At 51.1% G+C, this 58,178-nt stretch overlaps 7 protein-coding genes across 10 annotated transcripts in view; 3 read left to right on the forward strand and 4 right to left on the reverse strand.

The window, feature by feature from the left end:
- Positions 1-891: 891 nt before the first annotated feature.
- LOC307193814 (DDIT3 upstream open reading frame protein) lies at positions 892-3,544 on the forward strand (the record flags this gene model as incomplete). The annotated part of the gene is made up of 2 exons (XM_079936348.1): positions 892-954; positions 3,503-3,544. The coding sequence occupies 2 exons, from the start codon at positions 892-894 to the stop codon at positions 3,542-3,544; spliced, it is 105 nt and encodes a 34-aa protein (XP_079792474.1).
- Positions 3,545-4,316: 772 nt separating this feature from the next.
- On the forward strand, positions 4,317-4,926 carry DDIT3 (DNA damage inducible transcript 3; the record flags this gene model as incomplete). Its single annotated transcript, XM_079936347.1, has 2 exons — positions 4,317-4,454; positions 4,545-4,926. The coding sequence occupies 2 exons, from the start codon at positions 4,317-4,319 to the stop codon at positions 4,911-4,913; spliced, it is 507 nt and encodes a 168-aa protein (XP_079792473.1). The 3' UTR covers positions 4,914-4,926.
- A 203-nt stretch (positions 4,927-5,129) lies between these two features.
- MARS1 (methionyl-tRNA synthetase 1) lies at positions 5,130-23,277 on the reverse strand. Its single transcript, XM_079936346.1, has 21 exons — positions 23,139-23,277; positions 22,234-22,324; positions 21,995-22,073; positions 21,782-21,916; positions 21,359-21,434; positions 20,939-21,111; positions 20,652-20,758; positions 16,525-16,641; positions 16,179-16,382; positions 15,228-15,429; positions 13,105-13,179; positions 9,130-9,300; positions 8,864-8,959; positions 8,608-8,725; positions 7,710-7,923; positions 6,839-6,970; positions 6,627-6,731; positions 6,349-6,535; positions 5,724-5,795; positions 5,394-5,486; positions 5,130-5,294 (listed from the first exon to the last, which is right to left on the reverse strand). Exons 1-21 carry the CDS (start codon positions 23,245-23,247, stop codon positions 5,148-5,150), a joined length of 2,703 nt encoding a protein of 900 aa, XP_079792472.1. The 5' UTR covers positions 23,248-23,277; the 3' UTR covers positions 5,130-5,147.
- Positions 23,278-23,641: 364 nt separating this feature from the next.
- ARHGAP9 (Rho GTPase activating protein 9) lies at positions 23,642-34,646 on the forward strand. Of its 2 annotated transcripts, XM_079938333.1 has the most exons (19): positions 26,315-26,414; positions 27,136-27,203; positions 27,514-27,847; positions 28,122-28,345; positions 29,310-29,534; positions 29,722-29,835; positions 30,031-30,135; positions 30,366-30,427; positions 30,556-30,646; positions 30,854-30,949; positions 31,092-31,190; positions 31,420-31,561; positions 31,664-31,771; positions 32,147-32,245; positions 32,418-32,495; positions 32,643-32,696; positions 32,945-33,079; positions 33,435-33,540; positions 34,175-34,646. In XM_079938333.1, exons 3-19 carry the CDS (start codon positions 27,532-27,534, stop codon positions 34,344-34,346), a joined length of 2,226 nt encoding a protein of 741 aa, XP_079794459.1. In that variant the 5' UTR covers positions 26,315-26,414; positions 27,136-27,203; positions 27,514-27,531; the 3' UTR covers positions 34,347-34,646. The 2 variants fall into 2 exon arrangements, with proteins under 2 accessions (XP_079794458.1, XP_079794459.1); XM_079938332.1 differs by lacking the exons at positions 26,315-26,414; positions 32,147-32,245 and adding an exon at positions 23,642-23,819.
- GLI1 (GLI family zinc finger 1) lies at positions 34,644-45,248 on the reverse strand. 3 transcript variants are annotated; one of them, XM_079938330.1, is made up of 12 exons: positions 42,091-42,148; positions 41,587-41,713; positions 41,264-41,356; positions 40,803-40,998; positions 40,404-40,548; positions 39,962-40,051; positions 39,734-39,871; positions 39,271-39,420; positions 38,486-38,650; positions 37,752-37,982; positions 36,966-37,233; positions 34,644-36,544 (listed from the first exon to the last, which is right to left on the reverse strand). In XM_079938330.1, the coding sequence occupies exons 2-12, from the start codon at positions 41,684-41,686 to the stop codon at positions 34,797-34,799; spliced, it is 3,324 nt and encodes a 1,107-aa protein (XP_079794456.1). In that variant the 5' UTR covers positions 41,687-41,713; positions 42,091-42,148; the 3' UTR covers positions 34,644-34,796. The 3 variants fall into 3 exon arrangements, with proteins under 3 accessions (XP_079794456.1, XP_079794457.1, XP_079794455.1); XM_079938331.1 differs by lacking the exons at positions 41,587-41,713; positions 42,091-42,148 and adding an exon at positions 44,891-45,248; XM_079938329.1 differs by lacking the exons at positions 41,587-41,713; positions 42,091-42,148 and having other exon boundaries at positions 41,264-41,567.
- Positions 45,249-47,912: 2,664 nt separating this feature from the next.
- INHBE (inhibin subunit beta E) lies at positions 47,913-49,218 on the reverse strand (the record flags this gene model as incomplete). The annotated part of the gene is made up of 2 exons (XM_079937670.1): positions 47,913-48,670; positions 48,921-49,218. The coding sequence occupies 2 exons, from the start codon at positions 49,216-49,218 to the stop codon at positions 47,913-47,915; spliced, it is 1,056 nt and encodes a 351-aa protein (XP_079793796.1).
- Positions 49,219-54,257: 5,039 nt separating this feature from the next.
- Positions 54,258-58,178, reverse strand: part of INHBC (inhibin subunit beta C) — a gene marked incomplete at both ends in the record, with an annotated part of 8,813 nt that continues 4,892 nt past the window's right edge. The window contains one exon of the mRNA XM_079937902.1: positions 54,258-55,003. Coding sequence (XP_079794028.1) covers positions 54,258-55,003 — 746 coding nt within the window. The remainder of the gene's footprint in view (positions 55,004-58,178) is intronic.

Below are 58,178 nucleotides of genomic sequence, written 5' to 3' on the forward strand. Positions count from 1 at the left end.
AGGGAAAGAGTGGGAATCGGGGCCACCCGGCAAAGAACATGAATTCCTGCATGCCAAGGGCTCATCAAAAACTTTATAAAGATAAGAGTTTAAGGGTGCTCTTCAGCGAGGAGGAGCTGAAAATGACTACCAAGGGGATTCAAGTTACTTGGCCTCTTCTGAGGGAGCCAGGGAGCTAAAAGAGAGGACCCCTTTAGGAAGACTCAAGAAGATGCAAACAACCCTGGTGGTTGGATGCAAATTTTCAAAGGACGGAGGTTTAAAAGACCTTGTGTCCATTGCTGGGAGGGGATGAGGGGCAAAGAAAATGGGAGTCTCTTGTGGAGGAGGTAAAACTGGGGCTCAAGTCAGGTGGGCAGAACAAGAGCTCTTGAGGGAGACTAGCCGCAGTAAGGCTTCACACCGCAGCCTAGGGGCAACCACGGTTGAGCGCTGTTGGGGCCGTTGGGTGCCGCGAGCTGGCGCCCCGCCCTCTTTCCTCTCCCCCACCCCCCCCGCACCTCCCACCACCCTTGTAGTGCCCTGCGCGTGCGCGCGCAGACACCGGTTGCCAAACATTGCATCATCCCCGCCCCCCTTTCCTCCCCTCCCCCGCCAGCTCTCCCCTCCGCGCGCGCGCATGACTCACCTCCTCCGCGAAGCCTCGTGACCCAAAGCCACTTCCGGGTCCAACACTAAGTCGACCCCCAAGCGGGAGGGAGCGATGGGGGCGGTGCCTTGGGGCTCCTGAGTGGCGGATGTAAGGTATGAGGCGGGGCCAATGCCGGCGTGCCGCTTTATGATTGGTAGGCTTCTGGATCCGCCTCCGGAGAGGAGGGCAAGGCCCTATTAAAAGATCTCAGCTCCGCGCTATCCGGGTCAGAGGCTTGAGTCTAAGGCATAGAGTGTATCATGTTGAAGATGAGCGGGTGGCAGCGACAGAGCCAAAATCAGAGCCGGAACCTGAGGAGAGAGGCGAGTACTGATTCCCCCATCTACCTTTTACCCTCCCATCCTCGTGAACACCAGTTGTCACCTTAAAGTTAGGGCATCCGCTCTTAAGGATGTGGTCCCACACCCTCCGCAATGAAGTGACCGTCCGGGGGAGGGATGAGAAGCCTTCATTCAGAAGTAGTGCTTACAGACTCCTCTTCCTTCGCACGACAGCAGCATCCCACCACTGCCCGGAGCATAGGCCTTACTCTGTGCTGTTCAGGGAAGGGGCCCCAGCTGCCCTAGGAAGATTTTTTCTCTCCCGTTGCAGACCCCAGGCCTCCTCGTTAGGCCTGCCGGGTGGGAGGCGGGGCAACAGGACACATCCCCGCGCTGAGAAGGCTGGTTGACAGTGGTTCAGGCCGCTGCCGCCACTTTGCCACTAGCGTCCTCCCCCACCCCCACCCCCAATCCTGTCTTAGCCGCAACGTCTCAGGGCCAGCATAGCCACGTCAGTAGATGGGGCTTTTGGACCCTCCACAGGACATTCTTTCTGCACCCTTGCAGAGGAGAGAATCTTAAAAGAGACCGACACAAGCCTTTGGGAAGAGGGATGTCGATGGACGGGGAGCAGAGATGAGTTTTCCTTTTCCCCAGAGGTCCCTAAGCCCTCTGCAGAAGAGAGCATCCTGGATCTTTTAAGTGTAGGAAGCCATTTGGAGGTCTCCCCAGTGGATTGTCCTTCCCCTGGGATTGGTCCTTGCCTCTTTGCCCTTGTCCTGTCTCCAGCTAATCTCTGTGTAACCATTGCATCAGGTCAGCCCCCTGCTTGGCTCTGCAGCCCTCTGGCCCGGGGCTCCACTGATGATGAAAGCTATGTCCCACACACTGGAAAGCAAGGAGGGTTCTCCAGGGAGGACAGCCCTGTACAGAAGCACTGAGGACGATATTGCATCTACAGTCCCCAGGGATAGGCAGCTGCTGCTCTGCCTCTGGACTTCGTCCTCCTTTCCCTATGAGAGATTGGGGACATTTATCCATTGATTCCTAACAAATACTTAACCAGCACCTACTATGCTGGTTAAGTTTGGGACCCAGCATTTATCCGTGAACAAGAGAGAAAAAAATCTCTCCTCTCACAGAGCTTACATTTCAGTGGGAAGAGGCATACAGTAAGCAAACATGTGCCATAGAAAAAAACTAAAGCATGGAAGGGTAGAGAATGCTGAGTGGAGGTTACAGTTTACACTGGGTGGTCAGGGATTCCCCCACTGAGCTGATATTTAAATGAAAGACCTAAAAATAGGCAAGGCAGTAAGCCATGTGGTATGTGGAAGGAAGAGCTTTCCAGGAGAAGGAATAGCAAGAGCAGAGGTCCTAAGGTGGGAGCATGCATAGTATCTTTAGGGAACAGGAGGCCAGTTGGCTGGACTAGAGTGAGCAAGACGGAGAGTGGTCAATGAGAAAAACAGAGCAAGGAAAGAGCAGATTGTGGAGGGCCTTCTAAGCCATTTTAAGGAATTTAGCTTTTAATATGTGTGAAATGAGAAGGTTTTGAATAGAGGAATGACACAGCCTGACTTAAGTTTTTTTTTTTTTTTTTTTTTTTTTGCGGCCTCTCACTGTTGTGGCCTCTCCTGTTGCGGAGCACAGGCTCCGGACGCGCAGGCTCAGCGGCCATGGCTCACGGGCCCAGCCGCTCCGCGGCACGTGGGATCTTCCCAGACCAGGGCACGAACCTGTGTCCCCTGCATCGGCGGGCAGACTCTCAACCACTGCGCCACCAGGGAAGCCCTTGACTTAAGTTTTAAAAGACTCACTTTGGGGGCTGTTGTGAATAGACTCTGGGAGGGGTTGCAGAAGCAGAAACTGGGAGACCTGCAGTCAAGAGGTTTCTGCAGTCACCCGAGAGATGATAGTAACTTGATCTAGATTAGAAACAGTGGAATTGGTGAGACGTGTTTAGATTCTGGGGTTTTGAAGAATGACTCAAGAAGTTTTGCTGGTGGTTTGGATTGGATTGTGGGGTGTGAGAGGAGAGGAATCATGGATGATACCAAGGTTTTTGGCTCAAGCTAAAGTTGCTGTATACCGAGATGGGAAAGACCTTGGAAGGAGAAGATTAGCAGGAGTTGGTCTTTGGACACGTTCAGTCTGTGATGCATATTAGATATCCAAAAAGAGAATGGCAAGTAAGCAGTTAGAGCTGGAGGTCCCAGGAGAGGTCTAGACTGGAAATACACATTTGGAGGATGTCAGTGTGGGAATGGAATTAGGAAAATGCCACTTGATTTTTTCCCTTCCCTGTAGTCCAGTCCTTACCCTGGCAGATTTGAGGACTGCCTTAAATTTAGAGAAAGCTGAGTTGGCCAGGATTTTGTTATTATGTAATCAGGACTACAAATGTCAGCAACTAAAAATAAAGGAAGTCAGGCTCTTCTCTGTCCTTAGAAATGGCTACAGGGACTAATAACTAACTATACTCTATAAGACAAGAAGTAAGGAAGGAGCAGTAGGAAGCTGGAGATAAAAGAACCTGCCTGTCTCCCCCCTTCCAGAAATGGCTAACATTTATCTTTGATCCCCACAGTGTTCCAGAAGGAAGTGTATCTTCATACATCACCACACCTGAAAGCAGGTAAACTTAACCAACCCTTTCCCAAAACCAGCTCCTAAGAATTGCTGCTTAGGCCCCCTTTACTGGGGCCCTAAGAAATTATGAAAACACCTAGAGAAGGTGGGAGAGGACGGTTTGAATCTGAGCAGGCTTTTGCTGTTAGGCCACATCCATCCTCCTGACCTGCCCCTAACAAGGTGACCAAATCACTATTCTTAGAGCATGTCCTAATTGAAAGCTGGCCCTGAGTGAGCAGTCAGGTGAGGTCTCACCACACCTCCGTCCCCACCAAGGTTAGACTGACCCAAGGACTGTTTGCCCAAGCTCCCCACACAGGAGGAGAAAGGAGCACAGATGGTCTGGTGACCGCCCCTGGACACAACCAGTGGAGTTCCCCAAGGGGGGCCGAAGACTTTTACCAGGAACCCATAAGAATGCACATCCAGGCACTTGCTTCTTCATGTGCTGGGCAAAAGCAAAGACGGAATATCATTCTAGATCAGGGGTTGGTAAATTTTAAAGGGTCAGACAGTAAGTACTTTAGACGTTGAGGGCCACACAGAATAGTCTCTGTAACAACTATGCATCTCTGCTGTTGTCTCATGAAAGCAGCCGTAAACAATATGTAAATAAATGGATGTGGCTGTGTTCCAATAAACTTTTATCTACCAAAACAGACAGGCAGCAGGCCAGTGTGCCAACCCGTAGACTGACGGCTTTGTGGAGCTTCTTCCCCCACCCACTATCCTGACTATGTCCTTTCCCAGAGCCTGATCCAGCCACAGAGATGGCAGCTGAGTCACTGCCTTTCTCCTTCGGGACACTGTCCAGCTGGGAGCTGGAAGCCTGGTATGAGGACTTGCAGGAGGTGCTGTCCTCAGATGAAAATGGGGGTACCTATGTCTCACCCCCTGGAAACGAGGAGGTAAGAATGCTAGGCCTAACGCTGGTCAGGGGCTGCCCGTCCCTTCTCAGCTAATTAACACCTACTCTGCCTTTCCTCATTCCTTTGAAGGAAGAACCAAAAACCTTCACCACTCTTGACCCCGCCTCCCTGGCTTGGCTGACCGAGGAGCCAGGACGAGCAGCGGTCACGCGCACCTCCCAGAGCCCCAGCTCTCCGGATTCCAGTCAGAGCTCCCCGGCTCAGGAGGAAGAAGAGGAAGACCAAGAAAGACCCAGGAAACGGAAACACAGTGGCCAGTCCCCGGCACGGGCTGGAAAGCAACGCATGAAGGAGAAAGAACAAGAGAACGAAAGAAAAGTGGTACAGCTAGCTGAAGAGAACGAACGGCTCAAGCAGGAAATCGAGCGCCTGACCAGGGAAGTGGAGGCGACTCGCCGAGCCCTGATTGACCGGATGGTTAATGTGCACCAAGCATGAACGGCTGGGACCAGCACTTCCCCCTCAGGCCACTTCCGACCCTTCCTGGAAGTATCTACTGACCACCTTCTCACCAGTGCCAACGATGGACCCCTCCCACCCCCATCTATTCAGTAGGGGGAAAACTTAGGGTAGATGACAGGAGAGGGTCTCGGCATGTATATAGAGATTGTACATTTATTTATTACTGTCCACATCCATTAAAGTGACTTTCTAGGAGCCAAGTTCTCACTTTCACTTTTTCTTCTTGCCTTTAGGGGTTTCAAGGGGTTTCCCCTCAGCTAGAGCCAACTGTTTCTTCAGATCCAAGAGTTTAGCCACCTCTGCAGCAACCTGGTTCTTGTCTGCCTTTTGTGCTTTCAATTCCCGGACAATGTTGCCCTAAGAGAAGAGGGGATGGGGGAATCACAACAGTGAGACCAGAAACGACCTATTTAGGATTCAGCTTTTCCAGCCTCCCATAGGGCTTAAGCTCCGTACCTGCTTGGTCACTTCATCCATCAGCACTTGTATCTGCTGTGGTCCAGCTGTTGTCATAGTCTCTACAGCTGCTGGCTTGGGGGATGCTTTTGCCTTGAGATCAACAACAGAGTTAGCACCTGCTACCATATACATCCCCTGACCTCAAGTTTTATATAACATCTCAGGGGGAAAGTGATTACCTTTAATGACAAGGACTCTTCTAGCTAAGACAGGAAAGAAAAATGAAGTGAGGAAGCAGCAGGGCCAATAGATGGAAAGAGGGATGAGTGAGGGCTACTGGAGGATGCTAACTGTTGGTGGGTGAGGCACAGTCTTTAGCTTTCTCACCTGGCCCCCGCTGAAGCGCTGCCTCAGACTTTCAATCTGGTCATTTTCCAGTTTTTGGAACAAGGGACTGACCTGTGAAAAAAAGAATTCCAGAATCATTCACTGATTAGGTATAAACTCTACCAGACTATATAGAGGGCCTCTCCACCCCAACTTCTGACATTTAGGAACTCAGTGGTCTAGAAAAAACACTCTTACAGAGTGTAACACTGAGCAAATACCTGCTGATTTCAGTAAAGAATCCAGAAAAAGCATTCACTAGGGTCAAAAGTTATTTAAACTATTTAATGATGCTAGGTTGATGCAAAAGCTTAGAGGTGTACATACTTTTATCCCCTTGTGTTGAGGAGGTGGTTACTTTGTATTCTCCCTGCCCCTTGGGTCCTGGCATGAAGGACAGTGAGGATACGTGAGCTACAGAAAACACTGGGCTTGTAAACCAATACTAAGGACTTTATATTAGAAACAAGCCTAAGTGAAGAGTGGGGACGAGTGGGGAAGGGGTTCGAATAGCTATGAGAGTCTCATGCCCAGAGTTAAGTTCTTCCCTGACCCCTCCCCAGAGGCTGCTTGGCAAAAGCAGGAATTTTGAGAGAAGCTGGCTCTTTCAAATCTAGAGACCTACTGTGCCAATCTGGTGTCCTGCTGGTAAGGTGCACAGGAAGTTTGTGAGCAGGATGCTGCAGGCTGGAGGTGGGAGCTGCAGCTGGGCCTGGATGGTAGCACTAACCGTGGGCATGTAAGGCTGGAGCATGATGGACAGCAAGGCAGCTATATTCACTGCCAAGCCTGTCACTGTCCCTGCCCGCTGTCTGAGGAAGAAAAGATATTAGTCACGACCCCCAGGAGGACGTAGCCTACCAGCCACTTTATTCCTAGAGCCAACCGTACCTCCTTACCTACCTGTCAGCCTCGCTGCCTTTAATCCGCTTCCAGGGCTCGTTCACCTGAATGTACTGGTTGCCATGGCGAGAGATGGTGAGGATACTGCGTAAGGCATCCCGGATCCTGGGAAGGAAGGATGCAGGCCAAGGTGTAAGGTTCTGGGGGGACCAGTACGGGGCTCTCAACATGCCAGCAGATCACTGAGTTGAGACAGAGGTATAGCTACTTACCGAACCTTCTCTAGCAGCTGGTGATAATGCTGGAGCTCCAGGGTGACATGGGCCAGCAGGCGCCGATCATCAGAGGTGAGCACCATCTCAGGCACAAAACCCCCAAAAAACTTAGACACAAACATCCCAGCTCTGGATGGGAGGAGGGCAGGAGAGGGGAGAGAAAAGAGAAGTTACTGCCCAGTCTCCTTAGAGAAATTTGACACGATTTTCATAACTCTGCATTTTCTCAGAACTGAAACCACCTGGCTCCCTCAAGCTGGAAGGCAAAACTTAACAAATTAATTCCTTATTCTCCCTCTCCCGTAAGAATATGAGTCTGCACATAACAGACGTTTTATATACAGATATCCCTTATATAAAGGGAACTAATAAAGTTAAGCAACCGTTTATTTTTAAGAAGTTAAAAACTCAGAATGATCACGTTGAAATATGCATTAATTGCTACCAAACAAATAAATCCTCTAGTAGGGACTATCTGTTCAATGTGGTTAATGAGCAAACCTGAAAGCGTGTGTAGCCATGGAGGATATTTCTTTAGGTTGCAGAGTAGCTGAGATAGGGACCGATAATGGAATGTGAGCCTGAAGTAAGAAAACTGAAAAGTACAGCAGAAGTCTCCTACCCCTATGCTAAAATAACCCCCTTCTTCAGCCAAACTTTTCAGTGGTCTGCAAGTGAACCTTTTTGCTAGGAAAAAACACATTTCCAATTCTACAAAGAACATTAATAAGAAAATAATTCACAAAAATTCACTTTGTGACCAACTCTGCTAAATCACATCTCTACAACTAACTCGCACCAAGCATACGTGGCCTACTAGCCCCACCCCAGGCTCATCTGCTGACTCTCACCCCTCACCAGGTCCCACCTGTTGATGAAGTTGCCCAGATTGTTAAGCAGCTCAGAATTATTCTTGAGCAACATGTCTGTCCAGGAAAAGGCACTGTCCTGACCCTCAGGCCGAATGTACAGCAGATAGAAGCGCCAGATGTCAGCAGGGATCCCTGTGTCCTGGGCCATGTCCCCAAACACTCCTACACCCCGGCTCTTAGAGAATTTCCCATCCTCGTAATTCAGGTATTCTGGACAGAGAAGGAGAATGAGAACCATCTGTTCAAATCATGTCCTTCCTCGTGGGATGAACTGGGAGATTGGGATTTACAAATATACACTAATATGTATGAAACAGATAACTAATAAGAACCTGCTGTATAAAAAAAAAAAAATCATGTCCTTCCTCTCTGACCCACTAACTCTTCTTTCCTCTCCCTCAACCTCAGTTCTAGAGTAGCTGGCCTGCACAGAACTTGGGAGATCCTTCCTCTGCATTCTGGTCTTCTGTTTACTTCTACCCATTACAAAATTTAGCTTTGGACTTTTGCTCTCTTCAGGTTGTTTCCTTTTCCTTTTTTTTTTTTGCAGTATGCGGGCCTCTCACTGTTGTGGCCTCTCCTGTTGCGGAGCACAGGCTCCGGACGTGCAGGCTCAGTGGCCATGGCTCACGGGCCCAGCCGCTCCGCGGCATGTGGGATCTCCTGGACCGGGGCACGGACCTGCGTCCCCTGCATCGCCAGGCGGACTCTCAACCACTGCGCCACCAGGGAAGCCCTTGTTTCCTTTTCTGCATTGAGCTTCCATGTTCTAATTGTTTCCTATTCCATCTCAACTCCTAACTCAAGACCTAGCACCTCTCCAGGAGTTTCTTCCAAGTACTGTCTTGGCCCTCATTCCCTAAGAACATCCCCCTCTCCAATCTCCCAGGGTACCTGTAGCAATGAGGTGGCTGACCAAAGTGTAGTTGTCCTCAGCTCCTAGGGCTGAACAAGGAAAGACTAAGCCGTGGAAGGGAACATTGTCTTTGGCCATGAACTGATACAGGCTCACCTATGGAATATAATTGGGAGACAGAGCTCCTGACATCCTCTTCAAAGGCCCAAGAAAGATCAGCTACCCACCCCTAACCACCCCCACTATACACGCACCCTCCCCAGGTCTTTGACAGGCTAACAAAGAACTGCTCACTTGTTCTGGGTTCTTCCACCATTTCTCCCACTGGTCTGTGTAGTTGGCTGTGATGGACAGGTAGCCAATGGTGGCATCAAACCAGACATAGAATACCTGGAGGGTCAGGAGGGAGGAGACACAGTAAGATGCAAGAACACTGGGAAAACCTTGCCAACCCAAAGCCTCAGACTGAATCAAGACACAATCAAGTCTGTTCTGCTAGCCCAGGGTTTCAATCCCAAGGCTGAATAATATGAGATATGAATAAAGCATAGCGTTTTTACCTTGTCCTCAAAACCTACTAAGGGCACAGGGGTTCCCCACTTGAGGTCTCGGGTTATGCAGCGTGGCTTGAGGCCATCCCGAAGCCAAGAACGAATGATGAACCGGGCGTTAGGTGTCCAGTCACTGCCAGGCAACGTCTTCTCCAACCACTCCTCCAGCGGCTTTCCCAACTGAGACAGCAGAGAAGCACAGAGAGCTGGTTTAGGACAGTCGCATGTGTGGTCACCATAAGGATAAATACGTACAACCATTTTGGAGTAGTTTGGTGATATATAATTAAAATTAAGGATTCATGACTTTGCCATAGCAATTCCACTTCTAAGGATTTTTTTCAACAGAAATATTCACATAAGTGTGTACAGATGTGTTTATAAAGAAGTGCACAGTTCACCACAGCAAAAATTAAAACTAATTCACTTGGTTCTGTAGAATTTAAAGAAATATGGTATATCAACATAATGAAATACTTATAAGCCCTTTAAAAAGAGTGAGGAAGACCTGTATGTACTGATATGTAAAGATCTCAGAAATACATTAAATAAACTGCTAAACAGTAACATATGATATAATCCTATTTATAAAAATAAAGAATAGTAATACACAGATTAACATAAGGCCAAAAAATTTTTGAGGAAAACTATATCTCAGTGCTTTATTCTCACATGAGATTAAGGGGAACATCCACTTTTACACCATGTATTTCATTCTGAACATTTTTTTTTTGGGCCGCACTGCGTGGCTTGTGGGATCCTAGGTTCCCCGACCAGGGATCAAACCTGTGCCCCCTGCAGTGGAAGTGCAGAGTCCCAACCACTGGACTGCCAGGGAATTCCCTCATTCTGAAATTTTAAAAACAAGTGTATATCACTTCTGTAAGCAGAAAAACAAAGATAAATCTTTTGTAAGGGATGGTTCATGTGATTCATCCACATAAATACTGTAGCATCCAAAACCTGACAACACACTCTACTGGTGAGGCTCTGGGCAAACAAGTGCACACACACACTACTGGGAGGAATGTAAAATGGAATAACACCTATTGAGAAAAATTTGGCAATAACCTACATATGCATTTCTCCTGGACACAGCCAAGTGATCCCTGTTAAGGAATTTATCCTGAAGATACACTTCCCACAATACAAAAATACACATGCACAAGGTTAGTCACTGCAATAGTATTTTTAACTGCAAAATACTGGAAACTACCTAAATGGCAAACACAAGAAACTGGTTAAATAAACTATGGTACCCACAGGACTTCCCTGGTGGTCCAGTGGTTAAGACTCTGCGCTCTCAATGCAGGGGGCCCAGGTTCAATCGCTGGTCAGGGAACTAGATCCCTCATGCCACAACTAAAAAAAAAGATCCCACACGCCACAACTAAAGATCCCGCATGCCGCAACTAAGACCTGGTGCAAATAAATAAATATTTTTAAAAAACAAAACAAAAAACCATGGTACCCACACAAAATGGAGTACTATGCAGCTGTTTAAATAAAACAAACAAACAAGCCTGAGTAAGAAGGATCTCTATCATCTGATATGGAGTAATCCTGATATGGAGTCATTTCTAGAACATACTGTTAGATGGAAAAGACAAAATGCAGAAGAGTATACACAGTATGCTGTATTTTGTATAAGAGGAAATAACATACATACACATACACACACACACACACACACACACATATAGGCTTATCTTTACAAAAATAAACACACTAAGACAAAATCAGAAAACAAAGCCCATCACCTACAGGAGATGGGAGAACAAGGTAGCCTGGACAGGAAAGGGAATAAGGGAATGACACTTCTCTGCGTATACCTTTTTGCATGGTTTTGATGTTTTAGAAGCATACTGATGTTCTACATTTTCAAAAAATTAAGTTAGTAAGTATGAGGAGAGAAAAAGAACTAGAAGCAAATGAACCAAACTTATTGGCTTACTTCAGTAACACAACCACACTAAAGGGGGAAAAAACTAAGCCAAGACAATTTTGAACATATTTGATTATATACCCACGCTTGGGGGGGAAGGGGCAGGACTGCCAATAAACCTTAAACTCATCTTAGTAGGTTTTTTGATAGTGGTATGGGTGAAGCAATTCTGAAATTTTTAGGTGTATTGTAGAATCGAGCAAATGAGTAAATAATGTTGTTGGGAACCAGAGTACTTACTGTTTGGAAGAAGGGAAATAAAAATATGAGATGAGGGAAAGTGAGGAAGAACCCCATGGGGCTGGCCTGGTATTTCAGGTGTCAGTGTGAACCCAAAACAAATGCCTAACTCTCTGCTGACAGGGCCTAGAAGCAAAGACATCCCAGTAGCAATGAGCACACTTAAATCTTGGTCTCTAACACTGTTACCTACTTAAAAAAAAAGAAACAGGGCTTGGTAGAGAAATGGTTGAATCCCAGACTGGAACAAGATGAATCTAGAATATCCTGCTATGCTAGAAAATAAGGAAGTGCTTAAAAAATGATGGGAGACCTCAGAAACACCCAGAGAAACAACCTTGAATAGACTCCCATTGGCCAAATAAGGGACAATTCGAATATGAAAATTATTTAGGACAGGAATCAATTATAAACCACTGAAAAAAATTGGCATCCATGAGTTGACACTGATAATAAATGAAATAAATGAATGAAGGAGAAGGGTAAATGTGGAGGGAGTGGCAGAGTTGGCAAATCTTAACAAAAACTGGTTCAGGTAAGAATGATTAAATAAATGGATGCTAAATTTAGAGGGAACCTTTCAATGAAGAGCAAAGTACTTGCATGGTCTTAAAGTGTATTCCCACAGACTGCTTATAAGTTGCAAAGGGGAAAACATTAATTGTACAGTGGAGAAGCTGGGTAACACCCTGATTGAGCAAAATTAACATCACCAATGAGGGGGAAATGGCCATGATGTGAAAGAACAAAGTATCATTTTGGAAAGAACAAAGTATCATCTGGAAAGAACAAAGTATCATTTATGTAGTATTCCAGCTGAGGATGCATAACCTGAATCTAGCCATGAGGAAAACAGCCAACAAATCCAGAATGAATACTCTATTTTAAAAGGGGGAATCAGGGCCTATAATTATTAAAAACTGTTAATGTCATAAAAGATAAAGAAAGGCAGAGGAACTGTTTCAGGTTAAGGGAAACTAAAGAGACAGAAAAACTAAATGCAATACATGATCCAGAACCAGATTCTACACTACAGGAAAAATGATGCTAGAAAGGATATTAATGGAATAGTTGGCAAAACTGGAATATGGCTGGTAGATCACACAACTATATCAATGTTAAATTTCTTGAAGTTGTTAACCATACTGTGGTTATGCAGGAATATGTCTTTTTTCTTAGGAAACACACCGGGCAGCATTCAAGAGTAAAGAGGTTATATAAGTACAGATGCATACATGTATGAGAGAGAGAATAAGCTAAACCAAATGGAGCAAAATCTTAACAGCCATGAATCTGGGTAATGGGTACATGAGGTTCTTCTGGGTAAAGAACATGAGGTTCTTTGTTCTAGCAACTGCTTATTCTTGCAACTCTTTTTGCAAGCTTGAAATTATTTCCAAATAAAAAGTTTAAAAGGAAAAAAAAAAGCAGCAAATCCACTAAAGTGAAAAATTGGTTAAGACACATTGTGAAGTAAAAGAAAGAAAGTAGACTGAAGAATATGAATGCCATGATCTAATTTGTATTAAGGAGAAAAAAAGGCATAAGAATACTTTCATGTGCAAGTGCTACAAAGGAAAATCAGCAGTAGTAAATCTCTCTTGGCAGATGGGCCTGGACCTTTCACTTTGTGCCCTTTTCCTGTTACATCTTTTAACCTTAAGCATGTTAAGTATAATTTTAAAATGGAAATTAAAAATATATGAGGGTGATTTGGTACAAATTTGCCTCTGCCTGTGGCTGAGGCAGAGGGGGCAGAGGAGGCCATGCAGACTGGCTTGAGGGAAAGGCCCACTCACCTTAGGCAGGTCCAGAAACAGGTGCCGAGAGGATTTCACCACAGGGCACGACCGGCAGACTTTACACTGAGGCTTCTGTGAAGGGAAAGTCAAGAGAAGGGGTGACCCAAGGTAGGACAGTCAGGATCAGGCTACATGCCAGGAGCTGTCCAGGAGAGGGGGGAGGCACAGAGAGATGAGGTCCCCCGTCTGGCACCGAGCTTAGCCTCACGCTCACACCCCGCCAACTCACGAACTACTTACTTGGGTCTTCTCTGAACTTGCAGACTCAGGTTTGCATAGCACAACATTTGCTACTCAGAGTTTCACATCTGTGTCCTTTCACTCCAAAGAATAGGAAAAAGCATTCTCTGAGCACAGGCTAGACCCAGAGCCCTGCACTGTACGCAGCTGTGTGAGGAGCAGAAAGAGCAACGAAGAGAAGACACACGGTTCCTCTCCTTGAGGAAGTTACAATCAATCAGGGAGAGAGGGCTTGCGTGAGAAACAAGCACAGGCTTTCACACGGCAAAATGTCAAGAAATACTCATTTTCATGGCACAACTTGACTATACAAACATTGAAGGATGATGGCGAAAGGAGTAAACAGGTGGAGCTAACCAATGAAAGCTTCTGAATGAGTTTTGATCTGGGTTTTTGAAGGTGAGAAATTATAACTCTCAGTACCTCTCTCCTGAACTCCACATGCCTCTATCAATTGCCTACCTAACATCCCTCCTTGGATGTCTAAGGAGGCACCTCAAACTTAACAAACCCAAATAGTATCACTGAATTCCACAGGAAAGCTCTTCTTCACCCAATCTTGCCTGTGTTCATAGATAGTACTACCATCCGCCCAAGCTGCTCAAGCTAAAAGCATACAAGTCGTCATTCTCTTGACTTCTCTATCACCCCGAATTGCAGTCTATCAAGTTCTATAGAGTCTGCCTCCAAAACATATCTCAAATCCTTCCCCCCTCCCACCCCGCTATTTCTACTGCTATTAACCTAGTCCAAGCTATCGTCATCCCATTTCTGAGCTACCACTGGCCTCCAGACTGGTTTCCCCACCTTCTCTCTCGCTTCCCTCCTACCCATTATCCACAGAGCAGCGTGCCATTCCACTCCCAGATGGCTGACTGGGCCCTGGAAATCGGGTCACTGCCTACCTCTCTGACCTTGTCTCAATCCACCACCACCCATCCACCCCCACCCCGACTCACTATGAGCCACACTGGCCTTTTCAATTCCCCTTTTCAGCGCTTTGCTGCCTCGGGTCTTCGCATTTCCTGGTCCTTCTGCTTGGAACACTCTTAACCCCACTCATCACCTCCTGGCTCCTTCTCATTCTTCAGTTAAACTCTCAATTCAAATGTTACTTCTGAGAGGCCTTCCCTAATCACTCAGCTCAACTCTTCCCCCAGAAGTCACCCTCCACCACATCTTCCAGGCAGTTTACCCTGGAGTAACTCTATTCTATCTTTAGTGTTGGTTTCCTCCCGCACTAGATAAAAATCTGTCTTGTTCACTGCTACATCCTCAACACCTAGAACTGTGACTACCCTAAAGACTCAAAAAAGTTTGTTGAATAAATGAATGAATGAATGAACTACCAAATGAATAAACATGGAGTAGAAGTAAAGGTGGTATATATGGAAAAGAGAAAGAACTAAACAAATGCAGATCAGGTGGTATGAAGCAGGAGCAAAGGTAGGGTAATATGAACTCAACTTGTCGATTTTCCAGCACAATGCCAAGCACATAGTAAATGCTCAGTAAGTATTTATGCAGTGAACTGAGTGATGAATTGCCAAGACAGAGTAGGAAGAGCCACTGGTGAAAGGTCTTGAATGCTAAAACAAAAATCCTATGGACAACAAGGTCCTACTGTATAGCACAGGGAACTATATTCAATAAGCTGGAATAAACCATAATGGAAAAGAATATAAAAAAGAATGTATATATTTGTATAACTGAGTCACTTTGCTGTACAGCAGAAATTAACACAACACTGTAAATCAACTATACTTCAATTAAAAAAAAAAAAAAGGGAAGAAAAAAAAGAACCTGAGGCGGACCAGACTGGGAGTCCCTTAAGATTAGAGACTGTCTCCTTCCGGGCTCCCAGGAGACCCTCCTCTCACCTTGAGCTCGATGGCATTGATGAGCTTGCCACACTTGTCACACTGGTCACCCCGGGCCTCCTCATAGCCACAGAAGGGACACATGCCCTCCACAAAGCGGTCAGCCAGGAAGCGGGCACAGTGCTCACACCGCAGTTGCTCCACAGTATCTTGCAGCACAAAACCTCGGGCCACCAACCGCTGGAAGATATCCTGGGTAATTCTGATGAGGTGAGCAAGGGACAGGGGAGGGGTGGACCGGGGGAAGTCAGAGGAAGTGGTGCACCCCTCCCTCCTGCCACTCCACCCAGGATCCAAACCCATTCAGTCCAAGTGCCAAAGAAATCAGTCAGAGACCACTTAGTCATCTGTAGGGAGTTTACTGATGAGCCCAAACACCTCACATAAATTGCCCAACTCCCCACACGATCTCTTTCCTCACCGCTCTAGAATTTACTTTTGTAAAATACAGATCTGTTTTGTATTCTTCATTAACAAAAATCTCCAAAAGGATAATAGGACTGTTTAGTTCTTTGATATGTCCTAAAAATTAAAATTAAATCAGAGTGCTGCTAAACTGCACAGAACTCTCAGCTGGCAGCCTGTCTACTATGCAGTTTTCATGAGGACGATAATCAGGCAGAGGAAAATGAGTGTATTTGCTATAAACACAGGAGTGAGAGGGGCTGTCCTGAGACAGTGGCGGCCAGGAAGAGAAGGGAGGCGGTAGAGGGAAGGCAGGTCCTTCCCATGAGCCTAAGTCCTGTCTCTTCCCTCCCTCAGCTGCACCTTCAGCCCTGGTCAGGCTTCTGCACACAATGAATCCCCGTAATAATGCCTGGGACACATTTCAGGACAATATCTGGATATTTGGGGGTGGGGGGCGGGGAACAATCTTGGTTCCTTCTTTCTGTCTCCTAGATATTCCCACTGCTCCCACTCTCCATTTCTGCCTGATTAGAGGAAACCTACTTGGTCTGCTGCGGAGTGGTTGTCCGACCAAAAATGTCAAACGAGATATTAAACCAGCGGTAGATGTCGGCGTGGATAACATGGTACTTGTCACAGATCTCCTGGGGGGTTAGACCCTCCTCCATAGCCTTGGTCTCTGTCGCTGTACCATACTCATCTGTCCCACACAGATAGAGGGTGTTCCACTGGCGGAGCCGGGAGTACCTGGGAAGGAATGTGGTGATCATGAGGCCCCATCTCAGCCCCTCCCATGTACCCAGGATCCCTCCGGCTTCCCCCCTTGAGGCCTCCTATTCCCTTGGGGCCCACTGCTCCCTCAGGGCTTTCCCCCAGCAGCTGGCTCCACCTGGCAAAGACGTCAGCACTGAGCACACAACCGATGATGTTTCCAAGATGGGGGACATTGTTGACATAAGGGAGGGCGCTGGTGATGAGCACATTCCTCTCCCCAGCCACAGGCAACCTGGTAGGGAAGAGGAAGAGAACAGTCCAGGGAGGAGAAGAGAGGGTCAAGAGGGACCCAAAGTGCACAGAACACCCAGATGCATCTGTTCTACTGTAACAGGCTCACGTCCATCTGAAGTCTTTCCTCACACGAATCCACTGGAGCATAAACTCCCCCAAAAGCCGTGAGATCCCTACGGTTGCAAATACAGGGCCTTGCCCACAGCAAGCAAGCCTCGTGTACTGCTCCTAAGAAGCCTCATTCTGACGCTGAGCTCTGTCTCTCTTTACTACCCTAAGTACTCCTTTTCCTTTAGCTCATTCCCAGGCTCCAAACTCTGGGATATTGACAACTCTCCCCAGGATCTGTCCAACCACAGATTGTGTAAAAAATTAACATCATTTGCTGACTTCCTAGACGCCAGTGCCACCCAAAAACGCGTCCCCAGCACTGACCTCTTCCCTTCTTCCCAAGTGCTATGTTAACATTACCTCTACTCACTACCTGAAATGCTTACAGCTCGCCAGCCCATACACAAGCCTTCCCAAGTCCTCTCATATCCCTTGACTCTTCCCTCCCTAACCCGTATCTGTCACTTCCTCACGGCCTGACTCAAACCAGCAGGAACCAGCCATTGCCTTCATAGCCACCCTCTCCTCCCCACTTTCCCAGGATCATTCCTAGTCATGTCACTCAATCTGCTGTCGGAAGTCACTCGGTCTGCTCTTCTCTTTTCACACTTCATCACCAGTGAAAGCTCAGCTGCACACGTCTTGTATTCACCCCCCTCCCTGGCACTGACACCTCACCAGGTTTCCTTTCATCTTTCCAATCATTCTTTTTTCAGTTTTAATATTTTTTTTATTGAAGTATATAGTTGATTTACAATGTTGCGTTACTTCCAACCATTCTTAATCTACAATTGCTGACTACCATCACTTACCGTGTCCTTCAACCCTGGGCATCCTGCGAGCTCACCAAGTCCCATAATCTCTTCTGCTAATAGAGACTCCAATGATTACCTCATGTTAACCTTACCCTTCTTCCCAGCTGCATGCTATATATCCAGTTAGATGTTCCATCTACTTCCTGGAACATTTTACAGCTCATTTCCTTGAGAAAGATCTCACTGTTTTCTCCTGGATTAACTGACTTTTCTCCCCATGACTGAATACCATAGTTTTCTCTGAAATCCAGCTTAGAAATCAGCTCCTTCAGGAAAGCCTTTCTTTACTGGCAACCGGCCTTCCACCCAGTCATCCTTGTATCCCGAGTCCATAAGCATCTTGTACCACACATTCTGTGGTGCTCCTTTTCTGTCACCTTGTAACGTCTCTCTCATCTTGAGTGTGCTTACTACGGTGGCAGATATGCACCACCACAGAGTACGCCCAGGGTTCTGCCCTCAAGAGGGTTACGTTCTATCAGACAACTTCTAACTGGATCAGTGCGATGAGGGGTACAAAGTGCCCAAGGAGCTTGAAGGAAGGCAAGTATCTCCGGCCTAAGACTAAGACTTCACAGAGGCAGAACTACTTGAGTTGGCCCTCGAGAATGGGTGGGAATTTGCCTGATCAAGACACTGGGGATGCTCCGTATAATTTCTTACAACTGCATGTGAATCTACAATTATCTCAAAATAAAAAGTTTAATTTAAAAAAAAAATTAAAAAAAAAAGACACTGGGGATGTCCTTCAGTCAGAAGGAAAAGCACAGAAGATAGCCTGGTTTGGCTCTAGGGTCTTTAGTCAATTGTCTCCTCCTCTAAGTACACATTTAAACATGTTAGCCTGTATAAACACCTGAGAAAAATCTATCTCCTATTCTTTATTACCTTTAAAACAATCCTCAACAGGTACTCAAAAGAAATACTCAAAATCAGTGAATGAACAAACTTTCATTAATTCATTCAAATTTTATCATAATCTACCAAATGCTTGGCCCTGTGCTAGAAAATGTGTACCATAAAAGAAGAGAGAGGCCCTGCCTTCAATAAGCTTACAGATTAGCGAGGAGACAGACATGTAAGGAGACAATTATAGGGCTTCCCTGGTGGCACAGTGGTTAAGAATCCGCCTGCCAACGCAGGAGACACAGGTTTGAGCCCTGGCCCGGGAAGATTCCACATGCCGCGAAGCAACTAAGCCCGTACGCCACAACTACTGATCCTGGGCTCTAGAGCCCATGCGCCGCAACTACTGAAGCCTGCGTGCCTAGAGCCCGTGCTCCACAACAAGAGAAGCCAACGCAATGAGAAGCCTGCGCACCGCAATGAAGAGCCGCCCCCGCTCGCCACAACTAGAAGAAAGCCTGCGTGCAGCAATGAAGACCCAACGCAGCCAAAAATTAAAAAAAAAAAAAAAAAAGTTTAAAAAGAGACAATTACAACATAATATGACAATGGAAGCTCCCAGAAGATGAAGCACTTAAAACTCTCACAAGCTCTACAGAGAAAGAAATGATAGAACTGGTCTCTTGAACAACTGTACAGCAGGTAGGTAAGATGCAGGCATTCCAGGGAGAAGGAAGAGCATGGGCAAAAACAACAAGGTGTGAGAGTATATGATCTCAGCCTGCCTTCCTCTTAAAACTCATCTTGACCCAACTGCCCCTTGACTGACCAGTCTCCAGCCACTAGCCTTTTAGAAATTCCTTATAAAGAACCAAACACGATGCTTGCTCTATCTGAGACACCCTTCCCCCAGACTTACCCTTGCCTAACTCTACTCATCTTGCAAGTCTTAGTTCCCTATTTTTTTTTTTTTTTTTTGGCCATGCTGCGTGGCTTTCGGTATCTTAGTTTCTCACCCGGGGACTGAACCTGGGACCTCAGCAGTGAAAGCGTGGAGTCCTAACCACTGAACCACCAGGGAATTCCTGCAAGTCTTAGGTCAAATGCCATTTTTCTAAGTTAATCTCCTGTGATATGTTCTCATAGCATCCTGTTCTTTTCCTTCATAGTACTTACCAAAATTTATAATTACACCTTTGTGTGACAGGTTTTATTTAACTTTTAATTTTATTTTGGAGTATAGTTGATTAACAACATTGTGTTAGTTTCATGAGTGACAGTTTTTTTTAAACACCTGTCTATACCACTAGACTCAAAGTGGTATGAGAGCACAGTCTTATCTGTTTCGTTCCCCTCTGTAGACCCAGTTCCCAGCACACAGGGCCTGACAAGGAGTGGACACTTAAATCTTTATTGAACAACATGTTCAGAACTACAGACATTTCATTTCAATGGAAAAATCTACGTATGTGTGTGAATATTATCTTAGCTATCAGGAGAGTAACAGAATATGACGCTAAGCATGCAGGCAGGGGCCAGATCATGAAAGGCCTTATGAACTACACAGAGAAACCATCTGTAGAATTCTGAAAAGGAAGGTGAGATGATAACATAGGCAGTTTTAAGCAGCCATTCTGGTGGCAGTGTGGAGCATGGGATGGCACGGAAGGAGAAGGTAAGAGATGGTGAGGCCCAATCTCAGGTAGCAGCAGTGAGGACAGGGAGAAGGGATGGATACAAGGACTCTTTAGGAGTTAGAATCAATAACCTGGTAATGGAACAAATGATACAAGCAGAGATGAGAGAAGGGTATAGATAGATGACACCAAGATTTCTGGCCTGGAATTTTAGGTGGAAGGTGGGAGTCATTCACTAAGACAAGTGAATGAAGGAGAAGGAGAAGCTGGCAGGGAAGGTAATAGGTTTGGTTTTGTACACGTTGAGTTTGCAATGCCAGTGGAGGTGGAGGAATCTAGGAGACAGTCTGACAACTATGTCTGGAGCTCAGAATAGAGATGTGAACTGGAAAAAACAGATTTAGGTGCAATCAGTAGACAGAAAGTAGCTGAAAACATGGGTGCAGATGGGACTGATGGACAGTATATCCAAAGTATTAGCCAAGATGTTGAGAGGACAGAAAATCAAAGGTCAGCAAAGAGAATTCGACAGGCAGGTATTGGCTCTATCAACAATTTCCACGTAAGAAACCAAGCCCCACTCATGTGTGCCTACTCACACTGGATTCTGCTGTGGCTGAACAGGGGGCAAGCTTTCCAGGCCCTTCTCCCAAGCAGCTACAGCCATGGCAATCTCCTCCTCAGATAGGGTAGCCAGCTCCTCCTCCTATGAAGAGTGGACAGTATCCCTCACCAGGTGAGGGGGGGGGGTGCGTAGAGTAAAGAACTCTTCTCCTTGCTCTCCATGAACTGAAAAAGTTAGCAGTCATGCTCAAAGTCCCTCTCCAAGCCACCCACCACCTCACGCACTGAGGCTCTGTGGGGACCCCTCTGCTCTGTTCCAAACCTCAGGCTCATTGCTGACAGCCCTCCCCTCAAGGAAGCTGGGCTGGGGCTGCTTTTGGAGGTAGGGCCGGAGGGCCAGGGCACCCTGCTGCTTCAGCACAGTCTCTGCAGCTCGCTGACATGGCTCCTGAGAACTCAGTGTCTGGAACCAGCTGTGCAGGGCACCCAGCTCCTCTGTGGCATGGAAGAAAAGAGGCAATCAGTAAGACCAAGAATGGGCAGGCGGGAAGGGACCTCCTCCCCTTCTTCACAAAGTTTCTCCAGCTGCCTTTCCCAGTTCCCTCAGCCACCTTTCTGCTATAGCTGCCCTGTCAAGCTACACATCAAAATGGGTCCTCAATATTCTATTGCCCACTCTGTAACCCCGACACCAAGCTCCTGGGGTTGGGGCTGGTGGAGAAGTGATATGCACAGTTCTCACCAGGGAGGTATGCCGGGTCTTGGAGTAATGGATATAGTGCTCCCCACAAAACAATGTCAGCTAGAGATTCTGTCTCCTTTGTTGAGGAAAGAAAAGAAGAAGTACACAGGTGAGACACTCAGGTTCTTCCCAATTGACATAACAGTATCGTACATTTCCTAAGCACTTACTATGTGTCAAGCACTGTACTAAGCATTTTAAATTACCTCTCTTCATCTTCACAATAACCCACTGAGGCGGACAGTAATACATTACCCTCACTTCAAAGGTGAAAAAAATGAAGTTTAAAGTGTTTTTGTGAGTTTTAAAGTTTACACTGCTAGTAAGTGGCAGTTTGGAAGTTCTGAACTCTGAATACAGTCTTCCCTCTTAATTCGTATATCATACAGCTTTTCCCAGTACCCATCTCAAGGCCCAACTCACCCCAGCCAGGAATGGACAGCTCCGACGACTCAAGCTGTGGTCAATATGAGTCAGGGCTCTCCGGACCGGGCTAAAAACATCTTCTCCCTTCTTCCCTTGGACCACTAAATAGTACAGGGCAGCGGACAAAGCTGGCTAAAATGCAGGAGACACGGGTCAGGGCAGCCATGCAGAGCAAGAGCCTGCCTGCCATTCCCCACATCTCAGTCCTACCTGCAGCTCTGTCGCTTCCCATTCCAGCCACTGGTTGGTGAGGTCATCTTGCTCCCAGCCAGATAACAGAAAGAAGTATCTACCCAGGAAGAGAGCAACAGAGGTAGAATTAAAGGGGCCCATTTGTCTAGCCCATTTCTCACCCCCCAGTGAAACAGTGGTTGTAAACAAGGCTACACAGAGGACAATAATCCCTGATTCTATTCAGCCACCTCCCTGCTTCAAGAACCAGTACTGACCGACAGATTGCACTGGTGGAGAAGAGGTAGTTGCCACTATCCAGTTGCAAGACAGGAACCTTAGGCCGGGTCAGGAACGGGACCACACACTCTGACCCGGGAGAGGAAGATGGGTGAAAAACAGAGAAAAGAAAAGAAATGCTTTGTCAACTTAGAGGGACAACTTTACGGCGGGGGGCGGGGGGGGATGGGCAGTCTCACGGAGAGGGTCCAGGATAGGAGCACTGAAAGGGGGTGGGTCCAGAATGAACTGGAGAGACCAGCAGGTGTTCAGCTGAGATGGCCAGCTGGAAACAACAGATGGGGACTGCAGCGAGGAGGTGGTGGTACTGGGGTAGTGCTGCAGCCAAGAAGTGGAACAACTGAAAGTAATCAGGATATCTGAGACTGATCTGAGCTACAGTGGGAGAACAAAATTAAGAGAACTGGGAGGACTGACAAGAGAACCACTTAAGAGTCACCCAAACAGATGGCTGGGAATGAGAAGAGGTAAACCGAAGAGAGTATGTGTGTCTCTGTGTGCTTAGGAAAGGAAAGCAGGGTTTCCTAAGAACGACAAAGGAGAACCTGGCGGTTATCATGTGAGTGACGTGTGGTGGGGGGGTTGCCTGATAGGGGTGGGAGAAGGTTGGAAAAAGGAAAGAGGTTCACTAGAGTGAGGCGAGGTCCTGGAAGAGGAAGGAGGGAAGGCAAGAGAAGGGTACATTGAGGGTAATTAAGGGAAGTGACGGATGAAAGGTACGACTGGGAAGAAAGAGGGGATGAGGCGCCCAAGGATAATGCGGGAGAAGGTTGACGGGAGTGCGTGACGGGGGCGGGGTTGACGAAGACAACTGTAGGGTGGTCGTCGGCGTGTTTTCAGTCCCGCCCGGCTCATCCACCGCCCACCAGCACCAGCAGACTACCTTCCGGGCCTACAGTGCTGATAAGCAGCTCCGCTCTGCCCTGGGCCCTCCCGGCGGCGGCCAGCACGGGCAGGCTCCCCGGGGCGCCCTCGCTCACGAACAACCTCATTTCGCCGCGGATCCCACGCTGATGCAACCGGAACCGGTCTCCCGCCAGTGGGATGAGCGACCGCCGCGAAGCACGCCGGGAAATGGAGTTCCGAATGTGGCCTTTCCCCCGGCCAGACTCCCGGAAAGTAGACTATTTCTCCCATCATGCAACACTAGGAAACAGGAAAAGAGTGTCATAGAGACGGAGAGGCAGTAGATACTGTGCCAGAGCAGCACTTTTTTGGTGGGAGGGCCGAGGAGACCTTTACGTGTGGGGCTCGGCGCGCTTTAATCCTGTAACGCAGGCCACGGGCGGTGACGGAAACCGAGGCCCCCAGTCATCTTGCTGAAGTGGCGACGTCATGATAGCGGCTGTTCGCCATGGCTGACTCTCGATTCGAGTTCATAAGAATCAGAGTTTTAGAGTTGAGAGTTATGATAAACTTACGTTAGTGACACAATAAAAATTAGGGTACATATCCTATTAACAAAAAAGAATGTGACTATTAAATATTGATTTAATACCATTCTAAAGCGCATATGCAGCCAGGCAATCTCATTTAAAGGGAAGGGAGCATGTAAAGGAAAAAGGTAAGTTGAGGCGGAGTAAGAAGGCTAAGAGTTTGTCAATAAGTATACGTTATTCAAGGAAGCACGTATCAGTAAGTGAGAAAGGGACCCTTCTTAATCATCTTTGTATACCTTTAAGATTAATTAATACCTAATTGTACTTGCGAGCTGAGGTACAGAGAGGTTACTTTGTGCTATACAATGCACTGAAGATACGATTATTCACAAAATAGGTACAGGCTTCTGCCTTAGCGGAGCTCACAGACTTCCTGGGAAGTCAGAAAGTCAAATAACCTTTAACGTGTCATGAAAGTTATAATGTGGGAATGTGAAATCTGCTGTAGGGTCTCCTAGTTAGGACCCCTACCCGACTCTAAGGGGTTAAGAGAGGCCTTCTTGTGCAAATGGCCTTTCAACTGAGACCTAGCTGATGAGAAAGAGTTAGCCTGGTGGAGGTTGGTAGGAGTGGGGAAAGGAAGTGTTTCAGGCAGAGGAAACAACTTATGCAAAGGACCAGAGACCTCAATGCTGTTTAGGAATGTGAGGAAGTAGTGTGTGGCTGGAGTATGGAGTTTGTGGTGGGGAGTGTGAAAACACTGGGCTAAAAGGAGAAAGCCTCTGTAAACCACACTGTAAAATTTGGACTTTACTCTGAGGAAAATGGGAAGCCTTTGAATGGTTAAGTCAGGGGAGTGGCAGGCCATTTTTATGTTTTAGAAGCATCACTCTGGCTGCTGTGCCAAGAATGGACTGGAGAGGAGTAGAACTATATGCAAGGAGACTAGTTCAAAGGTCATATTATCTGGGCTGAAAAGGGCAGTAGTTGTAGGGATTAAAGGAAGTAGGCAGGTTGGAAAGATTCAGTAATCAATTAAATGTGAGTGGTGAGGAAACAAGAGAAATTAAGGTTGGCTGCCAGGTTTCTGGCATGGGCAATTGGGTACATCCTCTATGTACTCCAACAGATGATAGTATTTCCCCTATCACAGTGTTTATCACACTGTATTTTAATTGTTATGAGAGGGCATCTGTTTTTTTTTTTGGCCAAGCCAAAAAATGAGAAATCTTAGCTCCCAAACCAGGGACGGAACCCATGCCCCCTGCAGTGGAAGAGCTGAGTCCTAACCACTGGACCGCCAGGGAATTCCCCAAGAGAGGGCCTCTTAATTGACAATGCCTAGCACATGGTCCTTGCCCTGGCACGTATGGCAGTAAGCATTCAATAAATATTTATAAATTTAAATTTAACTTGGGAGTTCCCTGGTGGCCTAGATTTTAGGATTCCGGGCTTTCACTGCCATGGCCCGGGTTCAGTCCCTGGTTGGGGAACTGAGATCCGTCAAGCAGCATGGTGCAGCCAAAAAAGAAAATAAATAAATAGGGGCTTCCCTGGGGGCACAGTGGTTAAGAATCTACCTGCCAATGCAGGGGACACGGGTCCCAGCCCTGGTCCGGGAAGATCCCACATGCCGCAGAGCAACTAAGCCCATGCGCCACAACTACTGAGCCTGCGCTCTAGAGCCCGCAAGCCACAACTACTGAAGCCCGCGTGCCTAGAGCCCATGCTCCACAACAAAGAGAAGCCACTGCAATGAGAAGCCTGTGCACTGCAACAAAGACCCAACACAGCCAAAAATAAATAAGTATATTTAACTTAATAGTTGTACTAGAAGAGAAACAGATTTGGGGGGGAAGCTGACAAGTTCAGTTCAGAACATACTATGTTTGTAGTACCTATGAAAAACCCAAGTGGAGTTTTTCAGTGGACAATGGATTAGACTGGAGCTCCAGAGAAAGAGCTGGACCAGAGATATGGTGCCAGCAACGTATGGAGGTCATTTGAGCTGGGGAGAGAATAAGATCACCTATGGTGTATAGAATGCAAAGGGTACAGGATCTCAGACAGACCTCTGGAGTTTAAGAAGCAAGCAAAGTCCTTCCTTATGCAACAGAGAAGGAATTGCTGAAAAGGTCAACTGTGTTGGCTGTCGCTGAGATGTCAAGCAACGTAAGGACTGCAGAGTGTCCCTGCAAAGTTAGGGGTGACCCTATGAGGAGTGAGCTTGCAAAGGTGAGGGAGTGAGGGGAAAGGAAATGGAGACCCCCATTTAGGCAACTTTCTCAAGAAGTTTGACTGTAAGAAGGAAGACAGAGATAGGGTGGAGAGTACAGTAAAAGGAAGTTCGTCTAAAGATGGGAGAGACTTGGATATGTTTAAAAGCTAACGGTAAGGAGCCAATAAAGAGGAAAAGGATAAAGTGCAGGAGAGATGGCAGAGAAGGCAGAAGAGGATGAGATTTGAGCACTTAACAACCACCAGATGAATGGATAAATGAATAAAGTTGGTCACTATTTTGGAAGTGGAAAGGGAGAGTTGAGAGGTAAGGTTCTCCACAAGTTGAAAACAGAGCAAACTAAGGAAGACATCACTGAGACAGAATCCCAATACTGGCAGCCTGGGCCTCAAGGCCTCAAATCATGTGTCGGGAGGAGAGCTGGCTCTCTGATGTCACCAAGGGGGTGGGGCACTCCCTACCCAACATCTCCAAAGCCAGACAGAAATCCTCACATCTCGCAGTGGAGAGACTGAGAGAAGGGGAAAAGAGGCGTGGTCAGGTAAGGAGAAAGCACAGGCGTGGGGTTTAAAGCTCTGGCAACCGACAGCGGAGGTCAGTTCCCACCTTCCACCAGGGAGAAGCTAACATTAGTCCCCCATTCACCCCCATAAGCTGTCAAAGCATCCTGTACTACTTGTCCATAGTCCCTGATTCAATTGTAATTAATAAATTTATTATGTCATCAGTTAAGATCTGTCTTTAAGCTTCAAGAAGGCAAGGGCTATGTCTATCTCCTTCCCTTCTCTTATCTCCAGTAGCTGACACTGTTCTTTTTACGCAGGAGGTGGTCAGCCAATCCTTGCTAAGAGCACGAATGAATGAACCCACACACTAAAGTATGGTCCCACCCAAGAGGCTTATGTACAGAGGATCATATCAAGGCTGCTCAGCTCCCCAAAACACATCCTAAATTGAGAGGATGGTATTTTCACCTCTTCCTCAAACTCTGAACCCCTCTGTGTTTCTCCCAGCCACTTTCTCTTTCTCTCCAACTTGGTCTTAGTATTTCTCTGGCACTCTGTTTCTCTGTCTTTGTGTTTTTCTGAATCTGCACAGGAAGTACGCAGTTTTAGGTCTGAGGTGATTGGCAATAGAAACATTGGTGCTTGTGTAAATTTAATAGTCACACATTTTTGTATCTTTGTCATTCATTAACTCCTGTCTCTTTGCCTGTGTTCTGTCTCAGACCTGATTCTTTCTCCTCATCTTCTTGTGTCCAGCTCAAGAGTCCCACCACCACCCAGGACCAGCTCCTCTTGTCCCTGGATCTTCTGATTGGCCCCAGAAGGTACTTGGAGGAAAATCACCCAGCTAGACCCCCTCCTCTGATTTCCTGCCTTGCTGGTCTCGAAGCCCTGCTGACCACATCCTCTCTCACCTTACTTGCATACTTCCTCATTAGTCACATCAGCCAGGACTTCTCAGCCCCCAAAACCTCTTACTGACCCCCACTCAGGCCCTCTGCCTTACCCTCTCCTCTTACCCCAGGCTTTCTATTCTTCCCCTCTACCCCACACTGCTCTTAGAACCATGTCTCTCTGCCTGCAAGTAGCCACTCCTATCCTTTTCTGGACCTCCCTCACCCCTTTTTCCCATAGGTGACAGTACCGACGACAATGCTATCGAGCGGGTGGTGGCCAAGTACCCGGGGAAACCTAGGGCTGGGGACCCGGAGCCCTTCTCAGGGATCCCAGCTCTGTGCCCTGTACGCCTTCACTTACACTGGGGCAGATGGCCGGCAGGTGTCTCTGGCTGAAGGGGACAGGTTCCTACTGCTTCAAAAGACCAACTCAGACTGGTGGTTGGTAAGGCGCCTGGGAACACCCTCCACCTCTCGCCCCATCTTCATCCCAGCTGCCTCCATGACAGAGGAATTCAGCCCTTCCCAGAGCCCAACAACCATCACCCCCAGCCAATCCCTCTGGACTCCTGGTGAGTAAGTCCTCCCCCGTCACCTTCCTACCCCCCTGGCTTCTGGGAATTATTGGAAAGATCCCCTTCCCCGAAGCTTTTGCTAATCCTCTACTCCTACCCCTCATCCCCACCATGGTGTCCCTATCGCCTCTCCTTCCTAGTCTCAAGCCTTCTACATCTCATGTAATTTTCTACCTGCTCTTGTCTTCCCTGTGAGCCCCCAAGATCAGGGACCCAGCCAAGACCCATGGGGGGACCCTGCCCCCAACTCTTCCCATTTTTCTGTTTCCAGGGCCAAAGTTACTTCCTGGCTCCCTGGAGGAGATGCACCTGTGTCAGGAAACCCCAGGCAGAGCCCAGGCTACATCTGAGCAGCCTCCTCCTCTTCCCCCTAAAATGTGTAGAAGTATCAGTGTTAGCAACTTGAGGCCAAGCCTCCTGAAGCCCTTCCAGGAAGGACCAAGTAGAAGATCCCTTTCCCAGGAAGACTTGCTGACAGACGCCGATGCGAACATGGTGAGTCATAGTGCTTCTTCTGAGCAGTCAGTCAACAGACATTTACTGCTGGGCTTAGTTCTAGGCACATTAGCAAACAGGACAGACAGAATCTCTGCCGTCAAGGGATTCCCATGGGGATAATGAACACATAAATAAGATAGCCCTTGGTACTAAAAAGCACTACCAAGAAGCTAAATGTGGTGGAGGATGAATGTAGTGGTCTAGGAATGCATCTCTGAGGAAATGACATTTAGGTGAATCTGCATGAGGAGAGACAGCCCTGAAACAAATGAGGAGATGAGAAGGAATTCTAGCTGAGGGACAGCAAGTAGCAAAGATCCTGAGGGTACGTGGAACCTGCAAAATGATAGAGGGACTGAAAGGCCAGCTTAGCTTTGCTTTTGTCTCTCAGCCTCTTGACTCCTGGCCCAGGGCAGGGTTTTTTGCTGTGTCCTGTCTTGCTAGCTCAGGTCACCAGCAAGTTTCCTCTAGAGATGGAACTCCCTTGATCTTCCTGAAGATTCAGCCCCTCCCCTCTCTCTTACTTACTAGTGGGTGAAAAATGGCCCCTCCTCTCTCACACTCCGCTAGCAGGGGCCTCTGACCCCTCTCTGTCTCCTTTTACTCTGGAGGATGTGAGGGTGGGACGCTCCTCTTGACCCCTCCCTCCATACACACGGAAAGCCTGTTCCCCTTTCCTGAGGTCCTCTGGTGGGGGTGGGGTGGGGGAGGAGGGAAGTTGGCAACAGGAAGTGAGGAGAAAAGCAAAGACTGTGAGGGAGGGAGTCAAAAAAAAAAAAAAAAAAACAGAAAAAAAACAGCTGCAGGAGACTAGGGTTTCTTCCTCAGTACCTGGGTCACCCCAGCCAGGAGGTGGTGGTGAGAAAATGGTGGGGGAGAGAGGAGGAGATGGTTAGGAGAGAGAAGATCGGGGAGGGGCTCAGGTAGAATAACTACCTCTTTCTTCCCCCTTTCCTTGCAGGCAAGACCCCAGACCTTCATGTCAGAGCCCCCTGTGTACTGCAACCTGGTGGACCTTCGCCGCTGTCCCCGGTCCCCACCCACAAGCCCTGCATGTCCCCCGCTGCAGAGGCTGGACGCCTGGGAGCAGCACTTGGACCCCAACTTTGGACGCTGCTTCTACATAAATTCGCTGACTGGCTGCAAATCCTGGAAGCCTCCACGCCACACTCGCACCCGAGAGATGGTGAGACCTTCCCTCCTGCTTGTCCCTTGTCCCTTCAATCTCCTTCTTTCCCCTACTGATCCCCAAAGTAGTATGTTTTCTCACTGGGACTCTCAGAAGATCAGACAAATCAAAAAATTGTTAAGAAGGGTGTCGAGAGCCGATTGAGGTGGCATCTGGATGGAGTTTTGCCTTTCCCTCTCCCCAGAACCCTGGCTCCATGGAGGGGCCACAGACCATGAATAAGGACAACGGTGTCTTGCAACCTCAGGCAAAGGACTCAGAATCTGGCACAGGGACGCCAGGACTTTTCGACTCCCAGGTGAGATTCCCGCCCCCCCATCACATGCAGGAAAAGCCATCGTTTTAGACTTTCTCTTTTATGCAAGACATTCTTCTTCAGCACCCCACCACACCCCCTGACTCACACCCCCACATCCGCACCCCTCTTCCCCCTACAGCCAGGGACTCCGAAGTTAAAGTTTCCTCCACCTGTTTCTCCAATCCCCTCCCCCAGGGTTCACCCTCCCTCTGCAGACTCGCCTCCCAGCTCGACCCCTCAGACCAGCCTTCGGCTCTGCAGTCCCCTCGGCCACTGCCGCAGGTCCTGGACGACCCCCATGTAAGTCTCCCGTTTCCTTGTGAACGTGAAGATCCTCCCTGCCCAGCCCCCAGTTCTTGCCCCTTCAGAAAGGTCTTCCTCTTTCTGAGCGTTCTCTGGGTATCCTCTCTTACCGAGCACCGCCCGCTCAACTTTAAAGGACCTCACTCCTGGGAGATCCCCTGGGGAAAGCCATGGTGACTGTGGGGGGCTCTGGGTGGCTTATTGATACCTTTCCTTCCTCTTGCCAGGAGGTGGAAAGGTCGGGCATGCTCAACATGACGAAGATCGCCCAGGGCGGCCGCAAGCTCCGGTGAGAACTGGGAACACAGCAGGGGCGGGGACTGTCGGATTCCGCGGGTAGCGCCAAGTGTTGGGCCCTCGCGGACGCGAATGTAAATGACCTCTGCACTATTATCACTGCCCCCGCCGCCCCTGCAGGAAGAACTGGGGCCCATCTTGGGTAGTACTAGCGGGTAACAGCCTGGTGTTCTACCGAGAGCCACCGCCGACCGTCCCCTGCACCGTCTGGGTGAGTGTGAGGGAGGGGAGCAGCGGGGGGCACGAGGGGTTCCGGCACAACTTCTACAGGCCTCAGGCCTACCGGGGTTGGGGGGGGGAGGGGGAGGGCACGTCGAGAGGAAGGAGCGCAGCCTCCCGTGTCCTCGCAGTCCACCGGGTGAGAGGGAGGCCGTGAGGGGAACAGCGCCGTGGCTTCAGTTTCTCCCCGGATCGCCAGGGACCGGCGGGTAGCCGACCCGAAAGCAGCGTCGACCTGCGCGGGGCCGCCCTGGCCCATGGCCGCCAGCTGTCCAGCCGCCGCAACGTCCTACACGTGAGCGCTCTCCCGCTCATCCCCGAAGCCCTGCCCGGCCCGAGGGTGCGCCCCCAGTTTCCCTCACGGGTCTCCCGCTGGGCCTCCCTGCTCTTTATGCTCCTTCCCGCTGACTCAAGCCCTTTCCCCGCGGGCCCCTCAGATCCGCACGGTCCCTGGCCACGAGTTCCTGCTGCAGTCAGACCACGAGGCCGAGCTACGCGCTTGGCACTGTGCACTGCGGGCGGTCATCGAGCGCCTGGTGAGATGGGTGGGAGGTGGCAGGACAGTGACCCGGGAGAGGCTTGGGCGGGCAGAAGGAGTGGAGAAGGAACTGTAGGATGTGGGGTGGTGAGGGACAAGGTGGCAGGTAGAGCCCTGGGGTGGGCCTGGGATGTGTGGGACCCCAGCAGCTGGCAAGGGGGGGTGCAGATTTCTCTCCTAGCTCTCTTCCAACCTCTGATTCGGCCCATCTTGCTGTGCTGATATAGGATCGAGAGAACCCCCTGGAGCTGCGTCTGTCCGGTTCGGGACCTGCGGAGCTGGGTGAACTGAGCGCGGGGGAGGACGAAGAAGTGGAGTCCGAGCCGGTGTCCAAGCCACTGCTGCGGATCAGCAGCCGTCGGAGCTCCAGTTAAGGGGCAGGCCTGGTGGGCGGGGTCTGGGGGCTTTTCCCTGCTCCTCGGAGCCACAGTGGCGGCTGCTCTCATGCTCAGATTCCACTTGCTTCCGCAGGTCGGTGTCCGGAAGGAGCTGAGCAGAACCGGGTACGAAACAAACTAAAGCGGCTTATCGCAAAGAGACCGCCCTTGCAAACCCTGCAGGAGCGGGGTCTGCTCCGAGGTGAGATGGGCTGGGCCACCTAAGGCCCTTCTTAGTGCCTGCTTTAGTGTTTTTTTTTTTTTTTTTTTTTTGCTTTAGTGTTTTTGCAAGCACTTTTATTTACATTCCGGATCTCGGCATCAGCCCATTTCATGGATGAGAAAACTTCAGCGAGGCTCAGAGTAGAGCTTCCCAGAACTAGATCAGCAGACTTCTGAGACCACTGCTTTTCCCCCCTGCAGCTGATTGTTGGGGGGAGGGGGTATACTTCCTTGCCCAGACCTGGAACAGGCAGGCAGGAGAGCCAGCCCAACTTTGGGGTGAAGACCCGTGCTAGAAAGAGCTTTCATGGGTGACGCTGTCACTGGCTTCCCACCTCACTCTGTGCCTCCCCAGACCAGGTGTTCGGCTGCCAGTTGGAATCACTGTGCCAGCGGGAAGGGGACACTGTGCCCAGCTTTGTGCGGCTCTGCGTTGCTGCTGTGGATAAGAGAGGTCACTTTCCCAGAGACCCCAGAATCTCCCCTTCTAACAGGCCAAGGCCCAGAACTCCCCACCTCCCCCATCCTAGTCTTCCTTCTGCCCTTTTTTCACTCTACCCTCAGATCCCTCACCAGCACACACTTTAGAGCAAGAATCCTTATCTGCTCCCTGCCTTATCTCCTAGGTCTAAATGTGGATGGCATTTACCGGGTGAGCGGGAACTTGGCAGTGGTCCAGAAACTTCGCTTCTTGGTGGACAGAGGTGAGGTGGCTCTGGGCAGGTGTGGTACTAAGAACTTCATGTATCAGAATCACAGGTGGTTCTGAGTGAGGGAGCTGGCAGAAAAGGGACGTCTTCTGTCTTGAGCTACATGTCTTAGTGCTTGATCTCTTCTTATACATGTTGCAGAGCGGGCAATCACCTCCGATGGGAGATACATGTTCCCAGAACAGCCAGGACAAGGTACTTACATGGAGGGCCCTTCAGACCCTTAAAAGTCACCCACATCATCCCTGCTCCCCGTGGATTCCCCCGTGTCCTGCTTCTGGGGGGTTGTCCCCATCCTGATTTCTGCCGTCTTGCCCCACTGTGGACCCCTTAGGCATTCCTGTGGTCTGCCTTAACTGAATCTTTTCCCAAACTCCTGATCTCTCAGTTTCTGGGTCCCTCTGGCCATTTCTGAGCCCCTCTGTACCTCCTTCTCCTTCCAGAAGGCCGATTAGATTTGGACAGTGCTGAGTGGGATGACATTCATGTGATCACTGGAGCCCTGAAGCTTTTTCTCAGGGAGCTACCCCAGCCTCTGGTGCCCCCACTGCTGCTGCCGCATTTTCGTGCTGCCCTTGGTAAAGGATGGGAGCCTTGGGCAATACCCTTGATATGGGGTGGAGGGGAAGTGGGGGGAGCATGAGTGATAAAGAATAGAGTAGAGGTTCCCTTATACTCTTCTGTCCCATCCTGAGCACAGAGATGGAAAATAACTTTCAACTAATGTGCCAACTCCAGTTGTTGTTTTGCTGAGTGTTTAGAGGGCTGAGTTTAAAAGAATTCTAAGGTTGCAGTTGGGCTCAGCAAAAAAGAAAGCTGTGATAGATTAATGATGTCGTCACCGAGCATGGGAAAGAGTAGTGAGTTTACCCACCCTGCCCTAGCACCTTCCCTAACCTCACTCCCATGCCCTTCCCATCACTCTCTCTCTAGCACTCTCTGAATCAGAACAGCGCCTCTCTCAAATACAAGAATTAATAAGCTCAATGCCGAAGCCCAACCATGACACTCTACAGTACCTCCTGGAGCATTTATGCAGGTCAGGAAGACTGAACATCTTTGTTCATGTTGGGAGAGGGTGGGATGGGGCCTGCAGCTGGGACTCTGTGTTCAGATGGGGTGAAGGTAGGGAAACACCTAAGTTTAGTGGGTGATGGAGGGAATAGCAACCGCTGTGCAGAGCACATATTACCAGAGTCAAAGCCTTTTTGCTCAGTCAGCATCAAATGGGGAACTGGGGACCAAGACAAGCCCAGGGATGCTGCGAGAGAAATAAGGAAAATCTCACCCTCTCCCTTCCCTCTGCTTTGTCTTTCACTGGGACAGTAGGGATGACTTATTTGGTGGAGTTGGACCTGGGCAGTGACCTCTGAGAGAGCATAGCCATTTGAATTAAAGCCTCCCAAATTGTGAGCAGAGAGGACTCTCAGAGAGGGCAGTCTCTGAAGTTGGGAAGAGGTGGGTGTATCCTAGGTTGTATCTTCAAGTTGTATCCTGAAGGCTTCTCCATTGGTTTCATCTCCGTCCCCCTGGAGGCTCTCTCCTTGATTTTCTTCAGCCGCGGCATGGAGGGATCCCAAAGTGAACTCTTCCTCAAACCTCTGAAGGGTTAGATTTGTTTGCAGTGGCAAGGCTGCTGCCCTATGGCCCTGTCTCTTGGCCTTTGCCCACAGGGTGATAGCACACTCAGACAAGAACCGCATGACCTCCCACAACCTGGGAATTGTGTTTGGACCAACCCTATTTCGACCGGAGCAGGAGACATCTGACCCAGCGGCCCATGCCCTCTACCCTGGGCAGCTCGTCCAGCTGATGCTCACCGACTACACCAGCCTCTTCCGCTGACTGGGGCAAGGTAGAAGAGAAAATGTGTCTCCGGTGATTTCTGTTGGATAGCCTTTGGTGGGGGTTGTTCTGCTTTGAGGATATCCCTTTAAATCCTGTGTCTACCAGATGACTGTCTCCATCTTTGTGAGTTGGACCTGAGGGGTTGGGAAAGGGTGAGGAAGCTTCTCTAAAGAGGGAAGTGGATGGATTAAACCCTGCTTCTCTAGTTCCCTGTCATTACCCCTCCCCCAAGATAACATATAAAGCAGGGCTCTTTCTGATGCAGTTCCTTTATTATCAGGAAACAGTGTCATTATCAAATTCCTCCCCAAATATAGTTAGACTGTGTACAGCCCCAGCCCATACCTCCCATCCCTGGGGTATTCCAGGGGGCTATGGCTCCTCCTCCTGACTCCTTTGTGGGGATGGAAACCCCTTAGGAAATGTGGATCTGTGCTTCCCCACTCCTTAAGCACTAGAGTTGAGGAACTGTGTCTCCCCAGGCAGGGATCCCAGTAAGACACTCATGTTGCCCACAGCCATGTTGGGGGTCCCAGAAGGAGGTGGGGTATGTTCAGAGCTGTCCCTCTGATCGTGGGAGGGGGGAGGACTCAGCCCCTGGGGCTCATCCAGAATAGCCACAAAGTCCAGCTGAGTGTTGTCGAGATCAAGAGAGTCCAGAGGGTTACACACCTGCCCCTCAGGAGGAGGGTACAAGGCTGGGCCCCCTCCCAGCCTGCCCACCTCAGGATGGCCACAGCTGGGGTTGGTGCCCCCTGCCTTGAGGGGCCCATAGCAAGTGGGCAGTGGGGGCAGAAGTCGGGGTGGTGCTGCTGCCCTGTGGGAAGCCTTGTTTGCCCCTACTGCAAAATTTTCATGGCATGGTGAAAGGGTAGGATAGGAGCCTGACTTGTGATTGGGCAAGTTGGGTACAAAGCCAGGTCCATATGTGGCCACTTGTGCCTTGGCAGGGCTCAGGCTAACCTGGGAACCCCCCAGAAACTTGGGACTCTGGTAGAGAGGGTCCTGGACTGGGGGGTCTCCCCTGCCCCCTCCCTCCCACAGCAGCTCCTGTTGAGACTGAACATAATTACACACAAGCTGCGCCTTGAGCTGTCCTGTAGAATGAGTAGGGCACTCAAAATCCAGGCTGGGCCTGGGTTCTGAAGGAAGATAATCAGGAGGTGGCTGGGTATAGGTGCCTGACTGGGGATACTGGGGAGGGGGAGGCTGGGGGAAGTGGGAGAATAGAGGCTGTGAGCGTGGAGGCCCCTCACTGGGGTGGGCATTGAGGCAGGGTGCCAGTCCTGTGGAGTCAGAACCCACTGGACACCCCTGTTCCGGCTTCACCTGCACTTGTCCATAATGTTCAAGACGAGGACACTGGCCGTAGGCTGCAGCTGGAGGCTTGGGGCCTGGGTACAGCCCAGAGTGGGAAGGGAACTCACCCCATGTTTCTGGGGTGGGTTCAGGATAGGAGACCTGCTGGGGACAGGGGTTGGGGCCGTAGTTGGTAGGCGGACCAGGCCCAAGAGGCAGGGAGCCTGGACCTCTAGCTCCATAAGGCTCAGCTGCTGCCCCCTCAGGTCCCCCATATCCCAGAGTATCAGCAGGTGGGAAGTCCATATAGGGGGGGTTCAGACCACTGCCCATCATGGAGGTCCCAACCTCTGGCTCCTCCCGTAGCCCTCTGGTATCCATGGTGACATTCTCAGTGATGCTGGGGGGCTGTGGTGTGTAGACAGAGGTTGGGAGTTGGGGATCAAAGTTCCGTCCTCCTCCTGCCACTGTGGGGGGTGTGTGGACACAACCCAAGCTCTTGAACCGCTGGACTCTGGCTGGCGCAGGGCGGTCTGCAGCCCGGGCCGGGTCACTGGCCCTCCGGGTGACCCCTACATTGGGGCTGTATCCTGGATACTCAGCTCGGCTTCTCCAGGGAGGTGCAGGAAGACCCCCCATCCGATCCAGGCTGGGTGCTGCAGTGGGTGGGGTACCACCTCCCCTGGCTGAAGCATATCTTGCCCGGAGCAGGTAGTGCTGGGCAGGCGTGAGGCCAGGCAGAGAGGATGCCCCGTTCTCTGGTGGGGAACCAGGGGGGAAAGGGGAAGCCAGGGAGGAGCGGCGGCTGACAGTATAGGCTGAGCTGACGCTGCTGGAGCTGCTGCTGCGGCGGTCAAGAGATACTGGGGGGCCCAGGCGGCGAGACCCAGGAGTGCCTGCAAGTGATAGGTAGAAAAGGCAGGGGGGCCAGGGAGCCCTCTGAGTCTCACCCTGCCTCCCCCAAGGGATAGCCTTGTCCTGGAATCCCAAGGAAGGCTCCTTAACTCTAACCACTCAGTTTTGTCTCCTCCTTCACCCATGCCCTTTCTGCTTCTGGGTCACCAGGGATTCAGGGTCGCTGTGAACAGTCCTACAGGTTGTACACTGCACAATCATAGGGGACAGCATTTGCATCGTAGACTTTGTATGTCACAACAATTTTCTGATAGATGGAAGGAAAGCGTCTTGAGGAAGGAGGACGTTTTTCTAATTGTACAAAGGAGCTGTATAGCAGCCCTGAAGGGTGAAGTCCTCCTTCCAACCCCAGGGAAGGTCCAGGTCCCAGCCTAGCAACCACCCCCAACACCCATCTCTCACCGGTGTGGGTCAAGCTGGGCAGTTTGAGGCCCCGGGGCCCTATTGGTCGGAATTGGTGTAGTTGGTCCAGCCTAAGGTTCTCAAGGCGGCGAAGAGTAGACAGACCAGTGCCAGCAATGCAAGGCCCCTCGTCCAAGCTAGACAGGTCCTCAGTGCTGCCCCCTGCATTTCCAGTCATTTCCACACCACTGTCTGTGTTGGCTGCGCTGCCTGCTGGGGAGTGGTCACTGCTGCAGGACGACTGGGCCCCAGGGCTTGGCTGTGGCTTCTGTGGGGAAGATGAAGATGAGGGCTAAGGGTGGCACCCACCCCCCTTCCCCACAGTTCCCTGAACTTGGTGAGTGGCTAAAGCCTGCGTCCCAGTGACTGCTTAAGGGTATGGAGAGGGCCGAGCAAGTGAAAGACGAGGGCCAAAGGTGATGAGAAGAGCCTAGACTACCTTGACTCAAATTTGGGCTCTATGACCTTGAACAATTTCTCTATGCCTGAGTTTCCCTATCTGAAAATGGGGAGAGTAAGTTCCTTTCTCATGAAGTTGTTGTGAGGAGTACGTGAAATTATACAGGCACAAGGCCTAAAATAATATACTAATTCCTATATATGAGTTTGTTGAACCCATGAAGTAGTTAATTACACTAAAATCCCTAGAATTGAGGTAGCCCAAGGAGCAAAACTTGGATAAGAGACTGGGGGACCAGCCACAGAAGAGAGATTTGCACAGTTGGGAGGGGACTAGAAAGATGTCGGCAGGGCAGGTGGGGGTATAGAGGCAGGGGGTTGCCTCACCATGGCACCCTCCGGCACAGCCAGTCTGCTCTCCTCCCTGATGGGGCCTCCGTCCCGCTCCCTCTTGGGCTCCACTGTGGAAAGAGCCGGTGCCCGGGGCAGGGGGCCATCTCCTCGGTGCCGCTTGGTCACGTGGGCGTCAGGACCGTGCACTGTCTTGACATGTTTCCGGAGTGAGCTGGGATCTGTGTAACGTTTGGTGCAGCCAGGGAGCTTACACACATAGGGCTTCTGTTGAATGGAGAGTGAAGACAGCAGGCAAAAGGATCAAAGCGGGAGAATTCAGAAGAAATGGGAAAAAGTGGTGGTAAGTGAGGACGAGGGGGGTCAGGGAGAATGCATAGCACCCAAGGAAATAGGAGAGTAGGGCCCTTGGAGTCAAGGATGAAAGAATCAAGGGGAAGATGAGGAAAACTGACAGCCCAGGGCTGGGAAAGATGAGGGCGTGAACCCAGGTCTGTGAGGCCTCATAAATTCAGGGGTTGAAGGGACCAGGGGGTCTCTTCTAGTTAGAATGTGTCTATTTTAGTTTAGCCCTTTGGCTGGTTAGAGGAGGGGTGGTAAGTGGAAATTCTTGGTTTCAGAAAGACCTTCTTCAGGTGAATTATATGGGTCGGGGGTAGGGGGAACTCACCTCTGTGGAGTGGGTGCTGGGCTAAGGGATTTCTTATGGGGGAACCTCCCCAGTAGGTGGCTTCTTTAAGTGGGGAGGGTCTCTTGAGTGGGGCATTCACCTCATTGGAGTGGGTCCGATTCTGGTGCTTGGCTCGGTCACTGGCATTGCTGAAGGCTTTACTGCAACCCTCGTGTTCACACATGTATGGCTTCTCACCCGTGTGTGACCGCAGATGTGTCTTCAGATTTTCCAGGCGTGAGTATGACTTCCGGCACCCCTCAAACTAGGGGACATGGGGGTCAAAGGATCGCTCTCAGACAGAAGGACATGGAGATTAGTGGAACCCTGAATCTCAAAAGGGACATACATCAGAGAATATAACTCAGGATGGGAGAGCACTGGGGCTTCAGAATTCCCAAAATTCAGGGACAAGGGCAGGCAAGAGCTGGGGGAACAGAAGTAGCTGGAGGAACTCGGCCTGCAGGGACATGGAGCTGAGGCAGCGAGCAGCCCCTGGTCAAACCAGGGCACGTCTCCTGCATGGGGAGCCCAGACTGTCTTAGGAGGGGTCATCCGGGGAGTGTGTGTCCTCAGTGCAGGGCTTCCCCATTAGGCAGAGTTCCAGACCCGGTGCCTAGGGCCCACTGTACTTCTAGGGGCCCACAAAAATGTTTTAATTTCTTTTAAAAACAAGGGGAAAAATTAGCTTTTAGGTCCAAGAAAGTGTTCTAATATATAATATCAATATGTTCATCTTCATACCAACCTAGTCATAAAATACAATTTTTGAATATTTGTTTATGGAGGAAGGGACCTATGGAGGCAAAAGTCAGACTGGGCCCTGCCTTGGTGGGGAGCCCCGATTTAGAAAGGAGCCCTGAGCTTGGGGAGGGGTTGCCTCACCGTGCACTTATGTGGCTTCTCGCCTGTGTGTCTGCGCATGTGCACCACCAGCATGTACTGGGCTTTGAAGGGCCTCAGCTCCCTGGAGCAGCCCCCCCAGTGGCACACAAACTCCTTCCGCTCTCCGTGGATGTGCTCGCTGTTGATGTGCTGAGGGAGAAGATGCAGAGGTTCTCTGTGGTTCCCTATGCCCCTGAGATCCACAACAGACCTTCCCTGGACCTCCCCACCACACCATATCCCTCCATGGCTTCCCATCATGGGGGAAGAAGAGGCAGGAAGAACATCATAGCCCACAGCTCCGTTCTTCCAAGTTTCTAAAACAAAGCTACACCTCCTGAATTTCTGCCTACCCACTGGGCACCCAACCTCTGACCTCCTGCCCTTAGCCTGATTCCACCGTGTCCCACCCAGAACGTCCTACAGGCTCCAGCCAGCACTCCTGTTACCCCCTGCGGCTCACATGCACCAGCTGCTCTTGGGAGTCGAATTCCTGACTGCAGCCATCCCAGCGGCAGTCAGTCTCATACACAGAATCGTGCTCAGGCTTCTCCTCTCTCTCCAGGTCTTCCCGCCCATCCAGCATCCCCAGCAGGGGATCCTAGGGTAGGAGAGAAAATCCTAGTGTCACCTGGGTGACAGCTTTTGTTTCGCTCAGGTTGCAGAGGTGAAGCTCCCCGCTCCCCCTTACCTGTGTGCCCGTGGAGTTGGGGCTGCACATATCACCTTCCAAGGGCTCCTCTGGGCGCTTGCTAAGCAGCGCATCCAGCTCAGACTTCAGCTTCCCCGAGGGCAGAGGTGAGGATGGTGAAGGGAGAAGTGAGCAGGAAGAAGGGAGAGCCCAGCCAGGTCTTCCTGCCCTGAGTGCCCCCACCCAAGCATCTGGAACCCCTGGGTTTGGAAGAGACTTCCTCCTTAGACTGCACTGGTGTGTCGGATGGGTGAAAGGTGGGATCTCATTTGGAAGAGACTGATTCAACCCCAAGGAGCGAATCCCAGCACCCACACCCCTTAATTTTTCTGGCACTGAAAACTTTTACGTCCTCTGTTCTTCATTCACCTTTCCTCTGAAAAGTCTACCACCCGCCCACCAGGAACTGAGGGAAATCAGGTGACAATATGAGGACTCTCACCTGGCAAGTTGAGAGGGGTCCCCGGGACTGAGGATGTGGCATCATCCCACCCTGGGTGGGCTCATGGGGACCACAGGGCTGGACCCCGAAGGAAGGCGAGGTCCCTTTTTGGTGATTCATCTGGGGTGAGAATCCCAGAGATGGGCTGAGGAGGAGGAGGAGAGGGAGTTACTTAGGACTATCATCTCAGAAAGCCTCAGGAGTGCTTGAGCTCTTTGGAGGGTTTCTGGAAGACGGTATGGGAAGTGGTTGAGGCAGTCCCAGGGAAGTACTGAGCAGGGCTTCCACGCCTTTGAAGTGATAAGGATTCAAATAGGGTCAGGTGGTTTGGAGGGCTTGAGGCTTTTAATGGGGTTTGGTAGGGCCTTTAGGGGCCTCTTAGCCCGAGGCTGTCTGCACCTCATGGTGCCGATGGAGAGGTGACCATAGGAGCCCCCCGGAGATGCACAGCGTGAGTTGATGAAGGCCACGAGGGAGCTGGGTGAGGTGCGGATAACTGTCTGCAGGTCCAGGCTGGCGTCTGACAGAGGTGAGATGGAGAGAGCCCGCTTCTTGGTCAATTTGACTGCACTCCGGGGAGGAGGAAACAGTGGGGCTGGGGCAGGAAACAGGGGAGATAGATACGGTAAAGGAGCATGTCCCCCATGCATGCAGCCCATGGGTCCTGACTCTCAGCCAGAAGAAATGACACCAGACTCTGCCCTGTTGACCCCATCTGTGACCTCTTGATCATGCTCTGATTCCTTGATCCCATCTCCAAGCATTTCCTCTTCCAAAGTAGATGCCCTGCCCTCCAACTTTCTCCCTCAGGACAAGTCCCAAAGAGGCAGAAAGGAAAGAGATGTTGCCCGAAGCCTCACCCTCTGTGCAGCTGCTGGTCTCTCTGGCTGGCCCGTAACTGTGGGGGCCGGACATGAGGGTGGCCTGGTGGCAGAAGGGCAGACCAGGCAGTCCTAGAAAAGAGATACAGCTGGAATGGGGGTTGGGAATGGAGGACACATAAGGTCTCACCTCGAAACCCCAGGTAAGGCCCGATCCCATATTCCAAGCACCAATGACATGGGGCCTCAGATCTTTTTGTATATGGGAAACTGGCATGGGGCCTGCAATAGACGAGGGATCCCTGGGACTGGGTGAGAGATCTGCCAGTCATCAAGGTCCGGGGATCGGTGTACGCACTGACCTTCTGTCCCCATGCTGGGGGCCCCCTGACTGGGGAGGGGCCGGAGACAGCAGGGCTCGCCATAGCTACTGACTGGCGGTGGGGTCATCGAGTTGAACATGGTGTCTCAGAGGAGAGTGTGGGGACACTGCAGGAGGGGAAGGGAGATCTGCAAGTTATAAAGGCAGGAGAGAAATATGGAAGGTCAGGTAACTAAGTCAGGTGCCGAACCCTGGGCAGAGCACCTCCAAGACATCTGCCGTGGGAAATCAAGTTGAAGTGAGCTTCACTCAGCCAGGGGACGGTAAGGAGAGAAATCCCATAGAGGTAGAGGCAGTCTTGGGGATCTTTGTGGGAACCAGGTGGGAGCTTTGCCTGGGTGGTGTGTGTTTGTGTGTGTGTGTGTGTGTGTGTGTGTGTGTGTGTGTGTGTTTTATACCATGGGCCCTCTGTTTCATCTTGTTCTGACCATGGGCCAGCTTTGAGGGGGTGGGATGGGGGAACTCAGGAGGAGGAGTGACTGACCTCAGGCACTGGGCTGGCTGCTCAGCCTGAGCCCCTCTCCCTTTCTTCATTTGTTGCTCGCTGCCTAGGGACAGCCCGTCTACAACCTCTCCAGTGTCCAGCAGAGGGAGCCCTCGCCACAGCCCAGAGAGGCTGACGGGGCCAGGAGGGAGCCCAGAAGATCTGTCCTTTCCTTTCTAAGGCAGAAAACTGGGTGGAAGGGGATAAAGTTTCTGAGGAGAGCCTCCAGGGTCTGTTGGGTACAAAGGATGGAAGCTGGTGTTATTCAGGGGTGGTTTGAATCTGGGCGCCCGCCTAACTCTTTTGGTCTGTTTTGCGGGAACGGGAAAGGGGCTGTGAGGGAAAACTTTGGGAGAATACACAGACACACAGACACACAGACACACACACACACACACACACACAAGTCATCCATTGGAGAGGAGTAGTGAGGGAGAAGAGGGTGCCGCTGTCCGCTTTTCTCCTCAAACTCCAGTTTTTACTCCACCCCGGGTTTTCCGGTCTCCCAGGACTGAGGGTGGGGTGGGGCGGGGTAGGGTGGAGAGCGACTGGGAGCGGGCCGGCCGGCGCGGTGGGTGATCCCAGGATGCTGGGATTTAGGGTGAGGGCGGGGGTAAGATGGGGAGCGGAACCCGGACCCCATGACCCAGCCCGAGCCCCGCAGCCTGGGCTGTACTCTTCCTAACTCCTCCTTTACCAGCAGAGATCCGGATCCTGCAACCAAGACCTCCCAACTCGACCTTGGCACTACTTTGGGGGGGGGGCACAGCTGGCTGGCAGCTGGATGGGGGGACACTTCTCCCGCCTCTTTCCTCTATGACTCACCCAGGGGAAGGAGGCGGGGGCTAGCAAACGACCCCCCCAAAACTAAAGAGACTCCCCCAAACATGCCTACTCAGACATCTTCCTGCCCCAGTGCCCAGCCATAGGGGAGGCCGAGATGGAAATTGGGCGACATCCCTCCTCACCCACGCGTGCCACAGCCCACCCACGTCTCCCCTTCACATTAGTGAAAGGAAGATTTCGCCAACTTTTCCAGCTTCAGAAAATTAAGTTTTTCTGGGGTGTGGATGAGAGCGCAGGATGGGGCAGGGAGCTCCAGGGTTCCCTTGCTGGAGCCCTGAATCATCCTCTGTGTCTCCCAATTTTCCAGAGTCCCCCCTCGCACCCCCGCTCCCCAACTCCCAGGAGTCGGCCCCGCCCCCCTTCTCCGGGTCCCGCCTTCCCCGCCCCCGAGCCTCCTCGGCCCACCCAAGTCGCCGCCGCAGGCTCTGGCTGCAGACGGCTCCGCTTCCCCCGCCCGCCCCGGGAGCCCAGTCGAGCGAGCTGCAGCGGAGTGGAGGGAGGGTGGACTGAGAGGCGGGACACATTCTTCCCTCGTCCCCTCAGTGCATCCAGAGAGCTGGCATTGGCGCCCGGGGGGGGGGGGCACTGTTGGAGAGTGGGAGACCCCTTGGTGGGGTGAAAAAGAAGAATCCAGAAACTACAGGGAGAGAAAGTGACTAGGGTAAATAAAATAAGGTGTGTCCGGGAGGGGGAGGGGCCAGGACACCTTAGGTTCCCGGGTATCCCAGCTAGCTTCCCAAGGGTTAACCCCTCCAGACCCCCGGGAACCCCCTAGTGACGTCAAAGGCGGGGTCTGTGCTGCCTGGCAGGGGATGCCTGGGAGATAATGGGGGGATGTCTCTGGACCCCGCCCCCCAAGGAAAACCCACCCTTATTCGGCCCTTACAACTCCCCCCCCGGGAAACTGCGCTGCCTTCTCCCTCTACTGGACCGTAAAGACCTATCCTACGAAGACCGCAGTTCTCCAGCGCCCTAAAACCTTCAGTCCCCAGTGTCTATAGGATCCCCTTTCCCTAATCCTGTCCCCAAAGCTAGCTGCCCAGGACGGATTGTTTCGGGGTCATGGGGCCTGAAAGAGGCTTCAGAGCGGGGAGCAAGGGCAGGCAGGGTGGTCTGAGCCAGAGGAGGGGCCTCGGTCCCCAGCTCCCGTTCGGGAGGGGGGCCAACGGTGATGCACAGGCAGGCAGTGGCCAGTGGTCCCGCCCCATCCCAGTAGGGGTCTCCCTGTGGCTGGCCCCAGCTGCCCTGGTGGTCCTGAGGTCAGAGGGTCAAGACACGGTCTCCTCAGCTCCTCCTTAGCACCCTGCCCACAGCCATTGGGACCCAGGAGTCCAAATTCCTTGGGGAGTCTTCCTAGGGCCTAAACTAGAGACTGACTCCACCAGCCCCCTTCCTACTACAGAAGACAATTCTTTTTCCCCCAAACACATGCACCAGCAAGCACATCTGTCACAAGACAGGTCAGAGCTTTAAGCCCAGCCGCCCCCCAGTGGTTTTGTCACCTCACACACCCTATCTAGGAGACTCTCCGTAGCTGTTCCCTCCTTTCAGAAACACTGATGTCTTCCTGCCCTGCGCTCACAATCACACCTGGAGTCCCCTTTCTACCACGCAGACCTCCAGCTAACCGTCCTTCCAACCTCTTCATCCCAACCTCATTAAAGTGAGATGTTCCTAACATGTGGGAGAGGCGGAGACAAACAAAGAGATCCACGGTTGCCTGAGACAGAGACACACAGACTGTCAGAAGAAAAAAAATACAGAGAAAGGGAGATACATTTGAAAAAACTCTCCAAACTTTCTAATATCTTATCCCAGGCTCTCCCACTCTTATTTTGCCTCTATGCCCTAGGTCTCCCGCCTTGGCTGGGCAGTGTCCCTTGCAAGTAGAGCATCCCCTCAGGTCCCTTCCCCCACCGCTCCCAGGTGGTCCCCCTCCTGCCCCCCTTCTCACCTCCGTCTGGGCGCAGGGCTCGGGATGCGCGGTCCAGGGCTGGAGTCTGGGCTGGGGGGTGTGCGGTGGGGAGGGGGGGGCGGACAGGGCTACAGCAGCGCAGCCTCAGGGCCACCCCCACCCCCCAACCTGGCCCCCAGCCCTCCAGCCGGCCCAGCCCGCCGGGCCGCGAGCCGGGACCACCCGCGAGAAGCGCAAACTTTTTTTTCCCTTTTGCAAAAACTTTTTCTCCAGCCGCTGGCGCGCCGCCGCTCTTCCCGCTCGCCCCTCACCTCCCTCCTATTTCCCTCCCTCTTGCCGTTCCGGAGGATGAGGCGGGGTAGCTGGAAGCAAGAGAGGGGGTGCCGGGCTTATTGCACCCCCAGGACCCCCAGGATCCTCCCCCTCCCTTGAGGCACCCTATACTGCCTAACACCCCCCCCCCGCGCTGAACATGCTGCTGGTAGTGGGCAGTAAATCCCGGCGTGGATCCCTGGATCGGCTGCCTACGAAGAGGCCCTGAATCAGAGCCAGAAAAAACAAATTGAGAAATATATTGGGGGGCGGAGGGGTGACGAAAAAACTCACCCGAGAAAAATAATATTGGAAGTAGGGTCGTCGACTTTAGTTGGTGCTAACTGAGCATTCCATAACTATCCTGTAGTTTTTCTGCCGGCCTCACCCTTTGGATAGAACATGAAGAGGTTGGGACAGATTTGGGGTGGAAACAGGATTGGGATAAAGTTGGGTTGGGAGCCCTGGGCGGAAGGTGAGGGGTCCATGGAGCATAAAAGGGAGGAGCAGCGGCTGAGGCTCTGGGTACAGCGCAGGGCCTGTGTTCACAAAGGTGCTAAGGAGCCCTGAGACTGAAGCACTGTTCCCGGAGAACTCCTACTTTCCTTCATCTCGGCGTTCTGGAGACTGGGGCCACCTCTGCACCTCTACGCGGCACTCTCTCTTTCTGCTCTTCAAGGCTGTCTGCTCCCTCTGCTGGTCGTTCTGGCACATGACACCTTCTTCGAGTCTGACTGGAGGCAGGGGAGACTGGGGAAGTGAAGGAGTAGGAGGCTTAGGTCCCCCCACCAAAGCCCAGCTGGGAGCCCATGCAGGGGTTGCATAAGCCCAAAGAAACAGAGGGGCACACCGGCAGAGGCTGCTACTGCAGAGTGGTAGTGTCTGATAGGGGAGTGCCCTGTCCCTTTGGACTTGTGTTGCCATGGTTACCGGATGCAGGGGAAGGGGCAGCTATTTTAATCTCTCTGAACTTTCTTTATGAGAAAGGGGAGAAGGCATGGTGGGGGAAAGGAGCCCCTTCTTTTTCTGTCACCCCTCAGATAGCCCTCCCACATCCTAGCTCTGCTTCCAAGAACCACGCCTCCTTGGGTCTGAAGAGTCAGTCAGTTAACTGTTCAGTGTGAGGGTCAAGGGGAAAGGTGAAGCTAGGAAGAGGTCTGAGGCCTGACAAATATATGTATTAACTGTGGGAGGACAGATAAGGAGCCCTATTTTAGCCTCCCTCCCCCACATGACTTTGACCCAGACAGTTATACCCAGAGGGTCAGGCAAGATCAATGATAACTGGAGAAGAGACCTTACACATGCCCCTTCCAGGGAGCTCTTTTTTTTTTTTTAATTTATTTTTGGCTGTGTTGTGTCTTTATTGCTGCTCTCAGGCTTTCTCTAGTTGCAGCAAGCAGGGGCTACTCTTCGTTGCAGTGCGCGGGCTTCTCATTGCAGTGGCTTCTCTTGTTGCGGAACACATGCTCTAAAAGCGCAGGCTTCAGTAGTTGTGGCACACGGGCTCAGTAGTTGTGGCACGCGGGCTCTAGAGCACAGGATCAGTAGTTGTGGCACACGGGCTTAGCTGCTCTGCGGCATGTGGGATCTTCCCAGACCCCACGGTATCAAACCCGTGTCCCCTGCATTGGCAGGTGGATTCTTAACCACTGCGCCACCAGGGAAGTCACAGGGGAGCTCTTTAGAGCGCATTGCTTTCTCCTCCCCACCCAGGACTCTAGATCAGCAATTCTCAAACAATTTGGCTTCAATGTCCCTTTACATTCTGAAAAATTACTGAGCTTTTGTTTATGTGATTTATATCAATTTACCATATTAGAAATTAAAACTGAAAAAAAGTTTGTAACACAAGAATACACAAGCACACATCCCATTAACAAAGATGTCAGGAATGTGATGTAATCTCATGTCCTACAGTCTCTGGAAAACTCCACCGTAGGCTGTGGAGATATTGAAAATTAAAAAGGCATATAACATCTTAGTTTTATTATGAAAATAGTTTTGACTACATGAAAGGGTGTCAGAGACCTCCTGGAGGTTCCCAGGCCACACTCTGAGAACAATTGCTCTGGACCATCATCCCAGCCCTTCTTTATGACTCACACTTGTTGATTTTTTTTTCCTCATTTTTATTAGGAAAGTATAAACATTTGCCTCCCTGATGGGTCCTGCCCCCCCCCCCAAGAAAAACCAGAGAACTTTTCAGGCTCAGCACTCCTCTCTCTGGACTCCCATTTCCGGGGCTCTCCCAAACACCTCCCGTCAGCCCCTTTCCCAGCTCCCTCTTGAGCCTCCCTTCAAGCACTTCCACAGCCCTTACACTTGGCCAGCCTGTTTCCCCCCAATCCCAAGCCCAGTGGGCCCTTGGTCTGCTTCTTCCTTCCCTCACTTGAGGACTTTCCTCTGGAGAGACTAAGTGATTTTTCTCTGCCTTCTCCTTCCCACCCTCCCTCCCTCACCTCTGCCACCTTCTCAGATGGCTTAGGGTAGGAAATCATACTTTCTGGGTAGACTCCTTTAGAGGACACACTTTCCCCATCTCCCCACACATCAACCAGCCTGGGATGTGCCAGAGTCTGGACAAGAAAGTGCCCATTTGGGTCCCAGAGGGGTCAACCCATTCATATTGCCAGGTGACCCACTGGATGAAGGTATGGGTCAGGAATCTGATGCCTCCAGACACAGATGCCCTTTGCCTAGGAACCCCTAGTTTGATGTCTTCACTCCAAACCCCCAGGTCCTCTCGCTAGCTGCAGCCACAGGCCTCTACCACCATATCTGGCACATCTGTCTTGACCACGTTGCCATCACGGTCAAGGTAGAGGAGAGAGAGAGGCCTTCGGGCAGTAGGGACACAACAGGAAGTACCCAAGGGCCAAGGGTTGTTGGCCTTGAGGAGGCTGAAGACAGCAGAATGGAAGGAGGCAGCAATGCCTGGGCTGCCAGCCAGGTGCGGGGGACACTGCCCACTGCAGTAATTCAGCTGGTACCCCTCAGGCTGCAGGATCCAGTCCCGCCATCCCAGTTCCTGGAAGTCTACATAATGGTCTCGCCTACAGCATAAGGGGGTCTCAGGCTCACAGCTGGGGGTCCTCCTCCTGGCCCGGCCTGCTCCAGGCTCTTTGGGCCGGGTCTTCAGCTCCAGGAAGGGCCGCTGCTCTCCCGCTGTGTCCAGGAGCTGCTGAGTTTGGGGGGCAGCTGTGCTGTTGCCTTCTAGCGGTCTGCAGTCCAGTTGGAGTTTCAAGACACCAGACTCCTCATGCCTCAAGCCACTAGAGGGCAGAGTCAGGGCGTGCCAGCCCGGGGCCGTCAGTTGGTGCTCAGCCAGGAGGACGTGGGACCCTCGGCGTCTCCTCCTAGGGCCCCATCGGAAAATCCTCAAGGAAAGAGTGCCAGGAAGGGTGGGAAGCACGTGCAGCCAGAGGCGAGCGTGGTACAGGTGGTGGGACCGAGGCGTGGACAGATAGAAGGTGAGCGTGGAGCTGCAGGTGGAGGCGGAGGAGTCTGCCGGGAAGATGGAGAAGGGACTGAGGACTGCAATCGGAGATGTGCTGTCCCCTGACGCTCCCGCAAGCCCTGCCAGCTGCTCCCCCTAGCTCCCACCTTTAGAGGAAGCAGGGACTCCGAGGCCAGTCCTGCTCCAACTCTTCCTCTTCCTCCTGTGCCGCGCTCCCTCTGCTTCTGCTGTCGCTGTCATTCTCCCCTCCCTTCTCCCTTTCCCCGCCTGCTCTCTGCCTGTCTCTCCCTCACCCACCTGTGATGGCAGCAAAGCTGATGACCTGCTCCCCATTCGCTGGAACGACACTTCCCCGCTGCAGTCTCCGGAGGGCTCTGGTCAGCGCTGCCTGGGGTAGAGGATGAGTTATTATGGGACGACCGGTCAGGTGTAGCCCTTCGAGGATCTGCTGCTTGGCTAGCTCAAGGACCAGAGCTCTTTCTGCTTGGGGTGCCAGTGTGGGGCCTCCACAGGAGGGACACACAGACCCTGCCGTCTGTGCCCACACCAGTGCCCACAGCAGCACCAGCTGGAGCTGGACATCAGAGAGTCCCATGCTCCTGGTGAATGGCCCTGGGTCAGTCGGGAGCCTCGGATGGCTGTAGCTCCTTCTGTTGAGTCTGGTTGCGTGGAGGCCAATGAGGGCACGGCGGCAGCAGACAGCAGACAGGGTGCCACACCTACCCTTGGCCAAGGGTAGAGCCACCTGTCTTCTGTTGCCTGGGACTCAGGAAGGCAGACAGTGGACGCTCCGATGGGTAGCTGTGTTCAGTGTAGTCTGCCAGTTTGACCCTCACAGCTCATGTCTGGCTACTGACTGGGGCCTCTCTAGAGCCAGCAGCCTAGGGCTCCCTCACCTAGTGGTCAGCAGGCAGACCTACCCTCTGAGCCCCAGGATTGGCCAACTGTGCTGCCCATCAGGTCCCTGCAGGGGGTGGAGGTTCCCCCCTGGAGCTCAGGTTTCACCATCTGGCCCTGGTCACGGAGCTTGAGGCAGGGGTATGGGGGTGGGGGGGCTATGTGGACACGCATGATGCAAGAAGGAGGATGATTTCACATGCTCAGTCCCCAAGGTCTGGGGCTCGGGGGAGGGAACTCCATACGAGCAAGGTGGGAAGGGCAGTTTCCCCCATACCTACAGTCTGTCTAGCTTGCCCATCCACCACTGCTGCAGCAGTTTCCATGAGGCAGCTGGGAATCCCAGTGGTTATTTCTCTGGGCTGGAAGGTGAACTCTGGTCTTTTTATTTCTAGCAATGGGGCTGGGACAGTGGTGAGAGGCTGGGGGTGGGAGGAACGGAGTCCTCTTGCCCAGGCCAAGGTGGCAGTGCCACGGGGCACAGAAGTCACCCCCTGACCTTGCCTGTGCTGACCGCCCAGAGTCCAGTTGGACTGGAGCACAGTGTGGACGAGGGCTGGAGCATTGGTGTGTGGGGGGGAGTAGCATGTTACTGTGATGTCTGGGGAAACCTAGAGAGGTGGGGGTAGTGGTGATGCAATCTTACAGCAGGGCAGAGTCCATCAAGGATGGCAGAGGGGCATGGGAGTTGGAAGGGCCTGTCCCCAGCTGCTGGTTCTCTTTCAGGGCACTGTAAGAACTGCCCAGATTTGGGATATCCTAGAAGTGCTGCCAGCCTCTGTTCATGGTGGTGGGAAATGGAAGGTTTATGGACTTTTTCTTTTTAATTAATTAATTTATTTTTGGCTGCATTAGGTCTTCATTGCTGCGTGAGGAGGCTACTCTTCATTGCAGTGCACGGGCTTCCCATTGCGGTGGCTTCTCTTGTCGCCAAGCACGGGCTCTAGGCACGCGGGCTTCGTAGTTGTGGCGCACGGGCTTAGATGCTCGGCGGCATGTGGCATCTTCCCGGACCAGGGATTGAACCCGTGTCCCCTGCACTGGCAGGCAGATTCTCAACCACCGTGCCACCAGGAAGCCCAGGTTTATGGACTTTTAAGAACAAAGCATGACCAGTACAGCAACCTTAGTCCCAGCACCAGCCCTCCTTACCACACTGCTCGCTGGCTTTAAATGGCCTAACCAAGGCCTCATGCCAGCCTTTCTCCCTGTGCTCAAGTCTCTTCAAGAAGCTGGGAGGAAGTGAGTGTGATTTGGAAATGTGCCCCTATTCCAATTTATTAGTCTCCCCACTATTCAGCCAGTGGGGGCTGTCAAGAGACACTGCTAGATCTGGCACAGGGGGAGAGGTGGTGCCTTGTGGGCTAGGGCTCAGTACCACCAGTGTCCACCATGTGGCAGTGCTGAGCCACTGGACAGCAGCAGGCTTGGCGCTGACCAGCTTCCCAGGGAAGGGGCTGCTCTGGGGAGTGGAGAGATTCAGAGCACTTCCCAACCTCTTACTCTGGGGACCCTGCCTCTACACCAGAAGACAGAGAAGCTGGTCCCTCAGCTCTCTCCCCTCGCCACTGCTGGAGAGCAGAAGCTGTCGTCAGGACCACATCACTGCTAACTTCGATTTGGTTTTGGATCTCATCACTGCTGACACGTGGCAATGGAGCGTGGTGATGGGTGCCAGGCTCTTCCTAGAAACTTAGGGCACCTGTGGTGGGGAGGGGGCCAATGAGACTTTTAGATGCTCCTCGCCACCCTAGGTCTTGAGTCATATTCAAGCCCATCTGTCCCGGGCTCTCCCCAGCTCCCTCTCTATCCTGAGTGACAGCCCTCTACCCCCTGGGGTCTGGACCACAGAACTGCAAAGCAGAGGTTTCTGCCCATGGTGTCTCAGAGGGCTTACCTGTGGGTGAGCCTGAGTCAAGCAAAGCAAGAGGAAGTGGCTGCAGGAGTCATTGACCCCATCTCTCCCCTTCCCTCTGTGTCAGATGCCCCCAATTTCCAGCTCTTCCTACCCTCTTTCTGCTGTGCCTGGCCTGCCCCTACCTCCCTACTGACACTTACGTCAGAACCCAGCTATAAATATGCTCTTAGCATCTTAGTCACTTTTCTCAAGAAGTGCTCCCAGGTTATAAATACCCCAGCCATCTGCCTCCCAGGCCCGCCCTACCACCAACCTGGTTGGGGGCTGGGGGGTAGCGACAGGCTTGAGGGTGGGTAAGGAAGTAGAATGAGGGTGGGTAAGGAAGTAGAAGGAGCCTGAGCGATTATCTTGCCCGAAAGAGAAAAGCCTGACCAAGTCTAGAGTTAGGGGCCAGGGAGCTCCGGAAGAAAAGGTTTGGAAGAAGACAATTCCACTCTTTCTCCTTTTTGTCAAAGACAGAGCCAAAAAGGAAAAGGAATAATACTGATCCTTCTAAATTTAGTTTATTTTAAAATTTGCTATTTTGTTCATCTTGTATTTTTTTGCATTGAGTTTGATTTTTTAAAATATTGCATTAAGATCCTATTTATCTTGACTGAGGAATTTTTTGGCATCCCCTTAAAATTCTGCCCCCAAGGCAAGAGCCTCGCTTCTCCTCACCTTAGTCTTGGCCCTGGGGACTGAAGCTATAGTTGGAGGGAGGGAGGTTAGATCTGGGGGACGGGTGGATTGGGGGTGGGAGACGGCGGTGGAAGGGGGAGGCAGAGCCACCAGAAGACTTCCTTAGATTCTCTGCTTAGATGAAGATTTCCTCAAGTCAAAGTTGGGATAACTTCCATGAGTTTGGGCCTGAAGCCCCACAGCTCAGATTTGCAGCCCCCCAGGAGGTCTCTTTCAGACTTTCTCCTTTTAGGGTTCCATTTCCAAGGACCTCAGACCTAGACAGGAGGGGGTTATACGCTGAGCAAACACTGACATCACGTTTCCCAAAGGACACATGGGTTTTGCGCAAATTCGGCCTTGGGCTGCAGACAATATTGACCCCATGGTTCAGGGCTGTCCAACCAAAGGGAGGAGATGGTGGGGGAAGAGGGCAAAGGTCTAGAGAGGACCCAGTCTCAGAGCAAATGCCCCCCTCTCCTCACCCCAGGCCTTCTTTTTCTTCTCCTTGTCCCACTCAAATGGCCCTTGGCCAGTTCCACCTTCCAGACAGGACTCCTGGCTGGAGCCCTGGGGGTGAGTGAAGGGAAGGCAGCCAGCTGGGAGCCATGCCTCTGCCTCCCCCCATGTGTGTGCCCTCAGGGTGTCACCTGCTTGCTGACTGAGCAGTGATCTGTCTCATTTCTTGGAGCGAGGACAGAGAGGGGAGAGGGGCAGGTAAAACCCAGGTCTTTATTAGCCATAAGACAAGCAAAGATGGTTCTGGGAGGGAGGAGGGGGACTAAGAAAGAAGAGGAAGCAGCCTGGCGAAGGAAGAGTCATGATGTGTGGGATGGACGTAATAGCTCGGCCCTAAGGAGGCTGTGAGGAGAGAAAAGTGGGCAGGGCAGGCAGGCTCTGTGTCATCTGGGGTGTCAGTCAGGGTCCTGGCAGGACATAAAAGACCCACTCAGCTGTCTGTGTTTGCATCACTAAGAAGACTTAATGAAGGACTTCTTTACAGAGGTATGGGCAGGGTTAAGGGAACCAAGGAGGGATATTGAAGCACCCAGGGACCGGCAAGAAGGGAAAGCCATTATAAGCCCATAGCATGGAAGCAGTGAGATCAGAACTTAGGCAGAGCCGGAGCCATGGAGGGGGTGGGGAGCTAGACAGGAGCTGTAGGGACATGGACGCAGCCACAGTCACACAGAACCATGGAACCTAGGCAGAAGGAGGAGGAATAAGAAACACCCTGACCTCTGTCTCCTCCTATCCTTTGATCTTCTGCCTCTGTCTCCTCTTAGTCAAACTCAGCAGGAAGCCAGAGGCCAAGGGAACTCAGGAGTCAGACCCCAAGGGTACGGAGCAGGACGGAGAAGGACAAAGAGTGATGAGAGTGTGCCAAGAGAGCCTTTAGCAGCCCATTGGGCAAGTAAGAGGAAAAGGGCTCAAGACATGGAGAGGATCGAATGTTTGGTGAATCTAGGGAAGGGCCTCTCTGGAGATCCAGAAAAGCAGAGGAAGGGGCTGGGTCAACTCATCCTGGAGTGGGGGACATTGAGTAGAAGGGGCAGGGATGCATAGTGGGTTGTGGTCTGGATTAAAGTTGGGCTATGGAGGGCTTCCCTGGTGGCGCAGTGGTTGAGAGTCCGCCTGCCGGTGCAGGGGACACGGGTGTGTGCCCCGGTCCGGGAAGATGCCACATGGTGCGGAGCGGCTGGGCCCGTGAGCCATGGCCGATGAGCCAGCACGTCCGGAGACTGTGCTCCGCAACGGGAGAGGCCACAACATTGAGAGGCCCGCGTAACGCAAAAAAAAAAAAAAAAAAAGTTGGGCTATGTGTATCTGTCTGGGAACCAGATGGCACTGCTCGTGGTTGGAGGTGGATGAGAGTCCCTAGGGTGGTGGTTGAGCACGTGGAGCTTGCTGGAGGGACTGTACTCTGGGAGAGGGGCTGGTCATTATGAAGATGGTACAGTGACTCTCCTTAGATGACAGTGCTTTGATGAAGATCTCCTCACGTCAAAGTTGGGATAATTCTCATAAGTTACTCAGGAAGAGGGAGTCCATCTTCTGGACAGAGGCAGTAACGGGGCCACCCCCTCCTCTCAAGGAAGAGCGCCTCCGTCAGGGCATGTTTGCCTACCCCACCTCGGGCTGCCGGTACCACACACAGACTAACTGCACCCACACGCCTCTACCACCATGTCAGGTATGTCAGTCTTGACAATGTTGCTGTTCCTGTCATAGTAGAGCAGAGACAGGGGGCGCCGGGCAGTGGGCACGCAGCATGACCCCCCTCCGGCAGTGCCCGCAGCGGTGTTGGCCTTGAGAAGATTGAGCACCGCGGTGTGAAAGGAGGCGGCAATGCCAGGCATGCCTGCCACGTGCAGGGGGCACTGCCCTGTGCAGAAGTTCATTGCGTAGCCCTCAGGCTGGATGATCCAGTCGTGCCAGCCAATCTCACGGAAGTCCACAAAGAACTCTTGTCGACAGCACATCCTGGACCTACCCTGGCAGTCGATGCCTCGCCGGCGAATGCGGTGCTTGCCCCCAACTCTTACACGGGCTGTCACAAAAGGCCTATGGGCAGCCCCACCCAGGATGACTGGGCTCCAGGCTACTTGGCCTTCAGGGACCAGCTCCAGGATCAGGTGCCCCTGACTGCAGGCAGCCTGAGCTTCAGGCCCCAGGAGGAGCTGGTGCCAACCACTGTCATCCACCTCCAGCAGGTGCTGAGTGGCCAAGGTGAGGTTGGTGCCACGTGGGCTGAGCACGAGGACCCTCACCTTCAAAGTCCACGTGGTATTGGGAGGGAGCTGCACAAAGAACATGAGGCTGGCCTGCTGGACCTCCAGGCCGCCAACAGTTCTATCAGAGGAGAAGTGAAAATCAAGACGAATCTGGTCGATGCTGGAGAGACCTGTGGATACAAGAAGCCCCAGTCAGTGTGGCTTTCTGAGTCAATTCTACCAACTACATATCTATTCTCAGCATGCTTGGATTCCCTTTGTTCTTTCTCGACCACACTGTTGGCATTAACTACCCCTTCCTTCTTAAAAATCTTTTCTCTCTTGGTTTCCATGACACAACTCTCATGATTCTTCCTTGATTTTCTTTGCTGGCTTTTCATTCTCTCACCATCCCTCCATCCCTCCAATGCAAGAGTTCTCCAGGGTCTGTCCTTGACCTTCATTTCCTTTTTTTTTTTGCCGTGCAGCATGTAGGATCTTAGTTGCCCGGCCAGGGATAGAACCTGCGACCCCTGCGGTGGAAGCGAGGAGTCCTAACCACTGGACCGCCAGGGAAGTCCCGTTTCCTCTTACTCTACACTGAGAGGAGCTCTGACCCACACTCACAGTCAGCCAACACAAATTTTGTGCTGGTGATTCCCAAATCTGTATGTCCAGTCCAGATCATTTTGCACCTTGGGAATCACCAAGCTTCACGCCTAAACTTCTAACTGTTTAATGTTGCCACGTCCTGCCAGCATATTAAAATCAATTTATCCCAAGTAGAAATCATTATTTCCTCCCTATGTACCTCTCTTTCCGTTCTTAGAACTGGTGGCATCATTACCTTCCTTATCACCTTTAGAAACTCCCCACATCCAGTTCCTCATCACAGTGGTTCTAACGGCTATGCATTTCTTCCTGTACCAGTTACTGTTGCCCAGTTTCCCCTCTTCATCCCTCACCTGACCTATTGAAACACATTAACTGGGTTTCTGTTCCCTCCACTCCTGCTCTTGTCAGGATCACGAACACCTTCCACGTTGCCAAATCCAATGGTTTCATCTCTTTATGTTCGTCTTACCTGACCTCTAAGCAGGTAAGATGACACAGTTAACCATCCCTTCCTTCTAGAAATACTTCCTTCTCTTGGCTTTCATGACTCTGGCCACTCCATCTTGGTCTCTTTTGCTGACAGCTCCTCTTCCTCTGCCTGACCTCTAAATGTTGGCGGTCCTAAGCTCCCTTCTCTTCTCTATCTATACTCTTTCCCAGAAAGAACCCATCAATTCCCCTGGCTTTCAATTTCATCTATATGCTGATGACTCCCAGATATCTATATCCATGGCCCTGAGCCTAGGCTTGTGTATCCAGCTGCTGATCTGATATTCCACTTGGATATCCAATATCCAATATCTCAGACTTTTCGTGTTCAAAGAAGAACTCTAGATTTATCCCCTGCAACCCAAATCTGTTCCTTCTTCAATCTTCCCCTTCCCTGTAAATGCACTGCTCAAACCAAGTCTTGCTTGCTGTCATTCCCTTCTTTGAAATTATCTGCAGACCTGTCAACTCTATCTCCAGTTCATAATACAATTTCACTTATCCCCACCTCCTCTACCATACATTAGTTCAACCTGCAATCATCTTTTTCTTGAACTATGGCAATAGCTTGCCAAGTGGTCCACTCTTGCACCCAAAACCATTCTTCACATATCAGCCAGAGTGACCTCTTTTTTTTTTTTTTTTGCTGTGCCTCATGGCCTGTCAGATCTTAGTTCCCCAACCAGGGATCGAACCCGTGCCCGCTGCAGTGGAAGCGCAGAGTCTTAACCACTGGACCGCCAGGGAGGTCCCAGAGTGATCTTTTTATAACATAAATCTGATCAGCTTAATCCTCTCAAGCTTAAAACCCTTCAAAGGCTCCCCACTGCTATTTGAATGGGAATAAAAGCTAAACCCCTTAACATAGGAAACACGTATGATTAGGCATTCTGCCATTTAATGACTATAGTCTACCTATACTGGCTTTTTTCTGTTCCTTGAACTCACCAAACATGGATCCACCTCATGGCCTTTGCACTTGCTATTTCCCCTGCCTAGAATATCTTTCCAAGCTCTTTGAATGACTGGCTCCTTTTTGGCATTCAGCGCAAATTCACCTCTTCAGAGAGGCTTCCCAGACTAACTTAGCTAAAGCAGCCTTCAACTCTACCCTCATGTCTTTAATACATTATCCTGCTTAATTGTCTTTATAGCCACTATCACTCTTTGTAATCATCTTGGTTTTTTGTTCATTTGCTTCTCCTCCCCTCCCCTTCTATCCCTCCCTGCTCCCAGCTAGAATGTAAACTCTATGAAGGTAGAGACTGTGCTTGTACAGTTTACCACTGTATCCCTAGTACCTAGTACATAATAGGCATTCAGTTAACATTTGGTGAGTGAATGGTCTTTCATTCTTTAATTCTTATTTTACACTGATACAAGAATTATTTTCCAAAAAGGCTAGATCATAAAATTCATGGTTGCAAAAAACCTATTGATGAATAAAGCCAAACTCTTTTTTGGGGGGGGCCTCTCACTGTTGTGGCCTCTCCCGTTGCAGAGCACAGGCTCTGGACGCACAGGCTCAGTGGCCATGGCTCACGGGCCCAGCCGCTCTGCACCATGTGGACCCGTGTCCGCCGCATTGGCAGGCGGACTCTCAACCACTGCGCCACCAGGGAAGCCCAAAGCTAAACTCTTTTAGGAGGCAATTAAATGCCATTATGCTTTGGCCTTAGCAACCCTTATTTATTTATTTATTTTAAGTAAAGGATGCTTTATTGTGGGAATGCCACTGATACTCTCATGGGCATAAAAGAGCAGAAAATAAAGTTCATCTAGACTTAGTGTGAATTGTAAGGTCTGGAATAAGGTTGCCCTTGACAGCTCCCAGAGCCAACAAAATCTCTCTCATCTCACTCTCCCTATGTAAGTCTACTCCATTCTTCTCTTTCTGTGGATCTACCTCTTTTGTTTCCCTGTCACCTTCCTCAGGTCCCAAAACGGTGGCCCTAGCTCCTGAGTCTACAGAACCTTTAACTTAGCTCTTCCTAGCTAAGTGAACTGATCTTTCAGTGTTCCAACTCCAAAATCCTAAAAGAAGAGTCTGATTGACCCAGCTAATCTTTTCTTGCTAGGTCACTAGCACCTAACATTTAGAACCTCATAAGTCACCCCAGTTATGGTAGGCAGACACAGGACCAGCAGGGGCTGTGATAGACCATTACAGTGTTGACCCCCAGGGAACAACACCTCCCAATATTCATGGTCTTGTGCAATCCCTTCCCATATTAATTCTGGGCTTGGCGTGTGACTTGATTT

The sequence above is a fragment of the Stenella coeruleoalba genome (assembly GCF_951394435.1).
Source record: "Stenella coeruleoalba genome assembly, chromosome: 11".
NCBI classification, from domain to species: domain Eukaryota; kingdom Metazoa; phylum Chordata; class Mammalia; order Artiodactyla; family Delphinidae; genus Stenella; species Stenella coeruleoalba.

Bases quoted from the DNA above. Each gene is read 5' to 3' on its own strand.
- ARHGAP9 (XM_079938333.1), top strand. From the start codon at position 27,532: ATGCTATCGAGCGGGTGGTGGCCAAGTACCCGGGGAAACCTAGGGCTG. The intron at 30,136-30,365 runs GTAAGTCTCCCG...TCCTCTTGCCAG, and splicing joins AGGTCCTGGACGACCCCCAT to GAGGTGGAAAGGTCGGGCAT. The intron at 31,772-32,146 runs GTGAGATGGGCT...GTGCCTCCCCAG, and splicing joins GGAGCGGGGTCTGCTCCGAG to ACCAGGTGTTCGGCTGCCAG.
- MARS1 (XM_079936346.1), bottom strand. From the start codon at position 23,247: ATGAGGTTGTTCGTGAGCGAGGGCGCCCCGGGGAGCCTGCCCGTGCTG. The intron at 21,112-21,358 runs GTGAGAACTGTG...TCCATGCCACAG, and splicing joins AGACCCGGCATACCTCCCTG to AGGAGCTGGGTGCCCTGCAC. The intron at 8,960-9,129 runs GTAAAAACGCTA...CTGACCCTCCAG, and splicing joins TAGTAGGTTTTGAGGACAAG to GTATTCTATGTCTGGTTTGA.
- GLI1 (XM_079938329.1), bottom strand. From the start codon at position 41,501: ATGCCAGTTTCCCATATACAAAAAGATCTGAGGCCCCATGTCATTGGT. The intron at 40,052-40,403 runs GTGAGAGTCCTC...CCCTCGGGGAAG, and splicing joins GACCCCTCTCAACTTGCCAG to CTGAAGTCTGAGCTGGATGC. The intron at 39,872-39,961 runs GTAAGGGGGAGC...CTCCTACCCTAG, and splicing joins CCAACTCCACGGGCACACAG to GATCCCCTGCTGGGGATGCT.